Here is a 72,089-nt window from a genome sequence, read left to right as displayed (position 1 = left end):
TATTTAATTCCAAATTTTCCTTCTTTAGGTTTTCTCATTATATGCAGCTTAAAAAACAAGAATATAGCATGATCTTTAACTGGATCCCTGAAATATTTGAAGAAAATATATCTGAAATACTGACGTACTTAAAGAAAAGATAAATGTATTGAAGAGCTGGTTTTTTTAAAAAAGAATTGTAGTAGACTCTGGGTCTGCAATTCTCTCTTGTCCAGCAAGAAAGCAGGATGCAGGACTACAAACGCAAGAGAGGCTAATGTCTGGAAGGTGACAAGAGCCCCGAGTAACAGCCTTTCCTTCGTTTTTATTAGGATCAGAAGGCTTATAAGCGTGACAGGCATGCACAGAGAGACAATGAAATCGTGAACATTAACTCATGGGTGTGGGGAAAAGGGGGTTTTGGAAATATGCAGTGTTAGGGGTTTGGGTCAATACAAAGCAAGATTCTGGTTCTGGGTGGAAGGTTGTTTATAGGCGACATGAGGCCCACCTCTGTTTTCCTAAACTGGCCTAGGGGACAAGAAAGAGAGAACATGCTACCTCAGGGTCAACAAGGCATCTTTCTTTTGCCAATTAGCTCCACTCTGGGTAACTTTGCCCCTCTGTGGTCCATAGCCCTGTTTACCTGTTTACATAATTTGGTCCTTCCTTCCCGTGAAAGTAGCTTTCTGCTATTGTACTAAGTTGGGGGACATTTCCATCTTGATTACCTAATCTTGTTAACCTAATCTTGGATGTTTTCATCCTGAGATTCCCTATTCCTATACCTTTGTCTTATACTGGGGGCCTTTGTCCCATTTACATAATCTTATTTACCTAGTATTGTTTACCCAGACTTGGGTGTGTGCATCCTATGGCTTTCTATTTCTTTATGTCTTGTTAATCCATCGGTGCAAGCTCAGGGAATTCCTAAGCTTATTCCCCATAAAGAATCATTAAAATTATTAAACCACTACCTAGCATTGGATAAAAAGAAGAAAAGTACACAGTCACAAATTTAGGACTAGCGAGGAAAACTGGTTATAAATATAAAGGGTAGAAAAATGAGAGAATAATAAAAAAGAAAAAAGAAAAATGAGAGAATACTTGCATATCTACATTAATACAGTTGAATGTCTGAGTTAAAATTACTTATTAGTGATCAAAAATGACTTGTGGAAACATACATATGAATAAGAGAGAAACAGGAAATTATTTGCTTAGCTACCCTCCCACACCCAGTCTCAAAATGAACTCTTTCTAATTTTAAATAACAGATCATTTGACTTTCCTTAAACTACATCAGAACATGCATTACTTCTCTAAGTGGAGTTTGTGGACCGTTTGTATTAAATTTCTTGGGTTGCTGATTAAAGATGTGGATTGCCATGGATGAGGTAAGACCTAATAGCATAAGCTCTCTAGCTGTTGAATCAGGGAATCCACATTCTTGACAAGCCTCCCAGGTGATTATGATGCACATTAAAATGTGGCCAAGAGAATACATTAAAAATGTTTTTTACATAGCCTTCATCTTTCAAAACAAGTAGTGGCTTTATCATTCCACAAATCATCTAGAGTCACCATTTTGGAGTAGTCTTTGATCCCTAAATGCAATTATCAGGCCAACTTTTCCTTCCTGTTTGCATTGGGTGCGGATGCTACCCTCTGCTTGTCAATGACTCATCATCTCTATTATGATAGTCTTTCCATTGCTCTATTCACCTCCATTCTCCTCCTTCAATTGATGCTTCTAGATAATTCTTTGCAAATATCAACTTTTGTTCTCTCATTTATTTTTCTCTTTTTCATTCTTTCTTTTGGAGTTGGGGGTGTCGGGTAGATATGCATAAAAAATATTATTCTCAAAACAGGGCATAGACTTCATGGAGTAATATCCCCTCTCTCTCACTGTGAATTTATCCTAACGTTAGAGGATTTGCAAATGGATTTTAATAAGCCACTGGTGGTTACTCTGTCATTTAATTACCCAAGTCATCACTAATACATCAGTAACCATTTTAAATAAACCTACTTTTACTTTCATGTCTTACCCTAACTTATATCATCAAATGCAAACAGCTATTAACTGACAGAGGATGCCTCATTTCATTCAGAGATCATTAATATTGGGAAGTAAAATCTTAAAATGTGTAGTGATATAGTTAAGGCAATATGTTAAAAAGTACCTTATTTATTTTAGATAAAATAAACATATTCTATACCTACTTTAGTATTTAGTTCAACATTTGAATTCGAGTAGCAAATATAATAAGGACAATATTTAGATCTTGCAACAAAGTAAAATAAATATATAAAATTGAAGTATGTCCTAACCTCCCTTAGTTATGGAAACTGAAGGGCTTTTTAGTAGCATGAGAATTCATTTATTACTTGGAGTTAGTATATGAGCTTTTAATATAAGAACCAATAAAGGGAAAGAAAATAGCTATACTGGCATAAATACACCCCTTTAATACTTTTTGAAAATATTATGTGATACAATTGATAAGTTGTACCATAGTTTGAAATCTACATCCACCAGTGTTATCAAATATTTTAAGTCTAGAGCCCTCTAAAGTTGTTAGTTTCCAGGTGTGGTGATAAAAACAGACTGCTTCTTCCTAAAATAGTTTTTAAAAAGGCATATCATATAATAATACTTGGTAATAAATAGTAAATAGAAAATGGTGCAGAAAGGGAGAAAAGCATGATCTCCTTTAGACTGGCATCTGTCTAGCAATTCTAGGAAGGGCCTCTGACAAAGTCCCACACATGTCTTAGAAAATACTTCCATGGACCTCTTTCTGTATCTTTTTCACTTACATAGCTTTCCTTGGGGGACCAATTTTCAAGATTTAGTGAACCAATCTCTTGAGTTCCTACTGGAGTTACAATCACTTACTTCATGCCAAGAATGAGGTATTGATTAGCGGTCTGATTGAGAAGTGGAGAATCAGCTTCTGGCCACTTCATAAAGCAACACTGCAGGTGGACATCCAAGTCCTCTGATTCTCTAAGCCATTAGATAAACAGTGGAAGAAAAACCCAGCTGTCCCCTGACTTGTTCTCACTGTGAGGACTGCTCTGGGACAGAAGGAAAAGAGCTCATGGTCCATTCATTCATTATATATCTATGTCTATCTCCATGGCTGTTTTCTCAGATTTTGGCAAAAATTTGGTGGCCAATCTTTGTTTGGGCACTGTTATTAAGCCTTCATTTGTATAGTCTTGTTTTTATTAATGTATGTATTTTCTTGGGCCTTGGTTGGTATTTCAATGGGAATATAGTAACTATAACAGAGATTGTTAGCTATTCTCTATTTCGTTCCAATGATAAGCAAAAAAGATTTTGAAAACCTGACAATAGTGAGAAGATAACAACATTATCAAATTATAAAGGTATAGCGAATTTATTAAATATATAATGGAAAAATACAGAGAATTTCTAGGTTTATTGGCTCTATTGGATTGAGTAGGATGCAAGCAATTTTTTGTCTTAGTTTGTCTTCAGATCCAGTCTGTCAGATTTGCTTTCCCTGCACCTAGATGATAACACAAGTAGATTTCAAAGCTTCCAGGTCACTGTCAGATATTGATGACAATCCCATTTTCAGACATTAGCAAGTCCAGTCTGATCTACATCAAATCTCTTGTTCAGCTCAAAGCTTACCGCAAACAAATCTTGAGTAGAGGGCAAGGATAATGTTATTTCTCTCCATTGATACTCTATTACTTCTCTCTTAATAATTTTGGTGTTTGTGACTCCCCTGAGGTTAGTAGACAAAGAGAACGAGAGATGAAGAATTGATTGCAACCTGTAGTTTGGGTTCTCTCTACCATTTGGTGTAAGGTGACCAACTGTTGCATAGTAGGAGATATCCCCACCACATAATCACCTCCAAAGACTCATGGTTTCCTGATGCAACTATATAACCTCTGGATAACTACCTGTGACACCGACTAAGTCTCTGCTTCCAAAGTAAACCCCATGCAGACTTTTTCTGCTGGTATATATCATATGTCTATCATCTATCTGTGTATCTATCTATCTTTCTCTCTATCATCTATCATCCATCTGTCTCTCAACGTGTATATATATATATATATATATATATATATATACATATATATATATATATCTGTGTGTGTATATCTATTTTTATATGTCTCTATATTTTATATCTCTCTTGACATATATATAGGTCTATTTTTATGGAGAACTCTCATACACTGAGGTTTATAGAACACTTCAGCCAACAGCAGCCGAATATACATTATTTCCAGTGAACATGGAACATTCACCAACATAGATCATATTCCACATTTGGGGCCATAAAACAAAGCATAAGAATGTAAAATAAATGAAATAACAAGAAGTGTTCAAAGATAAAAAGGTAATTAAACTAGAAGGTAATAACAGAAAGACATCTGGGAAATTCCATATATTTGGCAATCCCCGCACTTTTATTTATTTTTTTTATTCATTTCTTTTGAGACAGAGGGAGTGAGCAAGGAGCACAGAGAGAGGGAGACAGAGAATCCCAAGCAGCACCAGGCCCGAGGTGGGGCTCAAACTCACGAACATGAGATTATGACCTGAGCCAAAATCAAGAGTCAGACATTCAACCAACTGAGCCACTCAGGCACCCCATTCAACACACTTTTGTTGTTGTTGTGGTTGTTGTTGTTTTTAACATTTATTTCTTTTTGAGAGACACAGAGAGCCAGAGCACAAGTCAGGGAGGGGAAGAGAGAGAGAGGGAGACACAGAATCTGGAGCAGGCTCCAGGCTCCGAGCTGTCAGCACAGAGCCCAACACGGGACTCAAACCCATGAACCATGAGATCATGACCTGAGCCAAAGTCAGACGCTTAACCAACTGAGCCACCCAGGTGCCCCTCAACACACTTTAAAACCATAGAAACTTCTGCCTCTGAAATGGAGTAGCAAGGACTAATTTACCCTCTTCCCTGAAGCAACAACGAAACTTGACGAAATATGTAAAACAGGTTTTAAGACATTGACATCAGACAACAAAAGAATGTGATTTCTCAGAAATGGGAAACAAATGAGGCAAGCTCTTCATGTGCCCTAGTTTTTGCTTTGAGAGAATTTCCAGGCCAAAGTGTAGGGAGGCAGAAGCCAGTCAGAACCCCTGGGACACTGAGTCGGGGAGCTGGCGCCTTTGTGGAGTTCAGGGAGATCAAGACAGCTGGAGTTCACAGGACAGATGGCAAGAGAGGAAAGAGGCAAACAGAGAAACAACTGTCTCCACCTGCAGATGGTTGGTCTTGAGATCAGTGGAATCCTGCTTAGCATATGTGTATGAGGAGGCTACCTGAGGCTGCGGAAAAGAAAGAGCCAAAAGGATTTGAGGCAACAGTATTCAGATTGGTTCCCCTTCCCACCAGCCAGAAGGAAAACTTCACAATTCACAGGACATTTAGCAGACTACTCAGAAGGGTCCCGTTCTCTTTGGGACCAGAGAGCTTTTCAAAAATAGCAGTATCTCCCATCTGCATTTCCGTCAGAAAAAGACTAAGTTTCCTTTACCAAATAGCAAAGTATCTCTTAAATTTTTGGCAAGAGGAATTTCTTTTGGGCCTTCTCAGTGGAAATTATTAGGAGAATCATGCCATGCTTCAGTATTCCCATCCCCTCAAGTTTTTGAATTCCTGCTTCTACTTTATACCAGTGATTTCTGGTTGACAATCTTCTTTTATGTGAGCCAATGATAGATTTAATTTTGTACAATAACCCAGAAAACTGTTAGAATTCATGCCCATTTGAGTACATTGACTGTAGCCTCTCTGGTTGGAGCACTAATTATCAATAAATTTACCCTCATCTAAAATATGTTCAAATTCCTTTGGGTGAGCCACCCTAAAACCCATTCCCATAAATATTCTGAGATATAGTCTAATATTAATGACCAAATCTCTGGGTATATCAATTTTTCTTCTTTATTCTAATTCTGTTTAATTCCCAGGGAGTGCTAACATCTGGCCTATTGATATAACAGGTTGGGATGATTGGTCTTGTATAAAAAAGCTCTGTCCAGTGTGAGATTAATACAGAATGAGATATAAAGGAGTCTCAGCCTCGGGTAAAGGAAGCTCAATGAGGTATTACAGAAGCTTTGGGGTTTAGGGTTCTGTAAGTCATTTTAACCCTTCCAACAGCCCCATTTCCACCGTTGGCATACCTCTCTTTCCTGCGTGATGCCACAGTTTCATATAAGGAATCTGAATCTGAAAGTGATATTGTGGTTATGTTTTTAAAATAGTCTTAATCTTTTAGAGAGGCACAAAAATATACAAACGAAATTATTTGATTTTGGGGAATAAACTCAAAATAACAGAAGAAGGTAGTGCATGTGTGGGAGTGTAGTTGAAAACCAGTTAGCCGTGAGGCCCTAATTATCAACGTGTATGTTAACATCTTATTATATACCTCTGTATATTTTTACGTGTGAAATATATTTCACTGGTAAAATAGGAGTGAATGGAGAGAGACAATTAATATGGCATTTTAAGCAAGTCAACTCAGAAGCTTATCTGTGGTTTTGAGAAGTAATGGGAGTTAGCAAATGGGAAATATGACCGAGAATTCTTGAATATTAAATATTTATGGGAATGACTTTCAGAGAGAGAGACATTGAAGACACAGGAGCAAGTGGGTATAATAAAGATACGAAGCCTTTTATAATGTGAAAGAGAATGATAGACAATAAGGGAGGGGATTGGTCTCTTCCAGAAAAAGTGCATACCTATCTATGTAAATAAGAGGAAAATCAGAATGAAAAGTCATAAATAATAGAGGTAGGGAAGGATGTGGAGATTTGGGAGATGAGAAAACATGGAATTTGCTGTTTAGTTTTACCTATTTTGTTCAGGGAAGCATGAGGCAAGGTCTTCAGATGACTTTGTGTGTGGAAGGCTGGAGAGAAGTTTGAGGAAATGAGAGAGGTGTGGCATTGCAAGATTTCTCTGCCATGCTGAGTGCCATTACCAAATAGCTAGTTTGCATACTTGTTTGTCAGTCTGTACCCGATGTCAAGACTCTGTTAGGTCTCCAGACGCTGCATTGGAGAGAGTCGTTGCCTGTCTCGAACCAAACAAGTGGCAGGGTGGTGGGTCTGTCCTTTTTTATTTTCTTGATAACCTCTTCTCCGGAGGCAAGGCTCTGGTTCTGAGAATTCTTCAAATTATCTGCCCCACCCCGTCAAACACTGGGTCAAGACCACCCAACTTTATGCACTGCAAGGCAGTAATCATTTTCCTAACTCAGCTGCTCAATAAGGCATATGGAAATATTTTCCCAAGAAAATGATATTTTATTAAATAATGCATATCAATTTTCTCTGAAACCCAATTTTTTTTCCAAATTCACATTTTATCATCACACGGGTCATTGGCATTTTTAAAATTCTGACTCATTTTTATAATAACTACATAAATTACATCAAACCTTTTTTTGTATGCAATATGCCAACACTTTCAATTAAGTCTATTTTCTTAGATGCCTAAATCAATTATAATTAACTGTTAATTAATTAATGAGGTCTTTCAGGAGAAATTAAATAACTCAAAGATAAGAAAAATTTATCTATTTATTGTACACATATTATTGCAGTCTCTGGGGAACATAAATGGAATAAAAATATATTTATGTACAGGGATCCTGATGTACTGAGTTCTCTTTTCTAATTCAGTGACAGACAGTAGAAAAAAATAATCAAGATCTATAAGAAAACTCTCCACGATGGTAAGCACACTATATGAGCTGCAATTAAGTTTATGTGCTGAGTTCCTGTCCAAAAATATCATTTCATCTGCAGTGTGATTTAAGTGATTTTTTTTCTTTAAACATTGAGACACATTTTGCAAGTTTTAATAATTTAATACATAAATGACAGTTCAGCCATGTTTGTTCTCTGCCTTGACTCTGCCTTCAGTTCCATGGACAGATGTAATTATATTTTACTCAAACAACTTTTTGTTAGCAGAGGAATTTCATTTATATGCTTTTATCCCAGGGAACAAGGTTTGCTCCATATTTGAAAATCAATCAATCTATTTTACCATATCAAGTCTAAATTAGAAAAGTTCATATGATCGTGGAAGATAGATTCAGATGTGATCTTGTGGCCCTGGGTTAAGCAAATATTTCTTAGATAAGACATTAAAATCAGTGGCTATGAAATTTAAAATATGATAAATTAGACTCCATCAAAATTAAAAACCTTGGCTCTATGAAAGATATTATTAGGAGATGCAAAATGGTAAAAATGTTTGCAAAACACATATCTGGGGAAAAGCCTTATATACAATAAATATGAAAAATTCTCAAAACTCAGTAACAAGAAAAAAAAGAAAAGAAAAAACATACCCAATTAAATGTGGGCAGAAATTTTGAATAGGCACTTAACCAAAAAATATATGTATTCGGCAAATAAGGGCACTAAAAAATATCCATATTAAAACTACAATGACGTATCACCATATACACATCAGAATGTCTAAAATTGAAAGACTGCGCATACCACATGTTGATGAAGATGTGAAGTAATTGGGACCCTTTTTACACAAAGGAGGGAAATGTGAATTGGTACAACCACTTTGAGAAGCAATGTGGTAGTTACTCATAAACTTAAGCATTCACTTACCATAAGACGCAGAAATGTGCCTCTTAGGTGTTTAGCCAAGAGAAGGCAGGTGTCTGTGAACCAGGAAGCAGTCTTTCTCCAGACGTAGAATCTGTGGTAACATAATCATGACAATCATGAGCCTCCCAGTCTCCATAACTGTGACAAATAAATGCTTGTCGTTTAAGCAACCTAGTCTATTGCATCTGGGTTATAGCAGCAGCCCAAATGGGCTTAACTGTGTTCCCCCAGAATTTCTATGTTGAAGCCATAACCCCCAGTATCTCAGATGCAACAGTTTTTGTAGATAGGACTTTAATTTTTTTTTTAATTTTTAATGTTAATTTATTCTTAAGAGAGAGATAGAGCATGACTGGAAAAAGGGCAGAGAGAGAGGGGGAGACACAGAATCTGAAGCAGGCTCCAGGCTCTGAGCTGCCAGCACAGAGCTGGTGGCACAGAGTTCTATGCAGGGCTCCAACTCACGAATGGAGAGATCATGACCTGAGCTGAAGTCGGACGCCTAATCAACTGAGCCACCCAGGCGCCCCTGTGGACAGGACTTTAAAGAGATGATTAAGATACTATGAGGTCAGTAGAGTGGGCCCTAATCAAATCGGACTGGTGTCCTTATAAAAAGAGCTCAGGACACACAGAGAGACCAGGGATGTGCATGCGCAGAGGAAGTAACACGTGAGGACACAGCAAGAAAGCATCATCTGCAAGCCAAAGAGAGAGACCACAGGAGAAACCAACCCCACAGATACCTTGATCCTGAATATCTTACCCTGCAGAAAATCAGTTTCTGTTTCAGCCACACAGTCAGTGGTATTTTGTTAGGGCAGCCCTTGCAAACTAATACGACATCCCAAGACAGGATTAGCTTGGCCCATTAAAACAATACAGGGACTGAAAAATTCAACAAGAGTGTTAAAAAATGGTCACTGAACCGATATCAGAGAAATATGCATCAAATCCTAAGTTTGTCACTAAATTATCGATTAGGTTTTCCCTGCAGAAGGTAGTTTACACAATTCTGATCAAAATGGAGTCTCTGGATTTTCAAGCTGGAGGTTCCCGTGTCCTCTTTGTAGAGTAAAACAGAGATGCAGAGGGTTCAGAGAACTTGTCAAGACTTACGGTTACTTGAGCAAAACTGTACCTGAATAAGCATACAATTTTACTTGAAAATAGCCTGTATGTCCTTAGACAATCTCTGTTGTTCCCTTAAGAAAATAAGCTATCTGTCTCTGACAATTCCTCTCCCAACAAGACTTCCCTCTTTGCATATTTCCCTCATTATTCATCTTAATTTTCAGTTGTTCTTTTTTAGCCCATGATCAGGAGTGTGAATCCCTTGTTAAATCTCCAAGTTCTGTCTCCTTGGCAATTGGAAGATCAATATCATCGTAATTTTTTTTTTTTTTTCACTTAGCCATTCAAATACTCTGGCTTTTATGTAACATCTTCATTAAGGTTTGCTAGTTTTTTTCTCCTGATTCAACTGAAACTAGTAGCTTGCTAACTTTGGAAAAGACAGTCCTTCTCTTTAGCATTGGAAACTTTTCATTTACTTTTAACACAATGATTAGCTTAAATTTGTGTGCTCTTAGACTTTTACCAAGTGAACTCAACTTCTGACCATTAAGTAAAATAGTCCAAATTCTTCGGTAATTTGCCAATATTTCAACTTCAAATTATATTTGGAATTTTTACAGTGTAGTTTTGTTTATGTTACTTTTTTAAAAAGATTCCTTGAGTAGCTTTCATGACCTCTGCTTTTACAAATTATGTGAAATTTGCCTCAATATTTCATAATGCCGTTCTTGACTTTAGCTCCACATGATGCAATACTCAATTCAATTATTTTGTGTGCTAAATGAAAACTAAAGTACAGTTTCATGTCATAAAAACTGGGCAAAAACTTGATAATGAACTTAATATAATAATACTTATACTTTAAAAATATTATAGCTTGCCAATATCACTACCCATTTTTCTTAAAAGCAGAATGTGAGTCATTGCCAGCCGTTCACCTTTTTCCTTCATTTTTGAGTTAAAAAAATCCTTTTCCTCCAAGTCAATCGATTTCTCTAAATTAATTTTCAATAAGCACAATCTTTCCCATTTCAAGTGCTCATGCATCGGGTCAAAATTTGAATAAATGCAAAATGGATTCTTTTTTAGTTTCATCATCTTTGTCACCTGAATCACAAGACTAAAATCATGATTAGAAAACTGTTTTATTATGATAGAAGACTGATGTTTAAGTCTTGTAAATGTCATATAACAAATTATATCCCATATATATCATTCCTACCTGATTCACAGGCTTATCAGCTCTTAGATAATATATGTAGAAGCCCTTTGAACACTAAAAACTAATAAAGTATCAAATGAAAAGAATAGTAAGAATAATCTTTGAGCAGTTTTCACCTGCTTCATCATTTTCTTCTGTTATAATTCAACCTTCATTATTGTGGGATCAAAGTTCTCCCTCCCTCATTTAACTTTTTCTCATGGTCAGACCATCTCTAGGAGCATCACTGGGGAGTTACTCTATTTAATTGAGGATTTCTAGACTGCATCACAAACTTAGAATCATAATCTTGGGGGATATGGCCAAGTGATTTGCAATTTAATGAATATCTAAGACAGTTCTTTTCCCCATTAAAGTCTGAGAAACATTAATCAGTGTGTTTTTCATATCTTTCTCACTTTGTTATTCTTTAAAATCTTCATGTAGATTGTGAAAATGGCCAGATTTTTCATCCCTGTTTATATCCATGCTTTCTGAAATGTGACTTTGTAGTTCCTCCCATCAATAGGTAGAATTTACTTCCCCATCATTTGAATTTGACTTGCTTTGGTTAATCAAATTCCACAAAAGTGGCAGTGTACCAGTTTCAAGCCTAGGTAATAAAGGGATCTGGGCACTTGTGCTCACTCTCTTGGGACTCTGCGACTACCACCATGAGAACAATTGCAGCTAGCCTGCTGGAGAATGAAAAACCACATGGAAAGACCTCACGGTCCAAGCTGTCTCGATTTAGAGCCCCCAAGACCAACTACCTATCAACTGCCTTTGTAGCCATTTACAGACGTATATTGAGCCCAACCAAGACCGAAGTCTCCATCTGACCAATAGACCCATAAGCAATAATACATATTTAGTGTTTAAGCCACTGCAGCTTAGATGCTTTGTTATACATCAATCAGTAACTAATACACTTCATGCATCAAGAAACCGAGTTTAGGTAATTTTGGTAGTTTTCCAAAGTCTTCATAATCAAAGTCAACCCTTTACCTTAAGCATACACATCACGTATATACTTTCACAACTTGAAATTCTCCTCTGAATGTTTCTAGCTTTATAATTGGGGGGTGGGGGGGGCAGGTGGTAGTCATAAGTATCATCATGTTATTTAAAATGCATGTATAAAATACAATTATTCCTTTAAAACTCACCTGAAACTTTACCTCAATTGTTTTTTTCTAAATAAATAAAAAATGGGCATGTAAGTGATTTTCATTGAATTTCATAAAGCAAAACAATAAATCCAAGTGACTATATTTAGTCCACATCATTGTCTAACTCAGAACTGCCTTCAAGTTTGAAGTCTTTGCAGCACTTTTGTATACCTATATAATCTACATCATCATAGGTAGTTTGCATTAGCTCCAAACTTCATTTGAAGAGACAGAGTATCTACTTGGTTAATTAAATATGTTGAAATATGTAAGATAATGTGACTCGATAGTATCTGAAAAGGGAGACATAACAATGGAAATTTTCTATTTGCTCATACACCCTCCTCTTCTATACTTTTTGCCTCTTCAAATTCAGTCACTTATTTACTGTTATTAATTCCATGCAATTAACTTCAGAATCTCTGTGCCTAACCACAGCTTACTTTTGAAACATCAAATACCCTGTACCAACTACCTGTTAGATAATTAGACTTGGTATCCTGCAGGCACCTGTCAAAGCATAAATAAAATTTGAGGTCATGTCTGGTACAAACTTTCAACTTTACTTTTTCAAGGTCTTATTTAAACTTTATGAAAATCATGTTATGGCTCAATATAATTTATTTTCCAAACAAAGCCAACACACTTTGGAAATATTACAACTCTAAAGGTTAAACTTGTATATCAGAAATAAAGCAATTTGACGGCAAGAGAATGCTTTCAACTTTTTAAGCACTGAATTTCCAATATAAACAACCTATTATTTAATCCATCAGAGTTAAATTTAACCCTTAACAGATTATGTCAACACTTCTATTTAACAGATGTACTCTGCTTAGCAATGTATTTAATCTATGATTTTTTGTTAGTTTTAATATAAATAATTCACAATATAGTGTCATTAAAAAAACAAAAATATTTTAGGTTTGTGAGGTTTGTTTCAAATTTTCCTTTTAATGAAACCTGTTTCCCTAATTAAAAACTGACTAACATTTATGATTCCATGTTTTCCTTTTTCAAAGAAGGATTTAGTCATTTCCACACTCAAAAACAGATGTGTTTAAAACTCAATTCTTCATTTTCTCCAGAAAACCTCCAATAAAAGCTTTTGTTGTTGTTGTTATTAGTGTAAAAATTATCTCTTTAAAACACAATTATACTTTTAGGTCTTTCTTTCATATATCACATGTTTGTAAATACTTGCCAAATGAATGAAAAGCAAATACTTAGTTTTACAAATAGGCGCATTCTGTTTTTACACTATTTATATAAAAGGGCCATATTTAATGGCAAATAATGGTAATAGCAATGCCAGGAAGAGAGGGAGTGAGCAACTTTTAAGCTTCCAGCCACTAGTTCCAAACTGGGAACTGGACAATGAAGTAAAGAGTATCCTTACATTGTTTGCATAGTAGTTTATTTTAATCATTTATGTAATAGTCTATTTTACCAAGTGTAGAGTGCTTCCTTGTAATGGTAGAAGATGCTTTCTAGGTGGACTGAAAATATCATCTACTGATGGGTAGCAATCATCAAGGAGACGAAACCTTCCTTTCACCGCTTAGTGCAGTAACAGAAGAGAGAATATTCAGGACAGCTACAGCAGTTGGTCTGCAGATTTGACAAAGATATTTGTAAAATGTACTTATACTCTCGGTCCTCAATAAATCAGATTTCATATAACCTGCAAAATGCCAGGTTGTCAAAAGATAACCCAAATCTTGAGCATTCTGTAAGCAACATGAAGGCAAAGACAGAGAAGCTATCTTTCTAATTTTAATATCAGCCATGAAGCAAGAGACTCTTTTTGTTGTTCATGGATTAAAGTGGAAATTCATGGAATAGAAACGGTAAGGGAAAGATCCAGGGTTAAAATAGTGATAATGAAAGAGAATATCTTGTTATTGCTTGTGCAATAGTTTATTTTAAAGATAATTCTGTATAAGTGGTTTGATGTTTGTGTACAAATGTTAGTTAATTTTCAAAGAAACCCAATCAGAAATTATGGGGATGGGGGTTAAATAGCATAAAATTTGCTTAATTTTGATTAACACCATCAAGCATCGTTAGTATTCACCCATGGAATGGAATAAAAGAATCTAACAAGCATGGAAAACTTATCAACCGATTACCCTTGGCCTTAATGTCTAGAGTTCCTGCATTCCTCCACTTTATAGAGATCCTGCCATCAGATTTGATTGTAAGTCTGGCCAGTTCTGCCATTAGAATATCATTGTGCTGCCTTCATGAGTTTTCTGTTTAAGGAGTTAGTTGGAGTGCTTGACCATACAGACAGACTCTCCTATACTTCAGTGTATGAACACATAGTTTAGGTTTGGCAGAATTTGGTTTAGGGCTTGCTCTCATTATAATTTATCACTTGGTAACAAGGTTGTGGTGGAGGACTGCACAATTCTCAACTGTCTCTTAACACTTAGAAAATATCAACATTTAAACAAAGAACCTAACATTTACCAAATGACTAAATTGACTAAGCCAAATATAGATGAGAGTTAAAACAGTAAAATTTCTTTTAGTTCTGCTCAGATAAAAGCCTTTCCAATTGATTGTTAAAAATGACTATTATTTAATAACAGAACCTCGCAGTGAGTAGATCTATGACACTGGTTATTCTGTGTTGTACCACTCATAAATACATACATATCTTCACGTATATTTATACACGGTAATTGTTAAACCAACCCTAACCTCCTCATTTCTTGGGATAAAGTCATCAATGACGACAATCCAGTCATCAGACGTGTACTATATCTTCTACTGTGTGCTGGAAAGTGCCACAGTGTGTAATTAATGTGTAATACTCCCTGTCATAGGTCATTTTTAAGACAGCAAGAGAGACAGACCAAGTAATAGGTCATATGTAACACAAAAGCAGGATGTGATGAATTATGATGTCTTAAACAAAATGTTGTAGGCAAAGACAGCGTGCCACACAAATACTCATACTGGAGAATCAAAAGAGTTCTCACAATAAAACTATATGAACGCAGAGTGAGGGTTTCCAAGCAAAGAGGGAGTTAAGTAAAGGTATACCAGATGAATGGAACAGCACAGCTTTACAACAATACCTCTATACTTCAGGAATACTAAGAAGCTCAAAGTCAGTATAATAAGGAGATAAGGGTATGAGAAGGGGAAAGAGATGCCACTAGAAATTGTTCTGTTGAAATCAGATCATGCAAGGCTTCAGTCACTAAAGAAATGAGTGATCATTTTAACTTACGGTGATGGCAATAGAGTTATTTCTGTCTGTTTTTAACAGGAAATGAATGATGTAATGAAATCCACAGTGACGAATGTGTGAAATCTACAGTTATGAGTGTGTCGCAATGGAGACTGGTTTCAAGCGGGGCAAGACTGGGGGAGGAGAGAAACATGAGGAGAATATTGTAGGATAACAGTCCCATTTCTCTCTTTACTAAGTATCAAAGATTAACAAAACATAACAAGGTCTAGGGCGTGAAACGGACAGCAACCAAAGCCACCCCGAAATCCAGTGGCATAAAAATGATGTGGAGAATCTTGCTAAGACCTGTATAGACACAAGATCTCCAAAATGTAAGGAAAGGTATCACAAATAAACAAAGTACAACAAGAAATTAATCTGACGTTATCTTTACATTTTCCAAGGAGAAGGAGAACAGGACAAGCAGACAAAATTTGAGTAATTTCTGATGTGTTATTAGCCTTACAACCCGCCTTTAAGTTACATTTAAAAATTAGCTTAGTTTTTTGGATGGAGACAAGGAAAGCCCTTTTATGCGTGCTCACTATGTGCCCTATGACGAGAAGCTTCAGGAATCCCTAGGTCTTTGATGTATGCTCGCTTAGAATGTCAGAGTCATATATGCTCTTCAGGGAAGCTCCTTGAATCTATGTCAGCTTAAAAGCTGCTTGAAACACCAACCCATAAAGTAATTCTGTCAAATACTATAAAAACATCCAACCCATGCTTGAGGTTCTATAGTTCTATACTTTGTTGTGACCTACAATGATTTGCCATTTAATATTAATAATAGTTCTTAGACCAGGATTCTTAAAAAAGCATTAAAAGCTGACTTTGATGGGTATTTTCTTTGAAAAGTCGTAATTTCCAGCCCTGTGCGAATTAGCAATTTTCAATGCACTATGACCCTTTAATTTGGATTGGAAACGAAGGCTACATGTTTGCCACGTTCTATCTGCCATATTCTTAAAGGTCATAATGAATTTTTTATTTGCTTTTTTATATTTCAGTGTCAATTAGAGCATAATTCAGTACTCTTCAATTTCCAAGATGAGAAGTGAAAAGGCTGAGAAAAGCAATTACTGAGATTTCTTATTTTCACCCCAGACTTTGTAAGACTCTATTCTCACTCAGCGCTAGGTCTCTAAAATAACAGATGTCCTAGAAGTTTATAAACTAGCTTATGTCGATGGTTTTGAGTTTTGCTGCAATGTTAGATATAGAAAAAAAAATGTCGGATACAAAATCCACCCAGAATAAAAAGGCCTTAAAACTGACCAGAAAGGGATAATAAAAGGGCACCAAACTCAGTGTAGAAAGAGAAAAAAATCTATTAAATAACTGCCAGCATGTGACTTGCTATGGGTCTGCACTCTTGTTGCTTTATTTCTTAGTGTTCTAGTATTCTTATTTATAATGGAGGTATCATACCTGCCCTACTACTTGTCATTATGTATTACAAATTTTCCTAAAAGATAATATATAAACTGTAAGTGCGGGAGCATGCCATAGGAAATACTGTTTTATATATTTTATGCTTCCTCCATTTCATTGAAAAATAAGTTTAGTGAAGGATCAAAAAGTAAAATGATAGGATGTAAATATAGAGTTTCAGTTTCCAAGACTAAAGTAAAATTTCTACCCAAAGAAACCCTTCCACATTTTAAAAATCTTCCAAAATGTAAGACTGGTTTAAGTGTAATAGTATGAGAAATACTAAACAACTTGGAAAAGGAAGGGAGGAAAGAAAGAAGGAAGGAAAGAAAAATGGATTTAGAAAAGATGCTGTTTACCCTTCCGTATTCTTGACTGGGACATCTAAACTGTCATATTTGCTTAGAGTTTTGCTTCAGTGGTCCATTTAAAGAGATCAGAAGAAAAGCCAAAGGTAACATGAAGTAGAACCTTTTGTATCTGAACCCCCGTAAATGGAAAGAACCAATAATGGTGGCAAACTGAGTGGATAAATTAGGGAAAATCTACTGTCTAGTAAAAGACTGTACGAATATTATCATCAGCATTGACTCTGGATGATAGTTAAAAATTATTTTCCCCAAAAAAAACTCTCTAACACAAGCCAAATTCTATTTAAATTAAGAACAAGTATTCTTAGTAGCTTCATGGCTAAATACCAAAAGACAAACAAGAACAACAACCCTAGGAAAAATGTGCACCCAAAGAAAATTTTGAAAGATTACATTTAAATATACAAGAGCTCGTAATGGAATAGACAATGGACTAGACAAAGAGTCAGAAGAAATAACAAATAATATATTCTAACCCAGAAATACAGCAAGTTTTGGCATTATCAGATAAATAATATGAAGTAATAAAATTTAACATGTTGAAGTATTAAAATGGAAAATTAACAAATAAGAAATATATAAAAAACTATACAATTTTACCGGGAACATTTGAAAAAAGTCATATAGAATTTTGTTAAATACAATATAAAACAATTGAGATTTACTCAATAAAGGTGCTTAGTAGCAAATTCAAAGGCACTAAGGAAAGAATTAGTAAACCAGAAAATCAATCTGAAGGGATATCGAATAATGGATTACAGAGAGACAAATAAAAAATACGAAAAACAAAATTTAAGAAACACAAGAAAATAAGAAAGTCTAATGCTTAATCAAAGTTTGAGTAAAAGAAAGAAGAGGTATAGGTTCCATTTTGTGATAATCCTAGGCTTTTCCCTCTAATATACTCTGTCAGAAGAAATAATGGCTGAGAACTTTCGAGAAGGATAAAAGACATAAATTCTTCGAAGCAAGGAGCTCAATCTATCCTTCCCCAAAATGACAGATGATAGATAGATAGGGAGATGACAGACAGAATAATAGATAGAAGATAAAAAAACAAAACTAGAGACATTTAGATCACCAAGGCATATTTAGGAGTGGCAGAAGAAAAGACAATAGAACAACAGGCCACTAACTGCTTCAAAGCAAAAACTAGAAAACAGAAAAGAGCGCCAGTCTGCCCAGAAAAATATGGAAGATTAGTAAACACTCAATTACATATAAATTGAGTGAAACTCAATGCCAAAGAAAGAAATATATTCAGATTGAAGGGAAACAATAAGATCAGCAAAACTGGCATAGGAAAGCACAGTGGGGAAGCAGGTGAGCAAGCTCAACTAAAAAAAGGGGGGGGGGGTTGTTGAGACATCCTACTGATAGGCAGAGCCAAGAAATACCAGCCAAAAGTCCCTTCAAGTGAAAAAAGCATCCCACTACTTTTAAGATTTAAAGAGCCTAAATGTCCATCAACTGATGAATGGATTAAGAAATTGTGGTCTATACACACAATGGAATACTACGTGGCAAAGAGAAAGAATGAAACCTGGCCTTTTGTAGCCACGTGGATGGAACTGGAGAGTGTTAGGCTAAGTGAAATAAGTCAGGCAGAGAAAGACAGATACCATATGTTTTCACTCATATGTGGATCTTGAGAAACTTAACAGAAGACCATGGGAGAGGGGAAGGGGAAAAAAAAGTTACAGAGAGGGAAGGAGGCAAACCATAAGAGACTCTTAAAAACTGAGAATAAACTGAGGATTGATGGCGGGTGGGAGGGAGGGGAGGATGGGTGATGGGCATTGAGGAGGGCACCTGTGGGGATGAGCACTGGGTGTCGTATGGAAACCAATTTGACAATAAATTTCATATAAAAAAATTAAAAATTTAAAAAACGATCTAAAAACAATCAGGATAGGGAAGAAGCCTTGTGATGTTGAAGAAAACAAAGCATGGAAGGTATGCAGAGGACAAAGGAGGCAGAGCAAAGTCAACACAAGATCTAAAACAGAAGGGACTATCTTGGGCTCTGGGGGCAATATCTGTAAGAGTCAAGGTAAAGAGAAGGAAAAAAAATGTTTATCGGTAGAAGCCCTACAGAAATAATACAGCATCACAGGAGCAGATTTTTTTCTGGCCACAAAAAAACAACAAATATCAAAGAAATTATTCATCATTTTATCAGCAAAAAGGTATCCTTTGGGCTAAGCAACCAGTTAAGTACGCTAACTTCTTATCTTTCAGAAAGCCTTCTACTAAAAGCCAGTGGAGAAAATCCAATTTATTCAAATATTGACGACATAAAAATAAGACAGTACCACTCATACAAAGACATTTCAAGATAAAAGAAATACATTTAGCAGAGCCTCTTAGAACCCAAACCAAACTCACCAGAAAAAAAAGTCATCACCAACAGAAAGTTGTAATGAAATATTTCAACCTGAACTTAAAAGAAACTCAAACAGAACAATTGCATCAGCGAAGAAACATCACAAAGCAAAATTAAGAAAACAAACAGAAAATTTCAAGAAAACTTGGGGTTATAGCGCAACAATGAGAAACTACACAGGGAACTCACAGATTTCAGGAAAAAACTGAAGAAAAGACAAAAAGTTTTCATAAATGAAAGCTAAGTTACAAGGAACACCAGTGGGTATAGCCACCACAAGAAGGCATAATAAGGGACAAAAACAAAAAACAAACAAAAAACAAAAACAGAAAAAGGACAGATGTGAAAAAAAATGAAACAAAAAAAGATTAAAAGGGATTAGAGAAAACATGATTTCGGCTAGAATGACTGGTCTCCTTGCCAAATGTGGATTCTACCCTTTGCCCAGGGTGACAGGTGCATCCCCTAAAGGAGTGACAGCAGTAGCCTTTTATTTCTGAGAAAATACCACTTCCCCCTGGAATTGTGGCCCCTTCTGCCTTTCTTCTGAAGGATGGCATCCACTTTTCCATCCCATGTCTTTTTCATCTTCTGGCATTTCATTGTCTTCACTACGTTCTTTGGGGTTAACAAGCCCCTTGCTTGTGTTCTCTTGATGTTTAGCTGCCTCCAGAAACTTTACCCTGATGGATAGACTCACAGGATGAATGTGTGGCAGGCAAGTGATACCGATGAACTAAGAGGAAATCGAATGACGATAATAGTCCTGGAGATGCTGGAGATTTTAAACCTACCAGAATTGTATAGGTGGATATACTAACATTTAGAAAAAGACATTAATTCTCATATAAATCTTCTAGGGAGCAGAAAAGGGCCAGACTTATGTGATAATATTTATATACCAAAGCCAGACAAAAAGTGCTAGAAATTATAATTAATATCCATTTTCATTTCATTAATATGCAAAACTATTAAGGAATGTGTGATATTAGAAAATAAAATCTAACAATGTATTCAGATTAATGTATCATTACCAAGTTCAATTTATTCCAAAGATGCAAAGTTGACCCGTCATTTGAAAACTTATTTATTCATCATATTAATAAACTAATTATATGTTATGTGTATATGATCATGTCATGGTACAAAAAACCCACATTTGATAAAATTCCATTTCTAGGCAATGTTGTATTTGAATTTTAACTGGGGATCAAAAAAGTTTATATCATGTTTCACATCCCACCAATTTCATCATCTATGGCAAGGTACTCATTGACAAATGTTTACAGAACAGTGTTTTTTAATTCAATATGACCCCAAAGGCACATATAGCAAATTATGAATTTTTGTCATTTTGCAATTGTGAGTGATAAAAAATAATGGCCAAATAATGGTAACAAGTCAAAAAAACCACTCAGGCCCAATAATCATCAGTTGTACTGCTAACCCAGATCTAGGATCTGATACTATATTTCATCACACAATTCAATCAATTATGAGTAAGTTTTCCCATCTTTGAGATTTTTAAGTGCATTTTTAAGCAACTAGTTGAAAAAAGTCTCATACCCTATTGAGGTTTTTCTTTCATGTGCCAGAAGCAGTCTCACAATATTTAACACACAGCTATCAAGTTAGGCCCAGGTAAAAAACACAAAACTTATTTTTAAAGGGAAAATGTCACCCTTTGACACAAAAGCCAAATGTGTTTATACTCACACTCTACTCGGAGGTCACACATGGTCATGCCAATGGAATCACAGAAATTGAAGACTAAACCTGTCTTACGTGAGAAGGGCCTCCAGAAATACCAACTTTGCTTCTTAAGTAGAAATAAAATTTATGAAAACAACTACAGTTTTTAGAAGAACAAATTACATGTTGATGACTTGCATTTTATTTAAAAACATTTCTACTTCAGTCAAAATGAAAATAAAAGAAAAATTAAATTCGACTGAATGCAACAAATTTTCTTGAGTTCTAAAGTATTGTAAGTGAAGAAAAAAGGCTTAAATGCATTCAAATTCCTTTTTCAGGGCCCCAATACAAAGAGCCCTGCTGTCTCATTACCTGCCACTACAACAAGAAGGACAACTGCCAGCTCTTGTGTTTTCCTCATTTTCTTTCTTTCTTTCTTTTTAAATGTGGAAATCAGAAATAGGATGAGTAATTGGAATCCATTAAGGTTTTATCTGTGGACATATCATTGTCTTTAATTCCTCACCCATGTAGAAAGCAGAGCAACAAAAATTAGTGATTGAAATTATTGTTTCTTTTTAGTCCCAGGTGTCGACTGCCACAGGGCACAGACCAAAAGTGTGGACAGAGAGAAAGAGACTATATAGGCCATTAACGGGGTAATTAGCACTAGAACAACAATTGAGAACAGAAGTAATAGCCTATTTTGTGTTTTCTAAAAGGCACTAGAACATCTCTCTACCAAAATGCCACTTAATCGGGTGCTACCAAGCCTAAAATTCCGTAGTTCTAAATCTGGTCCATTGTTTTAATAAAACTGTTCTCCCCCTGACTCAAATTTATCCATTTCTTTCACCCTTCAGGGCCACCATCTGTCAACTTTTCTCTGGAAAGTTCTGCTCCTTAACCATTTGCTTTTCTATCTTTTCTCTTTCACTGCATTTTCCTTGTAAGAGTAATTTTTATAAAATATAAGTCAGGTCATATCGTTACTTGCCTCAAACACTTTGGTGTCTTCACAGAGCACTTGAGTAAAATCCAATCTTTATCCTGAGTTCCTAAGCTTTATATTATTGGAACCATGTCAATGTCTACAGCCTCAACATATGTCCCTGTTCTTCTTTATCACCAGGCACGAATCACACTCCCTTTTCCTAAAATGTGACACTCTCCACTATAAGTCATTTGTACCTGTGAAATCTCAGATACTGTGTTCTCCAGACCTTGCCCTCACTGGTTTCTAATTCCTTATCTCCGGGTTTAAATGTTGTCTCCACTAAAACTTCATTCTCTTTCTACCTTAAATCAAGTAGTCCTTCTCTATAATTCTTTGTCACCAGGCACTTTATTTTTTAATGGTTATAATCACAACATATAAGTGTTTATATGTACATGTTTTTATTGTTTCACTTTCATAATTGAACAGAAGCTTCTTAAAAAAATTTTTTTTAACATTTTATTTATTTTTGAGACAGAGAGAGACAGAGCATGAACGGGGAAGGGTGAGAGAAAGAGGGAGACACAGAATCTGAAACATGCTCCAGGCTCTGAGCTATCAGCACAGAGCCCAAAGCGGGGCTCGAACTCACGGACCGCAAGATCATGACCTGAACCGAAGTCAGACGCTTAACCGACTGAGCCACCCAGGTGCCCCCCCCTTTTTTTAATTTTTTTAAACATTTTATTTATTTTTGAGACAGAGAGAGACAAGAGCATGAATGGGGGAGGGTCAGAGAGAGAGGGAGACACAGAATCTGAAGAACAGAAGCTTCTTGAGGGCAGGGACTGTTTGTGTCTTATCTGCCATCGCATACCCATCACCTTGGACAGTGTCTACCACAGAGTGGACAACAAATACTTGTTCAACGAATGACCGAAAGAAGGACTGAGAAATTTCAATTACGTATATATAGAGTCCAAAATTTCGAAGAAGAGTTTAATCTCATAATTTTATTCCTATTGTTCGTTTCATTTTTCATCCGTCTCCTGAAAAGACTCTTCAACTCTAGTCAAAGATATTAAGTAACCGTGATCCATACAAATGCAATGTTTTTCATCAAAAGATATTTCTTTTGAGTGGCAGTAAAGCCATTGACGAAGTAAAAGTTCACTCTTTTATTTAGTTTTGTAGAAGACATTTTTAGTAGAAATACTGAAAAATGAGTCTATAATCCTCAGTCTCCCTTGAGAGAAAGCTTTCACAGAGAATGATTTATATAGCCAAGACATGAAGAAACTTGCAAGTAAACTCACATTAAACCTCATTTTTCTAATCAAGCCATATATTCCACAGTCTTGAGGAAGCTGGAAGAAATAGGAGTGAGGAAAAATAAAACAAAACATACAGAAGGAAAATATTTGCTTTATATATACTGCAGACTATGATTACTTCTGACTACTTCTATTGAATTTACTCATTATATATTTATAGTTTTGTCTTAAATATTACTTTAAGAAGTTGTTTCAAAATGTTTAGTGAGATGTTGAATCACCAAAACTTTGGTATGAGATAGACCAGGATCTGAGGACTTGCACGGCTCTTAGTGGTGTGGATTTAGGCAAATCATGTCATTTGTAAAAAGTGGGTGCAAATATCAAGCTCAGTGATTATTGCTTAATTACAATAACGAAGATATGCTAATAATACAATTCCTGGCACAGACAGCATACAAATATACTGTTGTGATTATGACTGTCATTGTTTTGATGCAGCTATAAGATGACAGCTTCTAAAACAACACACACTTTGTTCCTGCCTTCTTGCCACCTCCAACCCCGAAGCACAGAATCTGAGCTGTTAGCAAAGAATTGCTATGACATTAATTTAATCCATATCATGTTTCTTAGAGTGCGTCTTCTCCCGATCATTGAACAACATTCTCAAAGAAATGGAGGAAATAGAATGTTAGATATAGTGCTTTTTAAGAAAGCAGTAATTACCGGGGTGCCTGGGAGGCTCAGTTGGTTAAGTGGCCAACTTTTGGTTTGGGCTCAGGTAGTGATTTTGCGGTTTGTGGGTTCAAGTCCCACATCGGGTTCTGTGCTGACAGTGCAGAACCTGCTTGGGATTCTCTCTCTCACCCTCTTTCCCTGCCCCTCCCACTTGCTCTCTCTCAAAATAAATAAATAAACTTAAAAAAAAAAAGGAAAGAAAGCAGTAATTACAGTCACGAATAATAAAGAACAAATAATAATAATAAAGAATGAAGAACATAAAAATCTTGGAGCCTGAATTCTAAAAATGTAATATATATAAGAGAAAACAAAGACAACTGGCTCATTCACTTACACAACAAAAGTTTATTGAGCACCTTTCGTGTACCATGGGCTGTTATCTGCACCAGAAATAAAGGCTTTTTTCACTTATTTTTTTGCCTATGTTTATTTTTTTCATCTGTATTGAGGTATTATTGTCAAATAAAGTCAAAATACATTTAAAGTATGCAGTGTGATGATTTGATTTATGTATATATTGCAAAGGGATTCCTACCATTGATTTGATTAACACATCCATCCGCTCTTTTCTTTTTGGTGAGAACACTTAAGTTCTCCTCTCTTAGCGATTTCAATGATACAATGCAGAACTACCAAATTTAGTCACTGTCTTATACATTAGATCCTCAGACCTGTTCACTTTATAACTGAAAGTTGGTACCCTTTTACCAGCCACTCTCTGTTTCACATTTTCTTTATCCATGTATTATCAGTCAATGAACACGTAGATGTTTCCATATCATGGCTGCCCTGAATATTGAATATTGTGAGTATTGCTGCAATGAATGTGGGAGTGCAGGTATCTCTTTGAGACAGTGAATTCATTTGATTTAGATGTATACCCAGAAATGAGATTGCTAGATCATATGTAGTTCTATCTTTAATTTCTTGAGGAACCTTCATACTGCTTTCCATAGTGGTTATACCAGTTGGTATTCCCTCCCACAGTGTACAAGTGTTCCCTTTTCTCCACATCCTCATCAGAATTTAGCTCTTATTTTTTGATAATAGACATCCTAACTCATGTGAGAGGATTTCTCATTATGGTTTTGAAAAAGTGGTTTCATGTAGGAGATGAATCTCATCAATCAGCCCAGCTGGAGCTCCTGTTTGCCTCTCAAACCTTATTGACTGTCCAAGCCACCATCTTTATTCTTAGTGGCTTTTAGTAGCTGAGGACGTGCCAAGACCCATCAGTGTCCCAAAAGGGAGGATTGCAGTCAAAACCTTCATGTAAGTGGATTAGAAGCTGGACCCTTAGGTTGCAGCTGAGAAAGTATGAGGTTAGGTCTCTTCCAGGGAGAAACAGGGTGATGGATGTTGTTGCTTGTTCCACCTGTGCTAAACCCAGTTGCATAGCAATGGGGATGTTCTCCTGTGTCCATTTAAGACTTACTTCTTTGGGGTGGCTGGGTGGCTCAGTAGCCTAAGTGTCTGACTTCAGCTCAGGTCATGATCTCACAGTTCATGGGTTCAAGCCCCATGTAGGGCTCTCTGTTCGGCACAGAGCCTGCTTCAGATCCTCTGTCTCCCTGTCTCTGCACCCCTCCCCTGCTCGTGCTCTCTCTCTCTTTCAAAATAAACATTAACAAAAAAATTTAAAAAAAAAACAAACAGATCTAAACCTGCCTTCATGGAGGCTTATGAAGAAAGAAGACATGAAGAAAATAAATCAAATAATTAATATAAAACATAATTATCACTTGAGATAAATGTTGTTGAATAAGAAAATACGGTTCTAAAAGTTATACACGACATACGGAACCATGAACTTGTGTAATAGAAAGACCTGAACTGATGGTATAATGTGTTGAAAGATCAGAGTCATGTTTCATTACCAATAGATGGCATACAGGTAAAGAACAGAAGCTAATGAGCAAAAACAATGTTCATAAAGGTTCTAAAAGGTCATAATAGACTAGATAGGTTGTCATAGTAGCAATGGAAGAGAGTAAGTCTCCTCATTTCAACACTTGTGGAAACTTACAATGGGCAAGTGAGTGCAATAGACAAGAAAAAAAATTAGTAAGGAAAAGTTAGAGTGACTAGAATGTGACCAATCACTATCTAACACAAGAAGCAAATAATCAGACGGTCATCTCTTAATTGTTATTAGAAAGACAGCAATTCTAGGCACCATGACATTGGGGCTCTCCTCCCAACTCTGTCACTCACTGGAAAATTGTGTGACTTTAGGCACACAATTTAACCTCCACTGGTTTCGGTTTACCTGAAAATCCTTACCAGTAAAATAACCAATTCACTACTAAATCTAATTACCTCTCGTTGAATAAAGGGGATTGAAAAATTGTAACACTTTATTTTTGAGTGACAATTTCATCATTATTTATTCTTTCCCTCCAGGGTGGAAATCAAGTAGCTTCATTCTGAATCAACTCCAACTGTGTGGAGTTAACAGAGTGTTCCTTCATTTCTAGATGGTACTTCAATTGAAAAAAAAAAATCCTGGGGAAACCATCCCCACTGAGTTTGTCAGTGGTATAGAGAAGTGGGTGCAGCTAAATTGGGATTGGATAAGAGCTCTGCCTGAAATGAAGGCATACAACACAGAAGATGGTAAGTATGAGCTGCATTTTTGACAAAATGATACACTGCAGCCTAAAGCTGAGTGGAATTTTCTCATAACAGGCTGCAGGCCAAGCTCTAAATTTTGTGGCTCATACTAACTGTATTGTTTTAAGGGAATATTAGAAATGGTAAGGACCCGCTTTCTAAAATATTAGTGTGTAATTCCTTGGGGCTTCTTCATTCTTAAATTGAATATGGATGTAATAAATATTTCCCCAGGATACCAGAATAAGTAGTATAGAGTCAGAATGCAATTAAGTAGCAGAACGGTGTTTCTCTGTGTCTGTTGCTGTGAATCCATTCCTCTCCCGAGAAAGAGAGAGGAGTTAATGACAGGTGGACCACATGGTTAAGGGAGAAAGGTTTTTCAGGGTATTGTGTGTGTCATGGCCTCATCCCCTATGTTGCAGAATAAGATACATTTCTCTGCTGTGATAAGGTCGTTTGACAACCTTAGAAACTAGAAAAGATAATCAATACTAGGATTCTGGCCAGTGCAGCTCCTATCCCGTTCATATGCCCAAGGTGATGCTGGATAAGCACCTAGATCTAAAACCAAAGAAATAAAAGCTGGGACAACACGTGTTAGAAATAGGAACAGTGTCTTTCATGCTTCCCCAATCAGATTTTGGGTTTTTTAGAGTGTATGAAACACATGTGTTTACTTCTGTTTACTACCGACACCCTCCTGAAATTACATTTAAGTGGTATTTTCTTTTAAGGAATAAACTCACAAAAACAAAGATGATTGTAGAGGAGATGTGAGTAGACAAAGTGTTAGAAACCAAGAGTAAAGAAGTGGTGCAGAAAAGTGGTGACTTAACAGAACAGAAATAGCTGAAAGCTTGGCATGGTGGACACACGATGTGCCATGGATTAGACCCTCCTTTTGGAATGAAAGACATGTTAATCCACCTGCTGGGAGAACTGAGGACAGACAGCCCTCAGCTTTGGGCATAACAGCTGACAGGTCCTGGGGCATTCCACCTTCCCAGGGTATCCTGCAACCAATGACTGACTAACATTGTTATAAAGGCCTGGCCCCCTCACTCAGTTCTGAAGGAGAGTTCCCGCTTAAGCTGGAGGCAAAGGGGGTCTTCACTGGAACTACATTGGTACTGAATTTCTTCCTCTTCTCCACTCCTACCTTCTTCCCTTCCCCAAGAGATAATCTTAAAGGTATTCCCTAATAAGTTTCCCACATGTTGCCCAGGGAAATTAATTTGTGGCAGTTGGTTTTAGAAGTAACTTGAGGAAGTAGATGGTAAATATGGAACTTAGGCTTAGGATCCTTGTCATCCAGAAGGCTAAGAAGACTCCATCACTGGCAGCTGCAACACACGGTCCCTGGCAAAAAGTAGCAATGAGAGTGTTGAAATTTTCATGGGCAGTGAACCTGGATACTATTCCAGCTTGAGATACTGCATTAGCAGCTATAATATACCTGGCAAAGGACAAATATGGAGTCAATTGTGACCATAAAACAATGGAATTGGAATTATTGATAAGTGCCAATGATGATTTTGAGGAAAACATGTAACTAATCACTGAGCATGCATCGTAGGCAAAACAAAGAGCGAAATTCAGAATTCTCCTTTTAGCTCCTAAAGACATTGTCCCCTCCTACACCTGACAGCAAAGCAAGGTGAAGGGTAGATATAGAACTTAATATTAGAATAGAAGAACTTCAACAATCTGAAACACTTGCCTATATGCCAAGGTCAGAGTCCTGGCTGAAAAAGGAAGGAGCCCTGACACTTGGAATGGGATTACTTAGTTTGATGCACTTAAAACTGTTGAATTCCAGGATTCCCCTTAATGCGCGGTGCCAGCAGAAACAAGCACCACTTGTTGAAGTTTAGCACTCCCCTCTTGCTTGAAGGGGATGAAGGTTCTCACGCCTGCAAGAAAGCATGCACTCTCCCACCCCAAGCTTCTGCCTTCTACATCTCCTCTTGATCACGAAGTCAATAAACAGTGCCATGACTCACCCTCACCAGTCAGCTTTCCTGCTTCTCCTAAGGGAGAAATGGGACTGTACTTGGAAGGAAGTTCAGGAATTATCCAATGTGTACATTCAGGAGTCCAGAGAATAAGCCTGAGACTGGATTCTAAATGTACGAGACCAAGATGCACAAATCATAGATTTAGATAAATGAGAGTTTATCACTATGGGGGCATTCTCCCCCATAGGATTTAAACTCCTGCAAGGACCCTGGGAAAAGGTGCATTCAGCTTCCAGGTGGTTCCAAAAAGCATGCAAAGTGACTATCCATGCATGGTGAGAGAAGCAAAATGTGATGGAATTATCCTATGTTCTGGTAATTGTATATCAGAGAATTAATTTTATAGCATGTCACTTAATATCCTGTGATACCTAACATATATTCAGTTCTCAGAAGAGGAAAGCCAGTGGTCAAAAAGAATGGGACAGAATGCTCTATCATACTCGTAAAGACAGAAATGCAAAGTTAAACCACAAGGAAACACCAGTGTGCTCTCAATGAATGGCAACAATTGTACATCTGTGCCAATACCAAACATTGCCAAGGCGCAAAAACAGCACCTAATTCTCATATGATATTGATTTCGAGAGCATATAGACAATATCTAGGAAATGTGATAACGCATTACCACAAGCAAAGCAATTCAAATCTTAAATGTATACACCATAGCAGAAGTTAGACTACTTTTATATTTGAACCTTTTATCACCTTAAAATGTATTGAGGATGATGGACATGCAGAATATTCATTTATAAGGATTATATTCATCAATATTTAATGTATTAGATACTATGTGCTTCCCATTATGGGACATTCTTGAAAGGATGAACTACAGAGATTTAAGAGCAGAACAATGCTTGCCAGAGATTGTGGGGTGAAGAGGGTGACTGTACAGGAATATCACAGAAAGAAAAAAATATTTAACATATTAGAAATTAAAACAGAAAATTTACAAACACGGTTTAATTTTTAAAAATCAAAACAATAAACCAATCACACTAACACATAATACATTTTTCGTAAAATGACTACATTTTTAAAAACAAAACGATTGAAAGGGAGGCATGGTTTTACAGTTTTGCAAATCTTTTTACTGCCGGTTAATAGAAGACAACTGGAGTTCTCCTACCCACCTTCCACATCGTATTTGTAGTCATAGCACGTGCCGTGTTACCTCTGGAAAACTCCATTCTGCAGTCATGAGACAATGAGCGTGAAAACTATAATTATTGCTTCATAATTAATAACTGACCTCACAGGCCCCAAACCACACTTTGAGCACTATTGCACTCGAGAAACACCCAACCTGTTTATAAGGAAACCTTCAAACATATTCATCACAAGATTTTTGAATGAAAGAAAACTGGAAACAACACCAGTATCCATTCATTTGGAATGCAATGTACCTCTAGTGGTATTCATGTAATAAATATCACTTGACCATTAAAATGAACACCTAGAGATCCACGCACCTGCATGGACAAATCTCACAAATAAACTTAATGGAAGAGCAAAAGTGGCAGGATGCACACAGTCTGATAAAATTAATATAAAATGTTGAGACATGCAAAGAAAAATCAGATTTTCTGGGCATACATAGATTTGCCTTAAAAGATAGAGAAAAATACCTATGAGGTGGATAAATGAATTCAAGAGAGTTGCCTGTTCTCTCGGGGTTAGTAGAAAGAAACACAGGTGAAGAGGTATACAAAGGGCATTATGATTCGATTTGTTGAATTTCTCATGTTTGGTTATTCTTTTATGGGTTAACTTAATCTTATTTATTTATACCTTTTGGTTATTCTTTTATGGGTTAACTTCAGCTTATTTATTTATACCTTTCTGCATATTTGAAGTAGTTCATACTTCTGCTAATAATGTTATTATTAATTAATAAAAATAACCCATGAAATTATTAACTGGTGATTAGAATAATTGCTCTGGTAATGTTTACAGTGCGAGTGGTACAGTGGTACAATATGAAAAGGCACAAACTTCCAGTTATAAAGTATATAAGTCATGGGGATGGAATGTAGATTATGGTGAGCACAGTGAAGAATGCACAATTCCATATTTGGAAATTGCTAAGAGAGTAGATGTGAAGAGTCCTGGTCACAAGAAAAATACTGTAACATTGTAACTCATCACAAGAAAAAATTTGTAACTATGTATGGTGATGGATGTTAACTAGACTTCTTCGTGTGGTGATAACTTTGCAATATATACAAATACTGAACCATTACGTTGTATGCCTGAAACTCATATAATATTAGAAGTCAATTGTACCTCAATTTTTAAAAATTGGATTAAAAAGTAAAATAGCTACAAAGAGAAATGGCTACAAAGGAAATGGCTACAAAGGAAAAGGGAATTATGTAGGGATTTTTTAAAGTAATATAGGATTAAAGAAGGCATTTATTTTCTTTTAGGCGGGAGTGACCTGAGCAAGGGAGGGACTTGAAAACATGGGGAAGATAAAGATACAGGTAAGAAGTGGAATAATGGAGGGAGCAAGGTGTGTGTGTACTGACGAAAGGGGATAGAATCCATAGCACAGGAAGAAATGGATCTCAGGAGGAAAGCCAACTTTCACTGGGGATTCTCTTAGGGGGAAAGAAGGATTAGTGTTATTGCAGCTAAGTTTGGTCAGAGATTAAAAGTTATGGAGAGTTCACATTTGATGGATTCTGTTTTTTTCCTTTTTTAATATAGAATGGGGTAATGGACCGTATCAAATGGAGTATGGAGGACAGGTGGATGCATCCTTTGAAAAAAACAAGTTGACTTAAAATATTCAATTTTGTAAATAATTATACAGAAGGATTTCTGGTAACTTTCTTTCTGGTGTCCTCTTTGTCTTCCCTATTATTGCAATGAGTGAACTGTCCACGCGCCTTCATAAAGCCAGGTCTTCGACACAGTAGCTCCCTTAACTCCTATCACCTACTCAAGGTTATTCCTCCTGTCGTTATATTCCATGCCCTCACATTATCAATTCCCCACATTTACTGTCGCATTCCTGTGTCACCAACAGAATATGTTACCTCTATCTTCGAAGGAAGTCTCTCCCTTTACCTCAAATCCTCTTTTCCTTGTCACTCCTTCCCTGCTATCCCTTAGAGCAAAGCTTATGTGTAGAATCTGAAAAAAGGCAAACCATAGGACCAGAGAATTGGACAGCAGTTTCTAGAGACTTCAGGAGGGTAGGAAGAGGATGGGGAGATGTTGGTCAAAGGGTATAAACTTAACAGTTATAAGATGAATAAGTTCTGGAGACCTAGTGTACGGCATGGGGATTTCAGTTACTAACACTGTATTGCACACTTGAAATTTGCTAAGGGAGTAGACCTAGAATGTTCTCACCATACACACACACACACACACACACACACACACACACAAACACACACACAATGATAACTAGTAAGGCGATATATGTGTTACATTAGCTTGATTGTGATCATCATTTCAGTCTATACATCTGTGAAATCACATTTTACACCTTTAAAAAAATCACATTGTGCAAACTGAAAAATAAAAACAAAACTCAAAAGTGTTGTCCTGACCGCTCTCCTGTGCTCTCTCTCTTTTATCCCAGTCAAGCTTTTGTCCCCAACACACAACTGAAACAGTTCTCACCAAGATCACAAAAGATCTCTTAATTTATTTATAATCTAGACTTTATCCACTCAACCTCTGTGATCTAATGACACTGCTAAACACTACCTCCTTCCTGGGCTTTCACCTCCTTGCATTCAGAAACACTCCCAATTGGTTCTCTGGCCATTCTTTCTGCGTTTCTTGGTTCCTTCTCATCTCTCCAGTGCCAAAACATTTAAATGTTTCAGAGTTTAGTCCTTGGATTAATTTTCTTCTCTATCTAAACTCATTCTTTAAGTAAATCACAACCAGTCCCATTAAGACATGTAAAATTTTGATATTTTCCTCATGGACTTTTACATTATTTTTATTTTTAAAATGTTGAGTTAAAAGATTCTTTATGTTGATTACTAGGGTTTTGGTGCCCTTCCCTTAAATTCTGCACTGGAAATGAATGCCTTATTCACCTCTTGTCCCAGACTTACTAAATTCTACCTATATTCTAACAACTCACATATTTTTATCCTTTCCCCCCTGAATTCCAGGTCCTTCCATTTAAATATCCTTTTGATATCACCACCTGCCTGTCTAATACACGATCTCAAGAATTTAGCATAACCAAAATTGACTCTTCTACTGGACCACCAACAAGTTGCTTCAGTATTCCCCATTTTGGTAATTGTCCATAGTTGACCAGTTCCGGGAGTAGGAGGATTCTACTCATTATAGCTGCATTCAGTCAACAGTGTGATATGGTGTTGTTATTCCTCCACATCCATTCATACCCCTTCATTGAACCAGCTTCCATCAGAAAGTACAGTTATTACAGGTCTCTTTATCTCTTTCAATGAAGGGCCTTTAATGCCAGCAACACCCGCTCTCTTTTCATATGCTCATGATTACATTGTTACACCTCCCCTTATCTCCCAATGAGATGTAGATCTCAACATTTGAGGAACTTACAAGGCACGTAACTCTTCCCCAAATTCTAGGATTTCCAGGTCTCTCTTTTGGTATATATTGCCATGATACTCTCATGTGCTCTTTCCTAAAAATCAAAGTTCATTTCATTTTCTGCCATTTTTGATAAAAGTAATTATGCCATTATCAATGACCTAACACATATAAATACATGATTATTTTAAAATTAAAGACCAAATTCAATGATAAACATACTATTTTTAAAAGGTTAAAAACCCTTCTGATTATAAAAGATGAATTGATTTATGTAATTTTCTTTTATTTAAATTTTAATATCAGCAATAGTGTTATGGTCATGAATACCTCCCTTCCTCAGGCCAACCATGGGAGTATTTCACACTCATTCATACATAAAATGAGCTTGTTTAAAAGGGAATGAAACTGATCCATGTTACCAGACTCCATCCCTGCATGCTAAATCTCTGGCATGTTACTTTTCCTGCACTGCTATCATTTTACTTGTAAGGCAGAGGTTAGAGAACACGTGATGATTGACTGAGCTTCCCCAGAACAGACTGACCATGTGATTACTTCCCCTGTATAATATGAGTGTCATGGGGAAAGTAAGATACATTAATAGTTCTTTCATCTGAAGATATATTTCTTAGACCCAAAATGTTATATGCGGGTCAGCAGGAATGGTTTTTATTTTGACAATAAGAGCAGTATTTTATTGAAACAATTTTATTTAGTAATTGTCTGAAGATTTTTTTTCTTCCTTGAAGTGTTATTTGTACTTAGGGCATCTACCATACAAAACAAACATTTATCTTCTCTTTGGCTATTTATTCAGTCACTCAATGTTCTCAACGTCTTGTGCCCCCATCCCTCAAACTTCACCAATGATTTCCATTTTACACTAGTTTTCTCTCTCCCCTTCTTTCCCGTCTATGCCCACTGCTCACTTTTCTCCTCCAATCTGAGCAGATGTCACAAGAGCCAAGATGATTGTTTAACAACAACAACAAAAAAACAAAAATAACAAAAACCCTCTTGTTTCAAGAGTCACAAGCAAAAGACATATGTTTACTTAATATCAGTAAATGATAGCAATAGCAGAAGATAACCGGATAGAGCATCACCATCAAATAGACAGATGAGCTACACCAACTCAAAGGTCCTACCAAAGCACCCAGTTGTCAATTTCATCATCTGGCAACATTACAAATTCCCTTTGTGAAACTACTAACTTCTTGACCTGGGTCAGAGACCAATAAAATGATAAACTCCTTCTAGTATCTCTTTATCATTTATGAAAATGTATGGCTGTGAATAAACAAGCTAGCTTAGACTTTTGCAGGCTTGACACCGTTTTTCCAAATGAAGTTGTAACAAAGATGTCCAGAATTTTAAATAAAAACACAATTGTCAGAATTCTGGCAGCATCTAAATGAATGCCCCACAGGCTTCCTGATGAGGTTATAATCTATTGATTGATGACTGTTGAAGCTTTGACTATTGATAATACTATAATGTATTGACATTACCATTTCTGACAGAAATAACTCGAATCTGGTGTTCATACATTTCACTGGAGAGATAAACTTCTTACATAGATTTTTTTATCTCAGTCTCTTGATGGTTCTTTAGACCCTGCATTACCAGTTGAAAGCTCTAAATATTATTCTCTCAGCTGCTAGAACAATTCATTCAAGAATTCAAAGACTTTAACAAATATGTCAGGTACTCTGCAAGGAACTAAAAATAGGACAATAAAAGAATAAACATCAATTTTTATGCAGGGCTTCATAAAATAGAGGAAGATACCAACATTAAAGCCAGAAGAAAGGCTTGCAACTTCAGGGCAGAACTCAACTGAGCACCAAGCAACACTAATGACAGGATATCCAGATATCCATGTCAAAATATGTTTATTTTGTTTTTAAATTTATGGAATTAAGAAAAAATTTTACAACCATCCAGCTAGTAACAAATAACTTATTGACAAAGAAAAATTAAAAACTGAAGTGGCCATCTGATGAGTCTTCCACTATAACAAATAGTAGAACACATTTCAAGTGGGCAATATTTATTGTAAAAATTCAACTTTTAATCTAGCTTTTATTCATGCCTAAGGACATTCTTAGACATGGCCAATGATGCAAAACTTTCCCATGTTTTCTCGTAAATAAAAACCTGTCAATGAAATATTCCACAGAAAACAGAAATTAATAAAAATTATGATCTAAACAAAAATGAAATTATGAAATTTAAAAACAGTGGTCTATGAAATCAGTAAAAGTGAACTAAAGTCTGATAAGTATATTTTAAAATGGTATAAAGCTCAATTCAAATATTAATGTACATCATGAAGGACTTCTATAAAAATTAATGAAAAATAAATTAACTATACAAAAATAAATTAATACTAACATTGACCTGTGTCACAGCTATCTCACAGGGTTATTTGTGAGGATTAAATTTTTTAGTACTTGCGAAGTGCTTAGAGCTATGAATGGCACATACTCAACAATAAGGTAAGCCATGGGGCGCCTGGGTGGCTCAGTCGGTTGAGCGGCCGACTTCGGCTCAGATCATGATCTCACAGTGAGTTCAAGCCCCGCGTCGGGCTCTGTGCTGACAGCTCAGAGCCTGGAGCCTGTTTCAGATTCTGTGTCTCCCTCTCTCTGACCCTCCCCCGTTCATGCTCTGTCTCTGTCTGTCTCAAAAATAAATAAACATTAAAAAAAAAAATTAAAAAAAAAAAAAAACAATAAGGTAAGCCATGCTGATTAAATAATGATGATGAGATGATATTATCATTCTTTAATAGCCCAAATCATCTCAATAAATCCAGAATATGAAATGAAAGTATAGGGGAGCAAAATTTGCCCCCTCAAAATGTCTTTGGCATGAATTCGTTTAAGCCAATCATTTCTCAGAAGCAGAAGGCTTGGGAAGAACACTTGACCTTCCTCCAACCTATCTAAAAGAATTTAGATAGTGGAACCGCTCCAGGAAGAGAGCTATCACATAGGTAACTACTGGTATAATATGAACTAGGTATGGTAAACAGGGAGCAACCTAGCAATATCTGTTAAAATTTCTCTCTACCTCCCATTGTTGTCAAGTGGCCTTGCAAAAACTGTTTACCAAACATGTGGTCTTTATCATCTTCCTGTGAATTGTCTTCCTCCCCTTTGCAGTCTCAGACCCTTAACCCTTAACCCCTTCTCCTTAGCTCTAGATGGCATGTAAGCCTCAAATGCCTGACTGCCCGGAGGCCTCAGAATTTTACAGAACTGCCGTATGTACGTAATTAAATTTGATTTTCTCCTGTTAATCTCTCTCATGTCAATTTAATTCTTAGACCAGCCAAAGAATCTTGAAGGGTAGAGGGAAGGAAAGGTTTTGTCCCCAGCAAAGGGAAGGTAGGGTATTTTACAATCTTTTAGAAGAGATAAGTACTGTTCAATCTCCTTTGGAGATTGGATTAACATTTTTCCTGTCCCTAGACAACTCTTTTTCTGGATCTCCAATGTATTCATTCTAGGTGTTTATATTTAATACAGTAATCAACACATCCTTCACTAGGTCACTATCACTCTATTTTCCCCTTTTCTTCCCTTCACGGTGAAAATTCTTAAAAAAGCCATTTTGGAAGGATGTTAGGAAGGACCAATAAATATCATACATTTTACCCCAGAATCCAGAAAAAAATTAAATAATAAGACTGAGCACACTGAGAAGTATCACTTGCATCTTTCACTGCTACTTATTGCCTCTATACTCTACTGGCTTGCTATTCTTAATAAACATTCCCTTTGTATATATTCATTTTATTAATCCATCATAATATTTAAAATAAATAAATGATAAGTGTCCTGCTATTTTGGAAATGCATTTAGTGGCTTGCATAATTATGCTCTTTTCATAATTACCCTCACAGATTTTCTGAAAGGCGTAGAGAATAATTTTGTCTACTGAAAATGTTCTTTTCCTCTCCAGTTGAAACTAAATACATGCATATAGCAGAGTTACGTTTACTCCCTGCAAAGTTGCTAATGAACATTTCTGGACTCAAAAAATAACACAATCTCCAACCAAGCATATATTTAAACATTACAGGAGCTTAAAAGAAAAAAATAACAATATATAGCATATACAAACCAAAACTTTTTATACACTTAAAAGAGATGTTTTAATATTTGACAACTTGCATAAAGTCTTAGAAATAAAAAGTTTTGTTTGTTTGTTTGTTTAAGTATTAGTTAAGAAGGCCATAGACATAGGAACTTCCAACTTTGGGTCTGCTTATTACCAATCATCCTGATAGATTTACTGAGAAATTTATATTCAATTAACATAAATAGAAATCAAAGCACAGATATATAATTAGCCGAGATAATATCTAGAACTACAGTTTTGGTGTGCATTTTGAACCAGCAGCTTAATTGGGGACTTTCTTCCCACTAAAACCCACATATAATCCTTGGAAATTATTAACAGCCTCTGGCTGGCCGTACAGAATTTTAAAAGTCAAGAGAGAAGGAAAGAGAAAGGATTCATTGGCCAATCTACCTAAAAGCCAGGCCACTTCAGCTGACTTGCTAACTAGGTATGATAAACAAAGAACTACACTGATCCTTCTACACTGATCTCTCAATGTATGAAACACTAGAATATGTCACATGAGCAATATTGTGAAGTTCTGTGTCAAAGACTAGAATTTTTCATGAATGAGAGGACAGAAGGAAAAACAATGAAGTATGTGGCCCTAATGGCAAACAGAGACACTAATCCCCATAGAAAAACTGCATAATACAAAATTGTCCAGGAAAACAACTTGTCCTTTTTTCCATTTTCTGAGCCCTTAGGCTCAGGTTGTTATCATAGCAAAGATTTCTCAGTTTATGCTGTTATCCAAGGCTTTATCAATGAAATTAAGCCTGTAATAATAATATCACCTGCTTCTCTTAAAATTTTCTTCCCAATGTAAATACATATAATCAAGAAGTTCATGGTTTGTGTTCAGAGATTTCTTTCATCCCTTGCTTCTTCCTTCCACTTAAAGTCAACAAACATCTTTGACTCCTCAATGAACCAGCTAACGGTGACTTGGATCTAAGATTCAAGAACGAATAGTGAATATGGAAAGAAAGTGTGGCCAAGGTGGTCTTTGAGGTAAGGATACATGGGAAATAACTCAATAAGTAGAAGGTCAGTAAGTTTTGTTTCCAAGGGAACTGCTGATGGGAAGGGCTTATTGAAAAGTAGAGCAAAGACAGAAACAAGAGGAGAATAAGGGTAGATTTATTCCAAAGGCTGTTTTTTCTTTTCCTCTCTAATTATTTTCAAGTTTTTGGTGAAGGCAGCTATCTGGAACAGCTGGTTTACCACCCCTGAATTTTGTTTCAACAAAACCTCATAAAAGGGGCATGGAGATGAATGTTCCAAGTAGTCATTTTATAGTGTTCCAAAATTATGAGCTGCCAAAGAAAATTAGGTGAAATAAAAAAATAAAATTAAAAGTATATTTTAGAAAGCTGAAGAGCAACAAAGAAATCTACACGGCATACGGAAAAGCAGAAACCATAAACAAAAGTTTCATACAAACCACAAACTAAAGGAATTCAGAGAATCAATTGACGTTATGTGAGGCAAAGAGGATGTTAACCCCAAATCAAAGAACTGTCCCCCCAAATAGATGTTCCCATTTGAAACTAAAGCAAAAAATCTGTTTCAACTACATTCTTTGATATAAATGACACCATAAGATATCTAGACACCAAATACAATAAAAGGTGTATAATATAAAGCATACAGCATATTCAAAGTAGCATTTCAATCAATTCTAACAAGTAAAATAAAGAATTTAGAAAAACAAAATTTACGGGGCGCCTGGGTGGCTGTCGGTTAAGCGTCCGATTTCAGCTCAGGTCACGATCTCGCGTTCCGTGAGTTCGAGCCCCGCGTCAGGCTCTGGGCTGATGGCTCAGAGCCTGGAGCCTGCTTCCGATTCTGTGTCTTCCTCTCTCTCTGCCCCTCCCCCGTTCATGCTCTGTCTCTCTCTGTCTCAAAAATAAGTAAACGTTAAAAAAAAAAAAAATTAAAAAAAAAAAACAAAAACAAAATTTACTAGCTAATACTAGGTACTAGGTAGTATTTTTAAAAATATGTTTTGGGGTGCCAGTGGCTCAGTCAGTTGAACGTCTGACTCTTGATTACAGCTCAGGTCATGATCTCACAGTTCATTGGATCAAGCCCCACATCAGCACTAAATAAATAAATAAATAAATAAATAAATAAATAAACAAAATTAAAACATATACACATTAAAAATTAAAATATATATACATATATATGATATATAGATACAGTATATATATCTTGAAACCTAGACCTGGTTTTAAAGCTAACCTAACAGAAGCATTAAGTCATATTTAGAACTTGCTTAAATCATGAACGATTAAGCATAGACCACATTTAGCTCTGTTGTGCTAGTCTATAATAAAACTCTAGACAATTAATATCTTATCCAGTTTAATGTAATGTCTACACGAGAGAATCTTGGTAGAAAGCATATTAGTTAAATGTGCTTATCTATCTAAAATAATTGGATGATGCAGTTTACAAGTTTAAAGATTTAAAAGCTAATTTTCAGCAAGTGAGTTAGACTTACACTAAATTTTTCCAAGTCATGGAATAAATAAAACCAAATGAGATTTCTATGAAACTTACTATTACTCATTTTAAGGCCCTCTTTCATTTACACCAAAATTAAACATTGTTCCAAATGGTTTTTTAAATTGATATCTGAATATTACTATATTTATCTAGTAGCAATCTTAAAAATGATCACAATATCTTATCCACACAGTGTTGCTATGCTCTATGTATTGTTCTCCTAAATTTAATCCAAACAGCTACCCCAGAAAGCAGGTATTACTGCTATTCCCCTTTCCAAGACAAAGAAGCTGAGGTTCTGAGAAGTGAAGTGATTTGCCTAAAAAAACACAGCTGGGATTCAAATATAGGCCAAAGCTCCACAGAGACTGATGCCTTAATCATTTCATTATATGAACGGCCTCCCCAGTGATATTGAATGAAGAATAAAGATTAAGTGAATTGTAGGGGACCATCCATCCTTTCCAGAGATACTGAATTTTTCTCTTAATACTTAGCTTGGGACTAGATCTGAAATATTTAATAATCATCATTATTTTGCACATTCTTTGTACCCAAATGACTACTTCTAAATTGTCTCACAATCCTGAGCCTATGCACTCTACACAAATTCCTCTGTGTTTCTGTTTCTCCCTCCCTCTCTCTTTTTTAAACACCACTGATGGACTAGGGTGTATCTAGTGAAGAACATTTTATGGTATATGTAGCATATGCACTAATTGATTATTGATAATTGATTATTATTTGGTTATGTACAAAGGACCTCAAACAGAACAGCCAAGGGAGGACATTTAACAGGATTAAATGTCAGCGACTCCTGAATTATTGTTTCTGCCCATTGGGAATCTGCTTTTAGTTGAGACTCCAATAAAAAAGGCACTCTTCCCACCAAAACTTCTCATCAAAAGTGATTCCTGTATTATGATAACATAAAGAACACATCCTTAGAAAAGAACATTATCCTTAGAAAAAAAGAATATTGATTCAAGACAAAGCAGAAAGAGAGAGAAAGAAATCAAGAGAACTCTAAAGGTAAGTAAGAAAAAAACAAGAACGGCATCAAACAAGCAAAATCTTTTTTCTCTGGGGTATTTAGATACGTGTAGTGCAGCCAACACATTACCAAACACTATATACCAGAGAGTCACAGAAGAGAACACACAAATGGACTCTAAGAATATAAAAAGTTGTTCAATCTCAGAGGTAATCAGAGGAAAGACTGATGAAAACACAGATTACTGCTAGGTCAAAAATACCAACTGGATGTTTAGCCTCCCCCTCTTCTCTTGCCCAATTAGCTCTCTTTCCTCAAGGGATAATTGTCCTTTGATTCATCTGCATCTTTCTTTTTGAGCTCTTGCTCCCCTTCAAAAGTCTAGAAATCTCTGAGTATCAATCACGTTTATGAATGAAGTCCCTGGTTGCTGTATAGAGTTGGGTTGGACCAGTTTTGTTTCTGTTATATAAGCCTGTGTCCTGTTTTCCCAATGGCCCAACTGCACTGAAGGACACAGAAGGTGAACTCTGTGTATATGGAAAAGGGACAGCTTAGCTGCAAATGGCAGGGACAGGCCTTGAATTGCGTTTTTCGGGAAAACTGCAAGAAGTCACACGCAGATATCTCACTGGGGAATGCTCTTGGGAGATACAGCTGGAAGGAAGTGAACATGGCCTCAATGAGCGGAAACAGAAGCTGATTGACAATGCTGTGGCCGATCCTACCAGGAGCTATTGAACTGGGATGGCCCTTCAAAGTTGTCCCAAATTGAGGCACACACTCCTGGTACAGCAAGTTTTCTTTAAGTATGGCAAAAAGACTATGCCTTTTAAATTTTGCCTTGGATCATCAGTGAACCATCATTGTTCTAAATACATGAATCAAACACACTCAACAACTGCTTCCCAATTCATAGTCCTTATATAGTTAATCCTTTCCATCATACTTCTCAAGTACTGGAGACACTGAGCATCAGCCAGTGAATGCCCTCCAATTACACATTCCATGTTACCACTGGTGAATATTTTAACAACATGCCAGAGCTACCCATAATCCTATTTTCCACCAATAATTGCCAGACAGCTGATAAAAGACCCAACACTAAAATTCTATGTAATGTCTGTTTCCTATACCAATCCTGAGACCAAATAGCTTGGCATAGTTTCCATGGTGATAGACCCAGAGGTATGAAGTGTTCAGGAGTGGTCTTAAAATAGAGACTATAAAAAGTGAAGAAGGAAGGATGGGACCCCAGAAAGAGCTGGCCCTCAGTGGGGTTGTAAATGAAACCTTAGTTGATCCTATGGGAAGCTCCGGAGCTCTGTTTGACCCTCCAAAGTAGTCCCAAGTTGAAGCAAGATGGCTCAAACATTTTACTTCTGTACCAACCACTTATTATCCTTCTGGATCCTCTGCCAGGGGTTAAAACTTCGGGTGGTGCATTTCTCTGTTTCTGAGAGCCGTTCCCTGAGAAGAATAGAGTGGTGACTTTTAAGAAACCAAAATTCTCAGTGGCTCAGGGATGGGTGCATTGGCCCCAAGGAGGGAACCTAGGGGGAAATACAATAAACCACAGATACACAAGTGGAAATTTGAGGAGTTTTGACATGAATACCTCATGGAAAGGATTGCCACAATCAAGATAATTAACACATCAATCAACCTCAATAGTTTTCACACGCCCTTTTGCAATTTCATCTCCTGCCCCTACCCCAGCCCCAGGCAATCACTGACAGGATTTCTGACACCATGGATTAGTTTTTACTTCCTATAATTTTATATAAATGGAATCGTACAGTTTGTACTCTTTTTGTCTTGCTTCTTTAACTCAACATAAGGATTGTGAGTTGCATCTATTCTGTTGCATTTATCCACGATCCATTCCTTTTTTTGCTGAGTGGTATTACACGGCATGGATATATCACAGCTTTTTTATTCATTCTCTCACTGATGGACATTGGGTTGTTTCCAGTTCTTGGCTATTACAAATAAAACTACTGTGGACATGCATATCCACATTTTCGTATAAAGGCAGGCTTTCTTTCCCCTTAAGTAAATACATAGAGGTGGAATGCCTAGGGGGCAAATGCTAAGTGAAAATTTAACTTTTTATGAAGCTGCCAAACTATTTTCCAATGTGGTTGTATCATCTCACATTATGCCCAGCAGTGTATGAGAACCACTTGGTAAACATCTTCACCAAGACTTGGTGTTGGTAAACCTCTTCATTGTAGCCATTCATTCTACTGAGAGTATAGTCGTATATTGTTGTGGTTTTAATTTGTATTTCCCTAATTATTAATGATGCTGAGCATTTTCTAGGTGTTTATTTGCCATTAAGAAATAGATATACCTGAAAAAATGTTCAACATCATCTGTGTGTACACAGACACACACACAGACACGCACACACACTAGTCAAATAGTCCAAATCTTTTGCCCATTTTCATTGGATTTTTTGTCTTATTGAATTATCATAGTTCACTACATATTATAGATAAAATTCCTTTGTTGGCTAAATATTTTGGAAATATTTTCCCCCACGTGATAGCTTTGCCTTTCCATTTGCAAAGATCCCTTAAAGAATAAAAGTATTTAATTTTGATGAAGTCCAATATATAGTCTTTTCCATCAATTTACATCATATTTAAGAAATCTTTGTCAAACCTAGAATCGCTATCTCCTTCTGGGTTTGTCTACAGATTTTATAGTTTTTAGCTATTATTTTTAGGGCAACAACCCATTTTGGGTTAGTTTTTATATAAAGTCTGAGGTCAGGGTTGAGGTTAACATTTTAACATATGGCTGTAAAATTGTTTCAACACCATTTGTTGAAAAAAATTTCCTTTCCCCCCATTGAATTGCTTTGGCACCTTTCCTGTGTCTTTGCATGCTTGGTAATTTTTATTGGATGCCATTTATTTTGAATTTTAACTCCTGAATGATGGATGTTTTTGTATTACTACAAATATTTTTCAGCTGGGTTCTAAAATGCAGTTAAATGACTTGGAATGTGTCTGATCCCTTCACGTCTTATTTATAACGTTCGATGGGACCAGGGAAGCCTTTAGTAGAGGGCTAATTTTTCCCCGTTCTTGAGGCAAGAACTTTCTGTGTGTTCCACCCAGAACCCTATGAAGTATGTTTTCCCTCTTGGGTAGGAAAACAAATTCGTGCTGGTTCTGTATGAGACCAAGAATCAACGCTTTTGCTTCTTTTCAGTATTTCTTTCTCTTGCCTCCACACACGTGCTAATCAGTACTCAGCAAAGAAGTACTCAGCCCTGGGCAGATCTATAGATTCTTGCTCTCTCAGTGGGCTCCACCTTGGTTTGCCTTCCTGCTCTGTAGTCAGTAAACTGGGTGGTCAATGGAGATAATCATAGGCTTCACCTCATTTATGTCTCCTCCCTCAGTAATCCTATACTACTTGATGTCCAGTTTCTGAAAAACTTGTCAAAACATTTTTTTTTCAGATGGGAGGGTAACTCTGGCTCCTGTCACTCCATTTTGGTCAGAATAAGAAACGTACTACAGGCTTTCAATACATTTTAAAGGAAACCTTGCCACTACAAGTCAGGTGGTTCATTTTCTTTAGTGTGGTAATTCTCAAAATATAACGGGAAGCAGAAAAATCACTTGAGAAACTTGTTTAAAATACATATTCTAATGTGTTGCCCCAGAATCTCAATGGAGTAGTTCTTGAATGGAATACACTCTCTGGATTTTTAGTAAGTTGCTACAAGTCTGATACTGATATTGAATTTTTTTTTTAATTTTTTTTTAACGTTTATTTATTTTTGAGACAGAGACAGAGCATGAACAGGGGAGGGGCAGAGAGAGAGGGAGACACAGAATCTGAAGCAGGCTCCAGGCTCCGAGCCGTCAGCACAGAGCCCGACGCGGGGCTCGAACCCACGGACCGCGAGATCGTGACCTGAGCCGAAGTCGGCCGCTCAACCGACTGAGCCACCCAGGCGCCCCACTGATATTGAATTTTTAATAGCTCTGATACAAGGGGTTAGCAGGTCACAATTTGAGAAATTTGCTTCTGTGATTATTCTGTCCAGGGTAACTTGGGCAACGATAACTCAGCTGCATGCTTGAGGTAGGAAGAGCAGAGACTTTGGCGCTATTTGTGTTGTTGACCCTTTGGTTATCACTATTATAGCACCCTTTCCCCCTCCAACCCTTAATGCCTTCTTATCCAGAATTTGGAGTCTCTCCATAGCTGAGCAGGGCGAAAAGGGCTTTCATGTGCAATCTAGCCATATTCTGTGTTTGCTCCATATTGCTGTCTCAGCTTTAGATTGTCACAATCCCGTCTTCTCTCTATCTTTCAGAAATTTTTCAAAATCTTTGGGTTGTTAATGACCTTTGTCTCATTCTCAGATTGCTAGGAATCCATCTCTTTATAAATATTTCATTGTCATTTTAATTTAATATGTCAGGGAATAGAGTAAGGATAGATTCAATTTGCAATCTTCAAATGGAAGACATGATTTTTAAATGGCATTGGAAGTAATCTCTTAAATGGAGTGGTCCCTTATTCTTTGAGGAAGGGAATTTCTATACATTTCCACCAAGGTAAATCTTGTATAGTCTTAATAATAATATTTGCATTTTCTCCAGTGATGAAATCACTTTCTAATATTTTTTTATTTATCACTTAATTTCATCCTTTGGTCATGTCTTTTACAAGGATCAGAATTATTGGCACATTTTACTAAGGTCGGTTAAATGACTTACTGAAAGTCACATAGGCAAAATAAAATTCCAGGCTTTCTGAATTTTAAGATCATTAAGTCTTACTCGTATGCTCTGTTTGTTTTTTGTTGTTCATGTTGTTAAAATCATCTTAATTATAAAAGTATGTATTGCTGCTAAAGTCCATATTGCTGCAAAACTTTGAGGATGAGTAAAACTAAATAAGTCTATTGGGAATTTTGATTTATCCTATTGATATTAATATCTTAACGTGTTGTCCTATAGCGACTACTAGTTGCTAGGCACTGGTGTAAGTGACTTTTGTAAATCAGCTCTTCATCTTCACAAGAACACCGTGAAGCATGCAGCATTATTCCTGAAATTTTACTAACAGAGAAACTGAGGTACAGAACAGTTCAGGTTACATGGTTAGAAATTGTAAAAGCTCACACCCAAAATCTAGAAATTTTGCTCAAAACGCTGTGCTTTTAGCTACTATACTCCACTGCCTCTTATACTGAAGAATTCTCTGTATTTAATCTAAGAAATCCTTTATTAGTTGATCAGTTCAATAGTATAAACACTGTCAGAGGACATTTTAAGCAGTCTGCTTCACAAAAACACAATTTCACAGAACCTCTGATCGTTCTCTTTAGTGACATTAACCAACTCTGATTTTTGCAGCCACCATCGATTTCAATCATCATCTTCTCACTGGGGAGTGAAGTATTAGGTTTGCATATTAATCTCTATTGCAAGAGACCTTCTATTAGAATCTTAAATTGACTTAGCAATAAAAACAAAATATAAAAGTCTACCTAGGAAATTACTATTTCGATATTTTTGTGGTTTAAAAGTGGTCTTGTGTGTATTTAAGTATGATTGTTTACCTTATCCTTTGATTTTTATTCCACCTCCCCTTTTTAATCAGCTTTGACTTTCTAACTGCTATGTCTCCAATGCAGTAGTTAACAGGTGACATTATGAGGACCAACTTTAAAGAATCATTTAATTATTATTATTTTTTTTTTGCTTTCTGAAGAAACAGTTTTATTGAGATATAATTTATAGACCATACCGTTCACCCACGTAAGTTGTAAAACTGGCAGCTTTTACTAATGCACAACTTTGTGCCTCCATCATGGCAATCAATTTTAGGACACTTTCATTACCCCATAAAAGGGAATGCACTCCTTAGCCATTTTCTCCTTCAGTCTCCCTCATTACCCTTCTGAGCCTTAGGCAACCACCGATCTACTCCATTTTTATAGATTTCCCCATTCTGGACATTTCATGTAAATGGGATGATACAACATGAAGTCCCCTGTGACTGGTTTCTCTCACTTAGCATTTTATTTTTGAAGCTCATTTAGGTCATCATGTACAAGCACTTCATTATTATTTTTGCTGAATAATATTCTCTCATAAAAAACACACCACATCTGATTTATCCACAAATCATATGATAGACATTTGCGTTGTTTCCACCTTTTCTCTTTCTTTGTTTTTTTTGTTTTTGTTTTTGACCGAGCTACCTAGGTGCCCCTCTTGTGTCATTCTTAATGTTCTCCTTTACAAGTTTTTTTTTTTTTTTTTTTGCTGCAGATTCTCATCATGTAAGTAATAACTATAAACAGAATTGGATGGATGCCTTTTCACCATTCTCCCCAGAATCAAAATTCCCTGTGTCTCCCTCCTTCCTTCCAACCCCAGGCCCCTCTCCCCCACTCTCCTTTTTTTTATTATTATTTAAATTCAAGTTAGTTAACATATGCATGACTGCATATTTTCAAATTTCCAAGTATACCCATCTCATTATTTTGGTCCCTAACAACAAAATACAGAAGCATCTGTTTGTTCTTTAATGTTACTATTTGACAATAGGAAGAAGTAATTTTTCCAGGAATTAATGGAAAACTAAACTTACTCTAGCTTTTGTAAGAAAACACTGCTCTTCAGAAATATAATAATTGGTTATTTTAAAAACTAAAAATAATACTATTGTAAACTGTCAGAAATTCAAAATAGCAATTAAAAAATTGTTTACGTTTATTTATTTATGTTGGGAGAGAGAGAGAGAGAGAGAGCACCAGTAGGAGGAGGGGCAGAAAGAAAGAGAGACAATTCCAAACAGGCTCCCCACCATCAACACAGAGCCCAATGGGGGGCTCGAACTCAAACTGTAAGATCATGACCCAAGCTGTGATCAAGAGTTGGAAACTTACTCGACTGAGCCGCCCAGGCGCCCCTCAAGATACCAATTTAATTATAAGCTCAAAGTTTTGGTTTGTTTATTTAGGATCATTATTAACCAGCCATTTTTATATTTGAGATCATCTTTTAGATGGCATTTAAGGAAAGAGGACTGCACTCTGAGTCAGGAAACATGAATGTGTTCTTAGCTAATTATCATCAGTGAAATGAAAAAGAAAATTGCATTAGAATACCTCTCATCTCTATCCCTAAAAAGTTATAAAAATATAATTTATATACTATAGTACTATGTAATAATATTGCCTACTATATAATCAGCCAGCTAACTGTAAAATAAGGAATAAAATATAGATGTAGAAGAAAGATAACTGATTAAGATTCCTAGATCCAGTTCCATCCAGCTCTCATGATATTACCTTTAAAAGTCATATAAGGTGTCTGGGCCTCAGTTTTGTCATCTGTAAAATGGCCAAAAAGATTGGCCCATATCCCTTCCAGCTCTCAAAATCATTCATTTTGAGACACTGGGTTACTTCTCTCAGATTGAATCTCTACTGATTTGGACAAGGTTAAATATTTGAGTACTTTTGAACTCAGAAATGATTTAGAAAGCAGAACTGTTCATACAATTATACACCTCTTGAAACTTCTTTTCTGGTAGATCACATTGTGAGCCAGAATTGGCATCCACCAGATGGCACTATGCCATCATCATGGGACCGGCCAGCCCTTAAGTGCAGGTACTCATCACCTCTCAATCAACAATCTTAATCATTTGCAGTAATTAACAGTGCCACACTTTTTTTCTTTGTAATTATAAGATGATCTCCATACTTTATAATTTGAATAATTATGTTCCACTTCATTCTTCTTTCTGTGTCAGGTGGATAAAAGCTGAAGAGGGAGTTTGCTAGTTCTAACTCTTGAGCAAATGACAGAGACAGAGGTGATGAAGTTATCCATTCTCTGATGGAATGACGAGTCATTCTCAAGAAGACTGCTGAATCCAATGGCGAGGCTGTGAACTCTATGAAGGCAAGAACCATGCCTGTTCATGTTTGTATCCCCAAGACCTCCCTTATTAGGAGATACCTAATAAATCTGTTGAATGGATTAGGAACAAAATATAGGATCAGTGAACACAAGAGGTGGAAGAATGTAGAGATAGTAATCTGTAGAAATTCTGTAGTATTCGTTGCTTCAATTTTTCCAAGAAAAGTTTGCAGCAATGTGATCATCTGAGAATGAAGATGAGGGAGGAGGTGTTAGAGAAGTACAGAGCGCAGAGAAGTTGTAAAATGTTCCTAGGAGATGTGAGAATGAATGAACTGTACTGCAGTAACATGGTTTGATTGCTGACCAGTTTTGAGAATACTCTGAATCTTGGGGCACTTGGGTGGCTCACTCGGTTAAGCGTCTGACACAAGTCATGATCTCCCAGTTTGGTTCCTGGGTTTGAGCCCCACATTGGGCTCCACACTGACAGTGCAGAGCTGTTTGGGGTTCTCTCCCCTCCACCATCCCCACCAATCCTCTGCATTCTCTGTCTCTCAAAATAAATAAATAAACTTTTAAAAACAAATAAATAGGGGCACCTGGGTGACTCAGTCGGTTAAGCATCCAACTTCAGCTCAGGCCGTGATCTCACGATTCATGGGTTCAAGCCCCACATTAGGCTCTGTGCTGACAGCCCAGAACTTGGAGCCTGCTTTGGATTCTGTGTCTCCCTCTCTCTCTGCCTCTCCCCCATTTGCATTCTGTCTGTCTCTCTCTCTCTCAAAAATGTACATTAAAAACAAACTTAAAATAAATAAAATAAATAAACAAACAAACAATAAGGTGAATTTATCTCCAATTGTATGCATGGGTCCAGGCACGGTGTATAAAAAGCCTATAATACAGTTGTGTATAAGATTTATCAGGAAAGATTCAGAGAGCAGGATGGGGACAAGGGAGTAAGCTTATAGGAATGATTGTAATGGTGGATCATGGAGTTTAAAGTGAGTAAAGAGGAGAGAATGCCAAGGAATGAAAATGAGGGAGTATTAATGAATTAGAAATCCTGGTTGGCTTGCAGGATTGTTGGAGCACTGAATGAAGTCAGATGAAATGATAGGTGGTGGTAGTGAGCATGAGGCATACGTAATTATGAAGAGATTGCAGTTACTGGCAATGACAGGCTCTAGGGTTTGACCACTAGAGTTAGAGTAGACTGATGGGCAAGATTATTGAAGGAAACAAGTCATAGAAAGTAAGAAGCAAAGTGGCTGAAAGTATTATCTCAATGTATCTTTATTTTTTTTTAAACATTTTTTATTGAGAGACAGAGAGACACAGAGCGTGAGCAGGGTAGGGGCAGAGAGAGGGGGAGACATAGAATCTGAAGTAGGCTCCAGGCTCTGAGCTGTCAGCACAGAGCACGACGCGGGGCTCGAACTCACAAACTGCAAGATCATGACCTGAGCCGAAGTCATTGGCCCAACCAACTGAGCCAGCCAGGGGCCCCAATGTATCTTTAAATCAGTAGGAAGAAAGTCGGGAGAAATGTTAGAGTGACAGTCAACAAAAATAAAGAAGAATAAGACAAGGGCCTCTTAGATGACACTAAATATGTTGATGATATGATATTCAAAGGTAGAGAATTTTAGGTAGGAGGGAGGGATCATGGTTTGAAAACAACCGTAAGGAATTAAGAATATTGCCCATAGGTAAAATACAAAGTCATCACTTCAAAGGGCTGTAAGAAAAGCAAGATAATCAGACAAGATCTAGATTTCTGTTCGAACAAGAAGCTGAAAGAATCTTACAGGGTGAGCATGTAGCATGTAGAAGTTAAGGAAGACTGTACATGAGATTTTGTCAATGATGAGCCACAATAGTCAAAGGGAACAGTGGAAAAGGTTTCAGAATTTGTGAAGTGATGGGGGAAAGGAGCAGAACAGTGGATAGAAGAACTTTATTGGGATTAGTATAAGAGCTAAGGGATGGCACAGGGGTGATGAATATAAAACAAGAAAAAAGGATGTAATAATGCTTATAAATCCTTATGGGTTAAAGACATCATAGCAAGGAGGCTCTGGATTTGGAAACAAAGGAAAGAGTAGGTTATAGGGCTCCTGTTGACTTCTGCTGATGGGTGGCAGTGAGATCTATAGATCTTATTGTGGGTTTGGTCCCACAGTATGAAACCCTGTTGACCCACACCAGAGGGAATAGACGCTTCCTCCCTGGGGTTTACTTTTGACACCTGTTAGGAGAGAGGTAACCCAAAACACAAGTGCACAGTTGCTGCTCTGAAGCCTGATAATGAAATTAAAGCTTCTCAGGAAGTCACCTGTTACTCTGCACAGATAGGAGTCCACTCAGCACTGATGATGGCTATAGAATATCTAGACGAGGTACATACTCTCCAGGAAAATTCTCATGTTTTTTTTTCTTTCTGGAATTCCTATTATTTAGATGTTGGACCTTCCTAGGATGATGCTTTAGTTTTCTTCTATATTTTCTGCATGGCTTTTGCTTGTTCTGCTTATTCTTTCTGAAAGATTTCCTCTCTTTTATTTTTTTCTACATTTGTATGCATAATGGGGGTGACATTTAAGAACTTTTTTTCTCTTTTCAAACAACAACAACAACAACAGAGGATATAGTAGTTGTCTTATGGATGCAAGATTTTCTTTTTCTTTTTTTTTCTCCCAGAAGATATGCTTTTCTTTCCATAAATAGTGTCTCTATAGAGTTCTTTTCTCTTTTCCTCAGGAATGAAAAAGTCAGTTATAGTATTGGAGAAAGACCTTGTCAACTGGTGGGCTTAACCAAAGGAGAGTGAGCAAGCACCCAGAAGTTTCACTAGACTTCTGCCAAAAAGCCATCTCTGTAGATATTTTCTTTGAGACATTCAGTTCTCCCATAGGAGAATATTTCAATATCTTTAGGAAGTGAAACAGTGAAAGTCATCTAAAGTATATAAGCTTCAATCTAATTTCTGTTTTTAATAAGCTATGTTAGTCTCCACTTCACTGTGTCCTTATTCTCTTTGGTTTTAATTATGCAGAGAACACATGTGCTGCTATCCTGGGATAGGGTAGTTGTCTATAAGCATAGCTGAAGAAAAACTTTTAAGAAGTCTCTGGGCTTTTTAAGGAGATGCATGACAAATGTCCTAGTTTATCTCTCTCCTTGCCGCACCTAACTCCTTAGCCTTTCAGGGTTCTTCCCTGTAGCTATCTTCTTTCGAAATGGCTTTGCCTTCTGCTGGCCCTGGATTTTGGCTTTCGCCACTCTGCAAAGCCTCTTGCTGCTAATACATCTGTTTCCCAACCTCTGAACATTCACTGATGTTTCCCATTTGCTAGAGTCCCTCCTCCTGTGCTCTTAGACTTGTGATTCATTCCTTTTTTTTTTTTTTCTTTTTCCTGTGCTCTTATTTTACTGAGATATTTGAATAAGGCAAAGATTTGCACATGTTTTTAAGTCCCACTGTTACTTACATCCCTTTCATCAATGATAACTAGAACCTGGATTATAATGCAAAGAACCTTGCTGGGGCTTCCGTTGGAGCAAGTGTGGCCTGGAGTTAATGCCCATATGGTCATATCACCAGCAATGATTTAGTCCTCAGCGCTCTAGAAACCACAGATAAAACCAGGAAGGTGATTCTCTGGATTTTGCCATTTTCTCTAAGGAAAAGTGATTTATTTATACCCCTGCCTTATTTATTCCTATGTGATAAATGTCATTATCAATCAACGTCTTATAGAGTTGTCAGCTGAACTTCACATAGAATCGTTTAACAAGGCTGCCAAGTGAAGAAATGCACATTTGTCTCAGGTCTCTCTGAATCCAGAGATCATCTTCTGGACACTACCCCACACATCTCCCTTGACAACCTCAAACTACCATGGTTAGAAGTTATCTGGAATATGCTATAATTTAGTGAATTCACATGAAGATATAGTCACTGTAATTTTTGTCACAAGTTTGCATTCCGTTTGGCATAAATAATAATCTTATAAATTATTACAAGAATTATGCAATATAAATATTAAATATCATAACATCAAAGTATTCTGTGAAATCACACCGATGATTTCAAAACCTCCCAAATATCTCTACCATACCACCCTAGATTAGCCATTTTAAACTGTTTCCTAAGATGTCCTTTGGGCTTGTGGTGGTGGTAATCAGAAATGGGAGGCAGAGAGAAGAAAATGGAATAAGAAACGTGAGAACTTGGGTTTCATGCTTAATTTATGCCTGTGAATCATGTCCTCAATCCATTTCAAAGTGACAGACCAAAAATAAATATAATAAAATAGAAGACATTCCCTCACCTCAAATAAAGTGGACCACTTGAAACCAATGTGTCTGAAATATTTGCAAGTGAATTTCCTGGCAGAGGCAAGACAAATGTGGTACCATAATTCAGCAGATGAGAGTTAAAAATCCTTGGGGAAATGGCCATTGCTCCTTCTACAAATTGGATTTACATGCCTGTATATTTCATCAGTGCTTTCCCATCAAATCCATCACATCCTAAATGGCATTACAAAAACAAATGCTCTTCTTCTAATGAGTTTTTCATGTTTTTCTCTTCTGTTTCCCTACGAACATTCTTTCCTCATCAGTGAGGGCAACACACTTGTTCTTCAAAACAAATTTGAGTTGAAATTCCAGAAGACAAATGGGTTGTAAGTGCTTGGCAAGGTAAATAATTTGATGAGACATAGAAATAATGAAACTTCAACCACCTTTACTGGAGCTTGAAAGTCTACTTGTACTAAGAAGTATTAGGGGAAAAAATAGCAATGATATGCTAAAATTGCAACATTAATCCTTACTAAACCAAAAAGTAGGATGATTCACTGATGGAAACTTTCATGTCTGAATCATTGATGTCAATATTCTTTTCACTATAGTAATTAGAATCTGAATTGTGATCTATTTTTATCATTATTGTTTAGATTTTCTTTTCAATAGGTGAAGAATGTGCAGGGGAACTCACTTAAAACACGATGTAGCTCATGATGGAACTCTATTTCCACCCTCCCCTACCTCTTACCTCTTAGCCTAGGCAGTAATAAGGAGCATAGAGGTGATTGAAGGGAACCCTCCCTCCCCCCCTTGTGTTTCTATATTTATTCATTTCTTGTTTTTGCAACAGTGTAAGATTTATCTCAGAGAATTACTTGAAAGATTTTTAAAGGATTTTTTTTTTAGAAAGAGAGAGCACGTGCATGTGCAGGGGATGGGTGGAGGGAGAGGGAGAGAGAAAATCTTAAACAGGTTCCAGGCCCAGTGCAGAGCCCGACCGTGAGATGTCACAACCATGAGATCATGACCTGAGTCAAAATCAAGAGCAAGATGCTTAACCAATTGAGCCACCCAGGTGCCCCTGAAAACTTTTTTTTAAAGAACTAAGGTAAAGATACTTTTTAGCCATGATCAAATAATATATTGAGTATATATTTTGGCACTTTACATTATTTTTGTTAGTTTAATACTCAAAATTACCATTTTAGGAATACTATTATTTTTACAAGCTTGTTTAAGAGAAATATGAGGTTTCCAAGGGTAAACAACATGTTCAAGGTCACACAACTGAGAGTTAGGCAAGTTCTTCTGAGTATTAATCACTAATAAATATTTAAATTGAATCAGCAACATTATACTACTTTAGTAGAGTTCATTAACTTAAAATCAACTAATAGTGAACTTTTTAAAATGCCAGTTCAAGCATCTATTAAATTCTGTTTAAAATGTTAGTAATTTAATGACGTTAATTAGGAATGAATTATTCACATTTATAATAAATTATTCCTTTTGGAAAAGACCAACATAAAAGCTGGAGGGAAGTTAATGATTCATCAAACTTGGGCCACAAATGAGCCAACACATTTGTCTTATAGAAAATATGCCTTGTCCAGCTCACATGGGAAGAATCTAAAGAATTCTGGGAAAGACCAAAATGTGTCTCCCAAACCAAATTAATATTTCCTTTTGCTTAGTATATACCCCAGCAGCGTATAGCTGAATTGGAATTAAATATATTGCTAGCAAACATGCTGTAGGCACTCAATAAATAGTGATTTATTGACAAAACTTATTGTATAGAAAAAATGGTTTGTAAATTCAGTCAAAAAATGTTGCATCTGTTCATAAGCTTTTCCTTTCTGAATTGATCTCGTCTTATGGAGGATTACACTTCAGTGTGGCAGGGGCTTGTCAAAAATGGAATCCCTGGGGACTCCTGGGTGGCTCAGTTGGTTAGGCATCTGACTTCAGCTCAGGTCATGATCTCATGGTTCTTGGGTTCAAGCCCCTCTTCGGGTTCTATGCCAGCAGCTTGGAGGCTGGTGCCTGCTTCAGATTCTGTGTCTCCCTCTCTCTCTGCCCCTACTTGCACTCTCTCTCTCTCTCTCTCTCTCTCTCTCTCAAAAATGAGTAAACATTAAAAACAATTTAATGGAATTCCTTAATATGGGTATAGCTAATGAAGCAAACAAACAAACAAAAAGAAACAAACCAAACACAAAGTCGCATATTTCTTCATCAAATATACCTAAGAAAAAGGTAATGGTCAATTTAATTCCCTATAATGTTCCCCTTTTCTGCATCTTTGAAATTGATTATACCTGAATTCTTTGTGTCAATGAAATATGAGATTGTTTGTTTGGCAAGAATAACATTGTTGCATTGTTTGCCATTTAAATAATCAAAATATCTTAAAATAATAGTGACTGTCATGGGGGGGGACTTCCTATATGCCAATCGCTATGAGAGGTTTATTTATATAATTTCACTTTATTTTCACCCTCTTGAAAAACCCTGCAAACATTTATCTCAAGATTCGTACGTTATTCTGTGATACAGATGGTACTCTAAACTACATTATGGAAAAGCTTAAAATACCAAACAGGTGAAATATCAAATTCCAGAGAAAGCATGCTATGTCTCTCTAGAATAAAATGTGCCAGGACACCTGGGTGGCTCAGTCAGTTAAGTGCCTAATTCTTGATTTCAATTCAGGTCATGATTCCACGGTTCGTAGGTTCAAGCCCTGCATCAGGCTCCATGCTGACGGTGTGGAGCCTGCTTGGGATTCTCTCTCTCTCTCTCTCTCTCTCTCTCTTTCTCTGTCTCTGCCCTTTCCTCACTCACACCCTCTCTCAAAATAAATAAATAAATAAACATTAAAAAATAGCATAAATATGCCAATCTAAATGGAAACCAAGATACCCAGACTGACAGTAGAGTGTGGTTCCTTGCAGTCCAAACTGTGAATGAAGTTTAATGGGTCGATGAAGATGTGAGCTCACTGCCATCAGCATTTCCATGCAGGCCCGCACATCTCCTTCCAATTTATAAGGATAATGAAATATTTCAAAATGGTCCTATTGACTGTTAGAAATTATTGCATTAACAGAGTCCTTTGGCCTTATTCTTGCCAGGCTTGTTCCATGTAAATCAAATCAGAGCAAAATGTGTCTAGGCAAACCTCAGATGTATTTTGCTCCCAAGTTTCTTAATTTTGAATGAGAAATATGTAATTTCCAGTGAGTATCTCCCAAGACGCATGCAGTGCAGAGATAAATTTATGCACCTTATGATTAACCTTAAATGATTGTGATGCACCTTAAATGATTAAGTACAATTAACTTAATTGGGAATATTATTTTGCTTGTCTCTATTAGTCCTGTTCTAGAACAGGAACAAAAATAAATGTCTGCAAAACTGAGTCCTTATTAGATTCATGTCATGTCTTCAAGATGCTTTTCATTTAAAAAAAAATCAGGAAATAGTTAACATCATTAGCACTAATAGACATTTCTTATTTTCATTGTTTATATTGTGATTTGGAGGTGAGGGGATTCTCAACTAATGCAAGTAAGTGAAAATACATGAAACATTAGTTTGTTTTGTAAGGATAACAAATATGTTGCATTGCTCATTGTTTAAATATTTAAAACATGTAGAAAAAATAGAGGCTGGCATTTGGAGGCACTTGCTGTGTGCTACGTACTATGAGGGTTTTATTTATATTATTTCACTTCACTTTCTCTATCACCTAATGTGATAGGAGTCAATGCCCCATGAACAGGTGAGGAAAATGAGAGCTTGAGGGGTTGGACATTTTGTTCAAGGTCAAACAACTAGTAAGGAATGGGTCCTGAAACTGAACCATTGTTATCGAGCCCCAAACCTGTTTACTTGATGGCTCTGCTGTTCTTCCTATCAAGTGTTTGACTCAGGCGAATCTATTGCTTCATAAAGCATAATTCTCTGGATGTTACAAATGCCCTTTTAAGTTTCTTAAACAAGTTTGAGTCTACCTCGACAAAGCATGCTCGGCACATACTACGGCAAGTGTCTGAATCTCTAGGTGCAGTAGATTGAAGACTCTCCATCTCTTGCTGGAAAAATAGCGAGAAAGTTCATGTCACCCCCTTGGCTCAGCAAATGCCCATTTGCTAGGAATAATTTGCTCTATAACAATAAGGAAATGATCATTAATCACCAAAGTACCGTGTTGCATTTCTCAGTTTAATTCTCGGTCCTTGGAATCTGTTTTTGTATCAAATAACCCCAGGCATTGGCCCATTACGATACTTCTCAATTAGGCAGTGTTGCTGATCAAGAAATATTTTTTCCTGATTTAAATGGTAAAAAGTTTGGAACGGGATATGTTGCTATGACTTTGTCTCTTGTCCTTGTTAAATATAATTATAATAAAAAATACTTTACTGTAGTGTCCTTGCAACTCCATATCAGTAATGAAAGAGCTTGGATTCAACTTGTCTTTAATAATTACTGCATTTTAGCTCTGTTGACATTTAGTGTGTAGTTGCTACAAAATCATTTAAAATTATTTACCAGGGTGCCTGGGTGGGTCAGTTGGTTAAGCATACAACTCTTGACTTCAGCTCAGGTCATGATCCCAGGGTCGTGGGATCAAGTTCCAGGTCAGACTCTGCAATGAGCATGGAGCCTGCTTGGAATTCTGTCTCTCTTTCCCTCTGTCCCTCTCCCCTGGTCATGTTCTCTCTCTCTCCAAAAAAAAAAAAAAAAAAAGATGGGGCGCCTGGGTGGCTCAGTTGGTTAAGTGTCCGACTTCAGCTCAGATCATGATCTCACACTCTATGAGTTTGAGCTCCACGTTGGGCTCTGTATTGACAGCTCAGAGACTGGAGGCTGCTTAATATTCTGTGTCTCCCTCTTTCTCTGCCCCTCCTTGTTCACACTCTTTCTCTCAAAAATAAAATAAAAACATTAAATAAATAAATAAAATTAAAATTAAAATAAATAAATAATTTATCAACAATTTATCAAGCATATTGAGCAAAAACAATGTGAAAACATATTGGAAACAAATATTAAGGGGTTCTTTCTGCTCAGATTTATAGATAGTAACAAGTGATTTAAAGAAAAAGTGGTATGAAATGAAAAAAGAGAGGAGTTCTTTTAAAGTAGGTCAATGAAATAGTTATGGTTCTCAAGTTATAAAACCATGGATTAGTTGGGAGTAGGGAATGGAAAGAATTAAGCAGTTTTAAAAGTCAGTATATTGGGAATAAACTTATTGGTAAATAGCCATAATGACATAAATAACAAATACATGTCCGTTAAATGCTTATTTGTTAGTAATTTTCTATTATGCCTCATGATATATGATTATAGTGAACATTTTTTTAAAAAAGAAATATAGTGTCAGAACTTCATTAGTATATCTTAAATCATATTCAATGTTACTGGAGCCAAATTAAAATTCAGAATCTACCTGAATTAAGCTAGATGGCACAAACACACAAAATGTCTCCAGCATCCAAGTCTGTAGTAGAACTGGGGACATGATTACCCCTATTTGGGATCTATTTCAAAAGACCCACACTGCGTTTCATTTTCCAAAGCAAGTAAGAATAGATCCTAGGAATTTTCTTCAAGTGAACTGTCAATTCAAATAACATAAAACACTCCTAGTGGTATTAGAGACTGTTTGGGGTATGAGTTCTGGGAGAAAGAGAATGTAAATTCCTATGGAACCATGATTAATTCATTTTAGTACTAAGCTTATATTTTTAAGGAGTATGTTTTGTTAAAATGAGGCCATATGCTCCCCCACAGGCAGAGGTCCCAGCAGACCCAAGAGACCAGCCCCATTTGCTGGTATTGAAAGAAAGACCCCATAGTGCAATGAAACCTGTGCTAGCATGGTGTTGAGATTTGCCATAATCTCTGAACCTCTGCTGCTGTGGGATTGCACAAACGTTTTCTGGGGCAAGCCTGCACCTGGCCATTGCTCAGCAAGACCCTCCCCCAGACAGTGGGGTTCCAAGCTTCAGGGGTGTCTGAAGTGTGGGGTTTTGAAGCATAACTCCATCTGAGATAAAACTCTGGAGAGAGGTGTACTTGGAAGTCAGACAGCTTGGACACTGACTGGGTAAGGTAGGGAGTGGACAGAGGCCTGAGACAAAGGAAAGGTACTTGATCCTGGGAGGGTGAGAGCCTGAAGTTCCTGTGTCAGAGGAACCTAGGGAGCTAGGTGAAGCCATTTCCACCTCTCCCACACACGCACATGTGTGCCATAATGATCCACCCCAGTGAGCTAAGCAGTGCCATCTCATGGAGAACGGAGCCATTACATCATGCCCCACCCAACTGCACTCTCCAAGCACACCCACTAGAAGACCAGCAACAAGTCCCTCCACCTGTTTAGTTTATAGACCATAGATGGCCCCATAGTTTCAGTTCTAGGGGAAACTGGATGTGACTTCATTCAGGTTTCTTTCTGTTTGCTGGTTCATTTATTTATTTGTTTTCTTTGCTTCTGTTTTTGCTTAAAGCATTTTCTTTATTTCCTCTTTCTTGGACACAGAAGACAAACTTTTATTTTTGCTTTCTTTCTTTTACATTATATTTTATTTTTAAATTTTTTACTCTTTTTAATTGTCTTCATTTTATTCTATTATATAATATTTTTAATTTTAAATTTTTTCTTTTCTTTCCCCTTTTTTCCTCTATTTTATCAAGCTTCTTTAAACAAGTAGGACTTTAAACAAATATACCTAGAATTGAACTTCCTTTATTTGATTGTCTGTTTTGTTTTAATTTTAATTTTTTATTTCATTAATTTCTTTCTTCCTCCAAAATGACAAAATAAAGGAATTCACCCCAAAAAAGGACAGGAAGAAATGACAAACAGAGGCTTAGTCAACACAGATATAAGCAAGATGTCTGAACTACTGAACTATAATTTAGAACCATGGTAAAAAGAATACTAGCTGGGGGCACCTGGGTGGCTCAGGCGGTTAAGCACCCAACTTCAGCTCAGGTCATGATCTCAGTTTGTGGGTTCAAGCCCTACATTGGGCTCTGTGCTGACAGATCAGAGGCTGGAGCCTGCTTCAGGTTTTGTGTCTCCCTCTCTCTCTTCCCTCCCCCACTCGCACTCTGTCTCTGTCTCTCTCAAAAAATAAATAAACATTTAAAAAAGTTAAAAAAAAAAAGAATACTAGCTGGGGTTGAAAAAGCATAGAATCCCTTCTGAGGAGATAAAAGAAGTAAAATCTAATCAGGACAAAATTAAAAATGCTATAACTGAGATGCAATCTCCAATGGATTCCATGACGGCAAGGATGGAAGAAGCAGAGCAGCGAATCAGGGACATAGACTATAAAATCATGGAGAATAATAAAGCAGAGAAAAAAGGGAAACAAATGCAAAAGAGCAGATACAAGACTTAGAGGATTCAAAGACTAATTAAAGAGGAATACCATCTGAATCATAGGAGTCCCACATGATTAAGAGAGAGAAAAAGGGGTAGAAAGTTTATATGAGCAAATTATAGCAGAAAATGTTCCTAATCTGGGAAAGGACACAGACATTAAAATCCAAAAAGCACACAGAACTCCCATTAGACTCAACAAAAACTGACCATCAACAAGGCATATCATAGTCAAATTCACAAAATACACAGACAAGAATGAATTATGAAAGCAGCAAGGGGGAAAAAATTTCTTAACCCATAAGGGAAAAAAGAACAGGTTCACAGCATACCTATCCACAGACACTTGGCAGGCCAGAAAGGAGTGGAAGGACATATTCAACATACTGTCTCAGAAAAATATACAGCCAAGAATTCTTTATCCAGCAAGGCTGTCGTTCAAAATAGGAGAGATAAAGTGTCCCAGACAAACAAAAACTAAAGGAGTTCTTGCCCACTAAACCAGCCCTGAAAGAAATTTTAAGAGGGACTTTTTTTGTGGAGAAAATACTAAACCAAACAAAAAAAACCAAAAGCAAAAAAGACTAGAAATGACCAGAGAACATCACCAGAAACACCATTTCTACAGGCAACACAAAAATTGCACTAAATTCATATCTTTCAGTACTCACTCTAAATATCAATGGAATTAATGCTCCAATAAAAAGACATAAGATATCAGAATGGAAAGAAAACAAGACCCATCTATATGCTGCTTACAAGAAAATCATTTTAGACCTAAAGTCACCTTCAGATTGAAAGTAAGAGGACAGAGAACCATCTATCATGCTAATGATCGTCAAAAGAAATCCAGAGTAGACATACTTATATCAGACAATCTAGATTTTAAAATAGACTATAACAAGAGATGAAGAAGGGCATTATATCATAATTAAAGGGCCTATACATCAAGAAGATCTGACAATTGTAAATATTTATATTCCCAATGTTGCGGCACCCAAATATATAAATCGATTAATTACAAACATAAAGAAACTCATTGATAATAATACCATAATAGTAGGGGACTTCAACACCTCATTTACAGCTATGGACAGATCATCAAAACAGAAAATCAACAAGGAAACAATGATTTCGAATGACACACTGGACCAGATGGACTTAAAAGAATATATTCAGAGCATTTCATCCTAAAGCAGCAGAATACACATTCTTCTCGAGTGCACATGGAACATTCTCCAGAATTGATCACATATTGAGTCACGAATAAACTCTCAACAAGTACAAACTGATCTATATCATACCTTGCATATTTTCAGACCACAACACTATGACTCAAAATGAAACAGAAGAAAAAATTTGGAAAGACCATGAATACTTGGAGATTAAAGAATACCCTACTAAAGAATGAATGGGCTAACCAAGAAATTAAAGAATAAATTAAAAAGTACATGGAAGTCAGTGAAAATGAAAACATGTCAGCCCAAAACCTTTGGGATGCAGCAAAGGTGGTCATAAGCAGGAAGTATATAGGAATCCAGGCCTTCATAAAGAAGGAAGAAAGTTCTCAAATACACAACCTAACCTTTCACCTGAAAGAGCTGGAAATAAAGCCCACAAACAGCAGAAGGGAAATACTAATAAATAAATAATAAAGATTAGAGCAGAAATCAATGATATCGAAATGAAACAAAACAAAACAAAACAGTAGAACAGATCAATGAAACAAGGAGCTGGTTCTTTGAAAGAATTAACAAAATTGATAAACCCCTTGCCAGATTGATCAAAAAGAAAAGGGAAGGACCCAAATAAATGAAATCACAAATGAAAGAGTAGAGATCACAACCAACACCGCAGAAATACAAACAAGAATAAAAGAATATTATGAGCAATTATATGCCAACAAGTTGGGCAATCTGGAAGAAATGGACAATTCCTAGAAACATAAACTACTAAAACTGAAACAGGAAGAAATAGTAAATTTGAACAGACCCATAACCAGTAAAGAAATTGAATCAGTAATCAAAAAGCTTCCAACAAAAAACAGTCCAGGCTTTCCAGGGGAATTCTAGCAAACACTTAAAAAACAGTTACATATTCTTTCAAAGCTGTTCCAAAAAGTAGAAATGGAAGGAAAACTTTCAAGCTCATTCTACAAGGCCAGCATTATATTGATTCCAAAACCAGACAAAGACCCCACTTAAAAGGAAAACTACAGACCAATTTCCCTGATGAACATGGATGCAAAAATTCTCAACAAGATACTAGCCAACAGAATCCAACGATACATTAAAAGAATTATTCACCACGATCAAGTGGGTTTTATTCCTGGGATGCAGGGCTGGTTCAATATCTGCAAGTCAATCAATGTGATTCATCACATTAATAAAAGAAAGGATTAGAACCACATGATCCTCTAAATAGATGTAGGAAAAGTGACAAAATCCAGCATGCTTTCTTGATAAAAACCCTCAAGAAAGTAGGGATAGAAGGATCATACCTCAAGGTCATAAAGGCCTTATACAGAAGACCCACCACTAATATCATCCTTAATGGGGAAAAACTGAGAGATTTCCCCCTAATGTCAGGAACACTACAAGCTTTCAACATAGTGCTGGAAGTCCTAGCATCAGCAATCAGAGCATACAAAGAAATAAAAGGCATACAATCAGCAAGAAGGAAGTCAAACTTTCACTCTTCGCAGATGACATGATACCCTTAGTGGAAAACCCAAAAGACCCCACCAAAAAAGTGCTAGAACTGACACATGAATTCAGCAAAGTCACAGGATATAAAATCAATGTACAGAAATCAGTTGCATTTCTATACACCAATAATGAAGCAACAGATACAGAAATCAAGGAATTGATTCCATTTACAACTGCATGAAAAGCCATAAAATACCTAGGAATAAAACTAACCAAAGTGGTGAAAAAACTATACACTGAAATTTATAGAAAGCTTATGAAAGAAATTGAAGAAGACACAAAAAAGTGGAAAAGCATTCCATGCTCCTGGACTGGAAGAACAAATATTGTTAAAATGTCGATACTACCCAAAGCAGTCTACATAATCAGCGCAATCCCTATGAAAATAACACCAGCATTCTTCACAGAGCTAGAACAAAAAATCCTAAAATTTGTATGGAACCAGAAAGGACCCCAAATAGCCAAAGCAATCTTGAAAAAGAAAACCAAAGCAGGAGGCATCACAATCCCAGACTTCAAGCTGTATTACAAAGCTGTAATCATCAAGACAGTATGGTACTGGCACAAAAATAGACTCTTAGATCAATGAAACAGAATAAAGAACCCAGAAATGGACTCACAATCATACAGTCAACTAATCTTTGACAAAGCAGGAAATAATATCCAATGGAATAAAGACAGTCTCTTCAGCAAGTGCTGCTGGGAAAACTGGACAGCGACCTGCAGAAGAATGAACCTGGACCACTTTCCTACACCATACACAAAAATAAACTCAAAATGGATGAAAGACCTAAACGTAAAACAGGAAGCCATCAGAATTCTAGAGGAGAAAGCAGGCAAAAATCTCTTTGACCTCACCTCAGCAACTTCTTACTAGATGTGTCTCTGGAGGCAAGGGAGACAAAAGCAAAAATGAACTATTGGGACCTCATCAAAATAAAAAGCTTCTGCACAGCAAAGGAAACAATCAGCAAAACTAAAAGGCAACCAATGGAATGGGAGAAGATATTTGTAAATGACATATCAGATAAAGGGTTAGTATCCAAAATCTATAAAGAACTTATCAAACTCAGCACCCACAAAACAAATAATCCAGTGAAGAAACAGGCAAAAGACATGAATAGACACTTTTTTTCCCAAAGAAGACATCCAGTCTAACAGACACATGAAGATGCTCAACATCACTCATCATCAGGGAAATACAAATCAAAACCACAATGAGGTACCACCTCACACCAGTCAGAACAGCTAAAATTAACAACTCAGACAATGACAGATGCTGGAAAGGATGTGGAGTAAGAAGAACACTTTTGCACTGCTGTTGGGAATGCAAACTAGTGCAGCCACTCTGGAATATGTCGCACTACTAGGCATTTATCCAAAGGGTACAGGAGTTCAGATTCGAAGGGGCACATGCACCCCAATGTTTATAGCAGCACTAACAACAATAGCCAAATGTCCATTGACTGATGAATAGATAAAGATGTTTGTTATATACATTGGAATATTACTTGGCAATCAAAAAGAATGAAATCTTGCCATTTGCAACAACGTGGATGGAACTAGGCTATATTAGGCTAAGTGAAATAAGTCAGTCAGAGAAAGACAAATATCACATGATTTCACCTATATGAGGACTTTAAGAGACAAAACGGATGAGCACAATGGAAGGGAAGCAAAAATAACATAAAAATAGAGAGGGAGACAAACCATAAGAGACTCTTAAATACAGAGAACTGAGGGGGTTGCTTGTGGGGTGTTGGGTAGGGGGATGGGCTAAATGGGTGAGGGGCATTAAGGAGAACTTAATGCTTGTTGGGATGAGCACTGGGTGTTATATGTAAGTGATGAATCACTAAATTCTTTTCCTGAAATCATTATTACCCTATATGTTAACTAACTTGGATATAAATAAATAAATAAATAAATAAATAAATAAATAAATAAATAAATAAATAAAATAAAAAGACTAAAAAGAAATTTTTATATTTCCCAAATTTCTCCAGTGGTGGTTTAACCATTCGTTTCCTCTTCTTCCTTCCCCCCTTACTTCTTTCTTCCTTCCTTCCTTCTTTCCTTCCTTTCTCTTTCTTTCTTTCCTTCCTTCTTTCTTTTTCTTTCTTTCTTTCTTTCTTTCTTTCTTTCTTTCTTTCTTTCTTTCTTTATTTCTTTCTTTCTTCTTCCTTCCTCCCTTCCTTCCTTCCTCTCTCTCCCCCCTTCCTCTCTCTCCCTCTCTGTCTCTCTCCCCACCTTCCTTCCTTCCTTCCTTCCTTCCTTCTTTTCAGAGACAAAATTCTTGGGATTACAACTTTGTTAATCTTTTGTGATATAACTTTAATTTAATCCTGATTTTTCTGACTTATATAATTATACTTCTTCCACTTACCACAACTCTGTACTTCCCTTTCTTTAATCTCTACTTGTTCTATAATTTCAGAATATCCTCCGCCCCCCCCCCCCCCATACACACACCTCTCTCCTTCTCTGGTCCTTTTAAAAAAAAGTCTTCAAATGTCCATCACTTATCTCTCTCTCTAACATATCTCCATGATTTTTCATTTTTTGCATAAGCTCCAGATAGAGCTGTATATAGGGCAGCAATTTTTTCTCTTCCAACACCAGTCTTTTTTCTGCTTTGTTGCTATAGTGTTCAATAATATAAATTTTGATCATTTTACTACTTTGGATAAATTTGTTGATTCTTCTCCATCCAACTTTCTTAATTTAGTCTACAAAAGTTCTTTTCATGGCATTCCTAAGAAATCATTATGGAATCAACCCTTCATCCCTGTCTCCTCACTATGGAATTAACTCCTCATCCCCTGTCCACTCTCTTTACCACATGAACTCATCTTCCAGATCATCACCATTTATTGCATGCCATAAAATGTTTCTAAATCTTAATTTTCCCTGTTCCCAACACATTTCTGAACCTTCTACAACCCCCATAATGTTGAACCTGTTGATCTTCATACCTAGAATATCACCATATACTCTTTGATGGATTCTTTACAATCTGTCCTAGGTGAGAGTTCAATTTTCTTTGTTCTCAAGAGATTTTGCTTATGTCTTAGAATACTATATTGAAGATGATCCGTTTATCTTTTCTTAACTGCAAAATGGACCAGGATGATTTTTTCCAATGCTCTGTTTTCTGCTGGTATTTTCCAGTCGCAGTTCCAAACAAATTTGACCATTTTGCATGGAGTATTTATGCCACAAAAATATCTTGCTAACTAAGTCACTCTGCCTTCTTTATTCACTGCTTTCTTCCTGTTGAGTATAAATTGAATCTTTAACCTTAGCCCTCTGGGTAGAATTACCAAAATAAATTCTCCCAGCAGTCTTTTTCTTTGTTTCTTAATGCTTTCTCCATAATAAATGCATTTTCCTGCTGATTAAATTGCACAAAACTTCTCTACACAAGATTTTTTAAATTAAGCTCAGCAAGGGAAAAATGAAATAAATATCAGTGCAAAATAAAATGAACCTACTGATCTGTGGTTACTCATTTCTTTTTAAATAAATATTTATATAATTTCACTCCCACATTAGAGTCAAAAAATATTTTCCACACAAAGCAACTTTCTTCTCCCAAAATGGCTGGCTGATGACATGTTAAGTAGTTTATGTTTATGAGCAATAGACAAATTCCAATACTTATAGTCAAACTGCAAACAAATTGTTAATTATTTGGAACTCTGAGTTGCTTATGTGTTGCTGCCAGATCTCCATCATGCGTCTTTTATGCTCCAAGTCTGGCACCTTGATGTGGCTGACTACAGAAAGGCTGGTTAGTGACTTTCTTGTGAATCTCCAGTTCTTCTAAAAGGTCTTAAAACATCCTATTTTTCCAGCTTCTTCCACAATTGTGTAAGATCTCATTCCCATAATGAATCCTTTGTTCTACAATATTCGTGCAGGTTTGCTTCTTTGACAGAACACTGACTGATACCATTGTTAATTTTTTTTTAATGTTTATTTATTTTTGCCAGAGAGAAACAGAGCATAAGCGGGGGAGGGGCAGAGAGAGAGGGAGACACAGAATCTGAAACAGGCTCCGGGCTCTGAGCTGTCAGCACGGACGCGGGGCTCGAACTCACAGACAGCGAGATAGTGACCTGAGCCGAAGTCGGGCACTCAACCCACTGAGCCACCCAGGCGCCCTTTGATACCATTGTTATTATCAGATGTTTGTCTGGAGAAAAGAAACTTACAATGGGAATGTGTAATTAGTTCTCTGATCTGATTAAATGTGGAAGCAACAATGTTGTTGGTAAGTCAGACACTGACAGTCCACACATCCAGTGGCAGAAAGAATTCCTTTCATTATCACCTATGATCAAATGCTAACAGAAGGCCAAGCCATATGTGACCAAGTATTTACTACCGTAAAATATTATAGCGAAAGATTCTCAGGATAAGGGAAGTCATTGTTTGGTTCCAACGTACAGAGAAATTGGAGAAAGAAAATTATAAGCTCAGGTCTTTAAATTCTAAACTCAAGTTTCAGGTAGGGGATCAGAGAACTTTTATGACTACACTAATTTATGATCTCCTATAGCTTTAGGATCCAGATTTTTGAAAACGAAGTCCTAATTCTAATCTACAGATGCCTAAACTAAATTCCTAATTTCACAAGCATTCTAAAATTATGTCAGATATTGGAAACACAAAGACCTAAACATTGAGATAAAGATTGATGGGCAGATTGTGATGAAGTTGAAGACTTTGAACTCCTAAATCCTACTGATCCTCATGTGCCTGTAGGGGCAACTTGGAGAAAAAAACTCCTTTTTCTGAGGAGATTAATCTCTCCTTTGCCTGAAAACCTGTATTTGTCTCCAATGAAGTCAGCGCTTTGCAGGGAATTGCTGTATCTCGTTGTTTCTACACCTAGAACTAGAACCAAGTCTGAGCAGACTTCCAGCATGTTGGCAAAGTATGATCCATTAGGAGACATCCTGTATGTACATCAAGGTAATTGCATTTTTCCAGCTTTTAACACAAACGTACAGAATATGTATAGGAACATAATCTAAGGTGTAGGATCAGGGTAGAAGGAGAATAATGTTCAATCAGGTTGAACATATTAAAATAGGTGCACTAAGCAGAGATTCTCCATTCACTGTATCAGTTTGAGTGACTGGGAATGCTCCAACAATTTGCTTAATCAACGTATTCTAACCTGGACCCAAAGACAGTCCATACTAAATAAATTTGAGATTCTAGAACTTCCTTGGTATACTCTAGAGGAAAATAATCAAAGGCTGGAAAAAGAGAAATGCTGAATGGAATTTTTAATGTGAGATCTTCTCACTCACACACTAACTGTGAGAGTCCTGAAGTCATTTTCTTCATCAGACCTTTGAGGTTTGATACATTGGAGGAGGGTTCTCCAGCATCTGTGAGGAGCTCCATAAAGGCCAGGAACAACAGTGGGTGCTTTTACTATCAATGTGGCCTCTCTGAATCCAGGGAAGATGATGAGATGCAGGAGTGACAGGGACCAGGTGGAAGCACTCAAACTCCAAAGACCTGGGACCATTATGGGTGCCAGATCCAAAACAGTTATCAGAACATATCAGAATGGTTTGGCTCACAGGGAAATATGATCAGTTTAATAATATCAGTTATTTTGTTGATATTATCTAACTGATCATAGTTCCCTAGGACTGAAATTGATAGCAGCCCATTATTCTTACTTGATTTGCAAAACTGTAAAAGTTTCAGGTAGTGTGAATATAAGTCTGACCTTAATTCTCACAATAGAGAGTGGTGCACGTCTATTTTCCCACATTGTGCCAGTTCGTAGAACGAAGGCCTTTAAAACGAAAAGTGAGTTCATTTTATACCAGATGAAGACTGGAAGTGGAATCATAGCTTAAGGAATGCACTCTTCTCACCATGTTCCCCCTCTCTGTGAAGAAACTGGCTTCATAGAAAACAGAATAGCATTTTGAACTATGGCACAAACCGAGTGATGACACCTTGTATATCTATGGTCACAAAATCTATAGGGCATTCTCCCATGAAGCGATCCATCTATAGTGGTGCTTCTTCTGTAACTAGGATACTAGCAATCCTAACCAGGCCAATATTGTGGGGGTGGGGGAAGGAAAAGGTATGCAGATACGAAAAGAAAAAAATTAATCAGTCACTATTTACACATGACATGATGGTCTTTGTGGAAAATCCCAAGGGCTCTAGGTACTCCAACTTACTGTTTAACCTCTACAAATTCATGTTATTTCCGTTGACAACAGTTAGAAGGTTGACACCTTCAAACTGCCATCACTCCCAAGATTTCTGCAGAGCTAAATTTCTCTGCAATGAGCTGTATGGAGGAGCCTCATCCTGTTGTAAAAGGAACTGCTCTTTCTTGGATAATGAATTGTAAATCTAAATTAGATGAGTCAGTTCCATTCTGGCATCCTGAACGTGCTTAGTGTTCAAATAATCTTTGACCTTTAGTGTATAATGAAGATAAAGCTGGCAAAAATTAATTACATATGGGGCTGAGGGTCAATAAGTTTAGCTTTAGCTCCACAGAAGCCAGTTTGAATTTCTAGGCTTTAGACTTATTAGCTCTAATTTAGACAAGGTTTTGGACAAGCTGTCTAAACATCAGTTTCATTATGTAGAAAATAGGCATAATTTCAGGGTTGGGGCAAAAATTATATGTATTATGTAGAGAGCTTAGTTCAATGTCTCACACAGAATAAAAAATATATGAGTGGTTCCTTTCATTATTATCATTATTGTTGTTGTATTTTCATGGTAAACTAGAAGTTCTTAGTTAATGACTACAACGAGACATCATTACATGCATTACATGAACTAAAGTAACTTCTGGCTAGTTTTATTTCATACCTTTGAATTTTTTTCTGTCATCTTCTATTTCTCATACACCTCTGATACATTATCTTGCTCTCTTGTATACATTATTGCAAGCTACTTTCAACTGTTTTGTAACGATGTTGACTTTATATAAGAAAATGGATGAGTAAATAGATAAATATACATATAAATAATCCTGAGCGGTAAAGGAATAAAATGTCACAGAATCTAAAAAGTTGGAAGTTTTTATAATAAAAAAGATGCATTGGAAGATAGAATCTCAAGTATATAAATCGACTAGAATTTAAAATTTACTCACCACTCTTTTCTTATCAAATTTAAATATAAAAACTACTAAAAACCAAAAAAGCCAAAACATTAAAAGTAAATATTTTGAAAAAGAGTGATTTGAGCAATTATTTTATGAATTCATTTGGTTTCCAAGCTCACTGAGAAATAGGTCCCCAAATTTGCATATTCCTCATTAAGTGGGTTATTTAATTTTACTCTTTGTTTACCCCGATGAAAAATGAAAGTTAATTTCATACTGTTTTTTTTAATTTTCTAGTATAGATACAATGTACAAAAAGGAAATATTGCTACAGATAAACCAAATGAGAGAGGATCCTGAGAGAACATTATCCATGAAAACTGATTTTTTAACTGAATCAGTCTAATTATATATTGAAAAAATACCTAAAGGAATAAAACCAACATAATACTGTGTGCTTTTGAATTATCTGTCTGCATAAGAAAAACATCTTCCTTGGGGCGCCTGGGTGGCGCAGTCGGTTAAGCGTCCGACTTCAGCCAGGTCACGATCTCGCGGTCCGTGAGTTCGAGCCCCGCGTCAGGCTCTGGGCTGATGGCTCGGAGCCTGGAGCCTGTTTCCGATTCTGTGTCTCCCTCTCTCTCTGCCCCTCCCCTGTTCATGCTCTGTCTCTCTCTGTCCCAAAAATAAATAAAAAACGTTGAAGAAAAAAAAAAAAAAGAAAAAAAAAAAAAAAAGAAAAACATCTTCCTTCATAACTAAAGGCGTAATTTTCAAATATGGTAGAGAATTTTTATAGAATATATTATAATCACAATGTATTCTGGCTATATTTGGTTCACTATATACTTAGGTGGCAATTTATTAATGCAGGCATTTGGATAAACACTACCATATGGTGAAACACACAAAATAAAAAACAGAAGGTGTCACATAAAGGGCTAACAAATAGCATTCAATGTGTGTCACCCATAATTCAGGCTATTTAGTAATTTCAGACATTTCTGTTAAAACAGCATTATGCAAAATCGCAATTTTACTACATTGTGTATGATATGAATATGACATTCTTTTTGAAGAAGCAAAGATGTAAAGTCAAATAGTTAATTTGTTAATGTAACCTTTAAGTATATCAATAATCACTACTGACACGACTTAAAAATATAATATTGGATTTTAGGACAAATATGATTTTGGACATTTTAACTGCTTATTTTGAGATTTTATGCATACGTACATTAATTCCTTTAAATGTGTCTCTTTTAATGTTTTGTAATTGTGTAGCAGAGGTCTGAGGATAGCTAAGACACTAAAGCACATTTATTGTCCTTGAATACGCTTTTTTTTTTTAATAAAAATCACTAGAGACTGCAGTTCTATGCAGACTAGATGATTAAGAACTGTAGGCTTACTCTCACTTAGATGTTAGAAGACATTAAAGTTGACTTTAAAAATCTCACATCTGAAACACATATTGTGTTCTCTATGTTATCTACTGCTATTATTTCCAGTATAGATTTGAGTCATTAGATTTGCCAATAAATACTTCCCTTTTGAAGGAAACACTTTTATTTGTTCTGCAGAGAAGAACAAGCAATAAAC

The 72,089-nt window shown here is 36.5% G+C and overlaps 1 long non-coding RNA gene across 3 annotated transcripts; it reads left to right on the top strand.

Annotated features, from left to right (window-relative positions):
- Positions 1-26,178: 26,178 nt before the first annotated feature.
- On the top strand, positions 26,179-49,010 carry LOC122238450. 3 transcript variants are annotated; one of them, XR_006217370.1, is made up of 6 exons: positions 26,179-26,223; positions 26,592-26,804; positions 31,252-31,308; positions 36,585-36,654; positions 38,418-38,527; positions 48,831-49,010. It is a non-coding gene; the product is annotated as an uncharacterized LOC122238450 (long non-coding RNA). The 3 variants fall into 3 exon arrangements; XR_006217369.1 differs by lacking the exon at positions 48,831-49,010 and adding an exon at positions 48,609-48,689; XR_006217371.1 differs by lacking the exons at positions 36,585-36,654; positions 38,418-38,527; positions 48,831-49,010 and adding an exon at positions 31,535-31,602.
- Positions 49,011-72,089: the final 23,079 nt, after the last annotated feature.

Source organism: Panthera tigris, chromosome B2, assembly GCF_018350195.1.
Source record: "Panthera tigris isolate Pti1 chromosome B2, P.tigris_Pti1_mat1.1, whole genome shotgun sequence".
NCBI classification, from domain to species: Eukaryota; Metazoa; Chordata; class Mammalia; order Carnivora; family Felidae; genus Panthera; species Panthera tigris.
This window is presented reverse-complemented; position numbering and strand designations above follow the sequence as displayed.